The sequence below is a fragment of the Thermobia domestica genome, unplaced genomic scaffold (genome assembly GCF_964235325.1).
Source record: "Thermobia domestica unplaced genomic scaffold, izTheDome1.hap1.1 HAP1_SCAFFOLD_119, whole genome shotgun sequence".
Lineage (NCBI taxonomy): Eukaryota > Metazoa > Arthropoda > Insecta > Zygentoma > Lepismatidae > Thermobia > Thermobia domestica.
The window spans coordinates 147972-220060 of NW_027655891.1; the positions used below are offsets into that span (position 1 = coordinate 147972).

Below are 72089 nucleotides of genomic sequence, written 5' to 3' on the forward strand. Positions count from 1 at the left end.
GATCGCTGCAAACCAGTATTTAAATCAAAACTTCGTATGCTTCCAGTATCCTGTTTGTATATCTTAAATTTATTGATATTTGTAAACAGACACCTGGATGGTGTCCTTACGTGAATAGAACAGCATAATCACAATAAAAGAAAACAAACAAAATTTTCTGCTATGAAAACACTCAGCTGTATTATATGAAAAACGGTGTAAATACGCAGGTATTATGCATTACAATGTACTTCCCAAAAATAGATACTCAGGTCTTTGTTGCTAAATTTAAAACAGTATTATTTATTACATTACTGCTTTTACTCGGTAGAAAAATAAATGAATTGCTAGCTGCATAGAATGCCACATGATCTATATGTGCCTTCCATTTCAACTCAGGCAAAAAAATATAAAATTGTACCATCACAATCTCAGATATTGTTGAAACTTTTTTCATAACAACTAGACATATTTTTAAGAGACCCATATTTTTTTGTTTTGTCGAAAAAAATTTTCCCGCCAAGTAATGAGCCATCAAAGACGGGGAGTACAATTTATGAATTGTAGAAGACATGGAAAATGGTCAATTTCGGAGCCTCACCATTCGGCTATGGAGACAGGTAGAGTTATAATTCTTGTTGTGGTATGTACATAGGGATATAAATAAACTATATTTTATTATAGTTTGGTTTGCGCATGCGTATCTTTTTGCACATAAATTAACAAATGAACGTCAATTTATCTGAAAAGTCGAAGTTTGCGAATTTTTTTCGAGCACTTCCGGTTCGAATTTTAAAATTCTGTTTTCAGGGCTGGTAAGATCTGGTTACCCGCTATCCGAAAAAAAAATGTATCGCTTCTGTATGCAACCGTTTTGTCGCAAAAAATTCGAGAAATTGTAAAATTTTCAAAAATCGCCATTTTTGGGCGCCATTTTCTTGAAAACACCATCTTTTAAAATTCTGAAATTCTGTCAGATGGTTCAACTTTACGTGAATAATAAACACACCAAATACCATTCTCGACCAATGCCTCATGAATTAACTGCAGCCTTTTAAAGTTAGCAAAGTTTCGTTAACTTGGATGTCACAGTTAGCAACACTGGGAACAATAAAAGTGCAATGATTTGATGATGTTTGTGGTTCACATTCATTAAATGAAGAATAAAATGTTTTCTTGACTGTTTTTGTTATTATTATTATTTTGATCAAGAAAGCCCTCTGAAATAGTTAAAATGAACCTCCCCCTACTCCTCCGCTTTCTTAAACCGAAATAATCTGAGGTGGAAATTACGAATACGAGACGCACAAATTTCAAGTTCACTTACTTAAAGTGGTCTTCGGAAAATTTCACTGATTTGTATTTATTATTATTATTATTATTATTATTATTATTATTATTATTATTATTATTATTTACATGGACCAATCATTTGCTTTGTTGGTGTCTTCTTCGCTAATAGCATGTAACCGTGCAGGTGCTCCAATAGGTGTTGGCTCAATTACAAATCGTCCAGGAGTGGTTCTAGGGGGAAGAAACTTTTTTATTTTATATATAAATAAAACCGATCTCAGAGTTTGGAGCTCTTAAAAGTACCTCTAAGTAGCAGTATTACCCCCCCCCTTCCAAAAGTCCGTCCTGGATCCTCCCCTGCGTAGCACATTGTCGATAGTCACAAATGCTGAAGGTCCATGTAGAATCATAAACAGCACTTCAACTTCACGTAATTCATGATTTATTCATAATATTTCTGCTACGCACCTCTGGTTATCATAAATATATGTATGTAACAAAAGTTCCTTTTTGCAGATTTCTTAAATCTACACTTTGAATTGCAGAAGTTCGACTTTGGGGGAAGCATGAAGTTAGTTCATGGTGACCCGTTAGTGCCATAAAAACTTCGCCATTTTCCGAAAGCCAAAGAGGACTTCGTTGAATACAGTTACTGCTCGCATACTTTCCCTTTTTTTTCTTCCGGAAGTCGTCGAATTCAGTTCCAGGCAACAAAACGAGAGTAATACCCGGAGTTTGTATTTGCACTATACTCACGAATTCTTCTGCAATTTTAGTGGGGGCGCGATGGCTCAGTGGTAGTGCTTTCACCTCCGGTGCTTGGAGTCCCTGGTTCGATCCCAGCTCGCGCCATGTGGACTTTGTGGTGGACAAACATCGTGCTCGTGGGTTTTCTCGGGGTTATCCCGTTTCCTCCCACTTTCTGCATTCCACCATTTCATTCATTTCTCATAATCACCGTCTTCTTTAGCCTAACCGGCATAATCGTGGGACGTAAAACTTAAAGATTTCATTTCCTTTTTTCTGCGGTTTTAATACTGTGTATCTGTTTTTGCTTAAGGTTATGCCGCGTTGTCACATTCTTTACACCCCCCCCCCCTCAATACCGTCGCACAGACCCTTGCATGGCCGGTTTCACTGCAAAACCACTGCTTTATCGGACCTGTCTGCATCTCGAACATCTGAAAGCGATTTTTAAAGTGGGATGCAGCACCATCAGAAATCACTGACACGGTTTGGGAAATTGTAGACACTTATTTTCACGTATTCGAACCTTTTTCTATAAAATATATTTTCGCTTTTCTTCGAGTATTTTTAGAGTCTTGTCTATGGCTATGAGTACATGAGCCGAATCGTGTGTTTTATCGTCATTTATTACAACAAAATTGTCAGTTGTTTCATATTCTGGTGATAACTGTGAATTTCACTTTGCAGAATAATAGTCCAGTTTTCAGCGAAGTCCGCATGAAGTAAAATAGAATTTGTATCTTGAAATTTTATACGGTGCTTTTCGGTAGCAATTAATTCTCTTTGGATTTTCTTGATGTAGTTATGAATTACAATTCTTACAGTTAAACCATCAATGTACGATACGAAAACAGAAAGTGGCACAGTGTTTTTTAACGAGATTATTGTTTTCCCATATGGCATACGTAACACTTTCATTTTCATCAGGATCAATAATTAAAGACTTCACACTTATTCCTTCCACTCCAGGACATTCGCCACATTCTTGAAGAAGACAGTTGTCATTTTCTACGGATCATACTACTAAAGGAAATAGGTCAATCATGACAGCTTCAATACAGGCTGCACCTTTGATTTGTAGCAACGCAGTAGCAGCTAACCTAAAATTTGTACAATACACACACACACATACATACTTCCCTCGCAGGTTGCGGACTGACCCACTTTAGTCGATGGGTGATGGATGACCCACTTTAGTCCGATGTTCAAGACTGACCGGAATACTGTAAAATTCCGAGTGACCTATTCTTATGTTGCGATTATTCTGTTTAAAAAGTTAGTAAATTTCTTTGGAACGCGTAAGAAAACGTTTCGATTTTTTTTTTAACTTTTTGTCCTTTTTCGATCACTGTAATGACATCGCAGTTAATTGAGACTTTGTCTGGAGTATTCCAAATCATCTCTGAGGTAATAGTTCAGGCTTTTTGTAGATCATCAGAATTTATTGGATGGTCATTTCAAGTAAATTTAAAATTTGTGTGTTTCGTAATCGTAATTTCCACCTCAGATTATTTCGGTTTAAGAAAACGGTGGAGTAGGGGGAGGTTCATTTTACTATTTCAGAGAGCCTTCTTGATCAAAATAATAATAATAAAAAAAACAGTCAAAACATTTTATTCTTCATCTAATGAATGTGAACCACAAACATCATCAAATCATTGCACTTTTATTGTTCCCAGTGTTGCTAACTGTGACATCCAAGTTAACGAAACTTTGCTAACTTTAAAAGGCTGCAGTTAATTCATGAGGCATTGGTCGAGAATGGTATTTGGTGTGTTTATTATTCACGTAAAGTTGAACCATCTGACAGAATTTCAAAATTTTAAAAGACGGTGTTTTCGAGAAATGGCTCCCAAAAATGGCGATGTTTGAAAATTTTACAATTTCTCGAATTTTTTGCGACAAAACGGTTGCATACAGAAGCGATACATTTTTTTTTTCGGATAGCGGGTAACCAGGTCTTACCAGCCCTGAAAACAGAATTTTAAAATTCGAACCGGAAGTGCTCGAAAAAAATTCGCAAACTTCGACTTTTCAGATAAATTGACGTTAATTTGTTAATTTATGTACAAAAAGATACGCATGCGCAAACCAAACTATAATAAAATATAGTTTATTTATATCCCTATGTACATACCACAACAAGAATTATAACTCTACCTGTCTCCATAGCCGAATGGTGAGGCTCCGAAATTGACCATTTTCCATGTCTTCTACAATTCATAAATTGTACTCCCCGTCTTTGATGGCCCATTACTTGGCGGGAAAATTTTTTTCGACAAAACAAAAAAATATGGGTCTCTTAAAAACATGTCTACTTGTTATAAAAAAAAAGTTTCAACAATATCTGAGATGGTGATGGTACATGCTCTGCCTGAATTGAAATGGAAGGCACCTATAGTAAATCAGAGTCATGACTTGTTTTTAGCGTTAAATATATATGCGACGATTTGTACATACGCCTGAAATAATAATTACTTACTCTAGCTTTATTTCTAATTATGATATCATGCAAAATGTAAGTCATAATTATTAACCTAGAGTGTATAATTTACATTATTATTGTTTCTTTTACTTTTGTGTGTTTATATAAATGATGTGTACTTCAGGTACATTGCAGTACAGTGTTAAGGTATGAAAAAAGGCGAACATAAATTCATTTACACATCATCTAGTAACTAAATTACTTGCTATGAAATCCAGGGTATAATCCAAGATTGCTAACTCCGTACAAGTATCAATTAAAGCGTAATGGGCCCTGTGCAGGGTCGTTCTGACGCATGATTAGTGCCATACGGTAGTTTGACTAACATGTTTCCTTGAGTAGTCAGGCCTTTATTATGACGTTAATCATACATCAAAACGACTCTGCATAAGGCTCAACGCAAGTTTTGATTTGAAATACGTGGTTACAGGTGATCGTAGTCTCAGTATATATATAAAATTAGCACCCAAAGTATTAATATATCGTTCGTGTAATTACGTGTAGCAGTGGTAAGTTCAGTTTTCATTTCAGAGAGTGAAAGTATTACTGCGGAGTTCTATCGGAAAAATCCTCTGGGTGAAGTTTCGTCGCTCCGGGACGAGGCGTTCACTGTCTTAGAAAAACAAACTCCTTTGACAGTTTGCCAGGAGATTGTTTGGCAACTATGATATAAAGTACCTAAAATCACGTCTGGCCCAAACCAATATTTATAAAAGAAAAAGATATAATACAATATTGTTTATTTGTAAAGTAGAAAAATGACTGTTCTCTGCATTCAAGTAAGAAAATAACCGTTTAAGTCGTAAAAAAACCGCCCAATGTGGCTAGGCGTCTAATTTTAAATTTTGATTAAGTAGAAAGATAATTTAGCTCTCTCACTCTTTTATTTTACCTTAATTTTCTAAAGAAATGGAATTTTTTGTTAGCATATATGCCGATAGAACTGTTCGTTGATAAGAGTTGGTGATATTGATTTTGATATTTCAAAACTCGAGAAACACCATTTTATCGCATAACAAAAATACCATGAGAGCGGTTGCCTTTATGAAATGTGTCAGTTCAGTCATGTATATTGTACAACGCTTTTAATACGTTTGTTCTTTCGTTAATGTAAGGTTCATATGCGCTGGTCTATAAAAAGATTAAGTGCGAATATGCCCTATTATATCCCTATATAGGAGCTTCTTAGATGCTCTGTGGTTAGGCTTGCCCCTTCTGCGCGAAAGACCGGTTCATTTCCAACATAAACCAATAAGTCCTTGTTCCATATGACGTAGATACTAAATGGACGCTAAACAGCCATTCAAACATATATATATATAAAAGAAAATCGGTGACAGTCAGATACTGGAAAGGAAGTCCAGCAGTTTATAATACGAAACCACGACCACAAAATAAATTCAACTAGAAAGTGCTAGCGCTACATGTACTTAAGTAAAGGCGAAAGGCTGGGAAGAACAAAGTAAATCTTTCTTTAAAATATTACACTGAACCTTGAAAATGTTATCCCTTTTTAAGTGAAAAATTTCTATAACATTAGTATTTATTATTTTCTTTTAAGAAATACAAACTAGTAACGTAGCAGAAGAAATTATAGTTTTAGCGTTTTCTTTCCTCATGCAACACTGGTCGTACGTTGTGAATTCGTAAGTTTATTTAAAAAGAGAAAAAGAACAATCACACTTTGATAGAAATGTACTTAGGTATAGCAAAAACACAATGTTGTAATATGTTGCATGGATTTGTTTACAGTGTGAGTATTTCTATATTGGTATGGTTCTGCATTTTCGGTATTTAGTTATATCCGTATTTTAGTATGACTAGTACCAAAATTTCAATATTTTAAATACTGATTTCAATATCTTTTACATTGCTTGTCTAATGCCAAACCATTTCATCCACTGATTCAGTCCCAGCACTTACCATTTTCCTCCCCAGGCCCGCTAATAATTTTGTTAAAACGAATAATATTTTTTATTGCTTTCAGATTTGTCTGTTTCTCTTGAGCATGAGATGCTGAAGGTTTGAAATTTCCAACGAGATCCCTTTGTGTTAGAAAATGGCATTACATTATTTCAACCTTGCTTGTAATAAAGTTGAAACGAAGATAGAAAACGTTCCTATTAAAATTGAAATGAAAACAGAAATCGCGACATCTGAAAATTGGAATTATAAACTGTGTACTAGTAACACTAATGATCATAAAGATTTCCTAACAATACCTTCAGATTGTAAGGAACGAGAAAGTGCGAGGGAAAAAAAGAATATCGCATCATAAAGTAATGAGGATGAAACAAGATCAGATTGGAAACTAACTTCGAAAGCAATATGTTTGGTCAAGCGTTTACCAACAACTGATGTAAATTCCAAATCTTTTTACAGTAATATCAAGCCAGAATGCACCGATCTTACATACAACACTGAAGAGTCTGCCACTATTGGAAGTAGAAGAGATACCGAGGAGGACGTTCAAGAAAATAATCGACAAACAAGTAGCAGTATTCAGGCTCTCAGGTACATTCAAATGCTTTTATTTCTCCAGAAATGTTTTGTATAAATATTTTTTTCAACAGTTGCAGTAGTAGGCCTATGTTAAATATTAGTTTTTCGTTTACCTTAGACTGAGTTATTGGAATTGTAAATTTTGAACACATTAAAGAAACACAACCTAATCCGTAGACTTGAAATAAATATTCAAACTGTTATAAACCTCCTTCTCGCACCAAGTCTTAAGTGTTAGGATTATACTCACATGGTTTTGAGTAATGTCAAGAGCGAGTCTTCTTATAAACGGGTGCTTGCACGTAAAACGATCACTCATCATTAATACAAACAAGATATAAATAGCTGTCGAGCCCAAAGACTATTTACTAAAAGTATTGTGAAATACTAAGTGCAATAGGAAGTACAGGGGATAGACGAAAAATCTCAAAATCCTTCATACAGGACACCAGTAGCGTACCCACGAATTTATTTCGGGGGGGTCCAAACTAAATATGAAGGTATTTTATATTAAAATTCCTAAAATTGCCCCTAAAATTAGGCTAAATTTTAAAAAATTCGAAATTTCGGGGGAGTCCGGACCCCCCTGTCCCCCCCTGCGTACGTCCCTGCAGGACACGTAAGTTTGGCCCTCCACTGCACAACACTTGTGGTTGCCGATCGTTTTCTTTTTTTTTTCAATGTATCATGTGGAACTTCCTCTTCCATCAGCAGTAACCAGTTCACCTGTGAGTGTCGTGGTGTGAAAGTGGTGCGGTAAAATGAGATACTTGACAGACTTCTAAAGAGGCATGATCGTTGGTGCCCGTCTGGTTGGAGCTTCAGTGGCAATTGTGGGGGTATCGAAACGTACTGTGTCCAATGTCATGTGGGCATGCACAATTCATGGGCAAACGACGTCTGCAAAGCACAACAGTGGTCGAAAGACAATCCTGTCAGATAGGGACCGGAGGGCATTAAAACGGATAGTAACAGCTAAAGAGAACGCAACTGCAATGAAAATTACGTCTGAACTCAATTCCAGCATACAGAACCCGGTTTCGTCGAAAACAGTACGACGGGAACTTCATAAAATGAAAATTTATGTCAGAGGCGCTATCGCCAAACTCCTGGTCATATAGTAAATGCGAAGAGGCTTATCCAGTGGTGCAAGGACCACAAGGAAGGCGTGGATTCATGAGCAGTGGAAACACGTAATGTGGTCCGATTAATCGACCTTCAACTTGTTTCCAACAACCGATCATCTTTACATATGGAGAACACCGTCGGAGGCCTATGATACAGACTGTCTGCTCCCAACTGTAAAGCAATGGGGTGGTTCTGTTACAGTATGGGAGCGATATCGTGGTTTTCTACAGGTCCCATCATAGTCCTGCATGGAATGATTAATGCCAAAGCGTAGAGGCCATTTTGGGGGACCAGGTTCTACCCATGGCCCAAATGTTGTTCCCTGATGTTGATGGCATCTACCGAGATGATCTGGCACTCTGTTAGGATGCAAAAACGGTGAAAACGTGGTTTGAGGAGCATGACCAGGAGCTATCACACCTCCCCGGGTTTCACAATCACCAGATCTGAACATCATTGAGCCATTGTGGTTTGAGTTAGAAAGGCGTGTTCGGTCTCATTACCTTCCACCAGCGTCCCTTAAGAAATTGGAGCATGTTTTAGAGGAACAATGGTACAAAATTCCACACACCACGATTCAGGAACTGTATACGTCCATTTCATGTCGGATCCAAGCTGTTTTGGACGCAAAAGGAGGCCCCACACCATACTTTGTATGATTTTCACACTTTTGCAAACGCTTTTGATTTTTTTGTTTAACCCTTGTATTTATTTATTGGACACCTTATGATGGCAGGTCTCGTCATATGACTGCGCCGTTATTATTAGTAGTAGTAGTATTTTCACATCGATATTTATGATTATACTGGTCTGGACTCATTACGATATACTTACCGTACACGTTCGTTATTAGATAAATTTCTTTTCATTTCACCAGAGAAAGGTTTGACTATTTTTGGGGCCACACATTTAGAGCGGAAGCACGAAACTTCTGACGTCATAAGTATCAAAATTCTTAGATATTCAGCAACTAAGTGAACAAACGAAATTAAAAAAAGCTTTGTGTTTTTAAACAGGAAGTTCAAGGTAAGAGCGTCGTGATAATTGATCCCCAATTCTGAAGAAGAAGAAAAAAGATATATAACAGTTTGTCGAATTGGATGTGAAAATGTTACAGTAGCAAGTAAGACAAAATGATTGGAAACATAACGTGTTCTCCCTATTTTGACCAAAATATACGTCACATATATAAGAACCAAATCAACACTGAAGTGCATGATAGCTCATCAGTAATTTGCATACTTCATCAGAAATAAAACTAGTTTAAATCCATAGTGAAATACAGGCTAATAAATGTCTTCTAAATTTATCTTCATTGTTTGTTCATTTGTTAAAACTAAATACATGGAAGTGCGTCGGGACCGTAATACGGCAAATTGTGGAGGCGTTAAAATATTAAATAATACTTTTGATAAAGTGGATACTTTCAAATATTTAGGATCAATATTAACAGACGAAAATCATATTCACGAAGAAATTAAATGTCGACTAGCAGGGAATTCGTGTTTCTATTCGGTTCAAAATCTATTGTCGTCGCGAATTCTGTCGAGGAATTTGAAGCTTAAAATATATAAAACGATAATCATGCCTGTTGTTTTGTATGGTTGCGAAACATGGTCGCTTACTCTGAGGGAAGAACATAGACTGAAAGTATTTGAGAACAGGATCCTGAGAAGAATATTCGGACCCAAGAGGAACGAGAATGGGGAATGGCGGAAGCTTCATAACGAGGAACTACATAGTTTATACGGTTTACCCAACATTGTTAGGGTCGTCAAGTCTAGGAGGCTTAGGTGGGCAGGTCATGTAGCTAGAATGGAAGAAAGTAGAAACGCTTTCAAAGTCTTGACTGGTAGACCCATAGGAAAACGACCATTAGGAAGACCTAGGCGCAGATGGGAGGATAATATTAAGATGGATCTCGCAGAGATAGGAATACAAAGTAGAAACTGGATCCAATTAGCTAAGGATAGAAGTCAGTGGAGAGCTTTTGTGAACGCGGCATTGAACCTCCGGGTTCCATAGGCCATAGAGTTAGTTAGTTAGTTAGTTTGTTCATTTGTAATTCTTCACGTTGATTCCCCTTTGTTACTGAGAGTAATTACAGAGCATCCTTCACACGAAATGGAAAGGTACATCATTTTAAACTCCTACTAAAGGACAATAACATTTCAGAAGCACTTGTATATTTAAAGAATTCTTCATCTGTTCCAAGGGAAGTCAAAAATACCTCGCCGATTTTTGTGTTTAATACATGGACGAAACAGATGTGATAATGTTAGTAGAACTTGTTTTAACATCTGTTGCACATTCGCGCCTGGAAAGAAATATAATCCATTCCAGAACAGAAAATCAGATGTAGTACTGTCATTTCTTTATTGCATATCACATTATGAAACAATGATTTTGTGGTTTAATTATATGTGGAAAAATACAACTATTCCGGATCCAGTGTACTCTTTTCTGTCTCAGAGCAGTGGATTAAAGCGTAATAAGAAATGTACCAATGTTTGTGGTTAACTGAAAGAAACTGTTCCGCTTCTGTAAATGCAATTAATGGGTCTAACGAACACAGGATTGAATTGGATTTGAGTGTAGCGGTCTGTTGAGCAGGGAGGTTATATGAGACGTGTAACTGCATCCTAACCTGGTATCTGAACCATATAACGTCCGGTCAGGAATTAAACTCAGGTCTCTCACACCACGCCAATGGCTCGTACCCCATCTACTTGGGAACTCAAGAGCCAACGAGAATAACCAAAGGGAACATGTTAAGTATAACTGTTCCTCAAATGAAAATGAAATGAAATCTTTAAGTTTTACTTCCCACGAATATGTCGGTTAGGCTAAAAGAGACGGTGATGATGAGTAATGAATGAAATAGTGGAATGAGGAAAGGGAGAACCAGAAGAAAACCCACGAGCACGGTGTTCTTCCTCAAATGAATCAGATGTATATCAAAGTGATTCGTATTGAATGTTTGAAACTAATGACTTGTGTGTACTTCTTTCCTTCAGTTTCACTTCCAGCCTTCAAGTATAATTATCATTCCTGGCAAACAGTGCTTGTGTGCATTATTACAGTCGTAATTATGTCTAAATTTCTTTTGTAGAAATCCATTCATTCAGTTCTGGCAATTCTTTAGTATTATGTGGTTTCCGCTCCCATTCTCATATTTCTTTTCCGAAATTAAACCTAATAATACCAAAGGATAACTAAATGGAGTCTCTTTACTTGTATAGCACCTTTTGGTTCCTAGTAGATAAGTACGAAAAAAAAAAAGATTGTGAGAAGAATGCTATAAGTTGTAAAGTAAGTTTCTGTTTTTTTGTTTCTGGATACCGCGAACACATCTTTGTTAACGAGAGCAATTGCTATTTACTTGGTAAATGTGGTGACATCTTACGTTCTTCATAGTTATATACAATAGGTAGTATATGCATATGTGTTATACTTTTATGTAGTATTTTGCTTTCGATCCGTTCTAACAACTCTTAATAAATTAGTAACGTTAGTTTATTATCCCTATGTTTATAATTATCTAATAATTTCCATGCATGAATAATAAATACTTTCTTTTATGTGATTGGTTGTAGATGAATTTACTATTTACATGTTTTTAACAATAGTATATTCAGTATTACACTAAAGAATTGTGTTTGAAACACACAAAAATTGTACTGATGTTCATTTTGTTCTCACTGAATTTCGAACGAGATATATTAATACAGTTTTAACCGACTTGTATTCTAATACCATATTCCTTGGTAAATAACTTTCATTTATGGCGATGGAACACTTTTCCGATATTTTTTCTATAGCCTTAATTAGCAATTTTCAATGTACTTCTTCTTTTTTTTTTTTTTTTAAAGAAAATCATCTATGTACGGACGGGTTGTCCTAGGTAATCTTTGACCCGTTGTCCTATTTCTGTGTCTTATTTATGGTATTTTATCACTACAGACAATGTAACATTTCATATTTGGGTTGGTCCATACATCCTGTGAGGTAAATTTTGGTCAACTACAAGCTATAGGGACACGTTTTATTTAGAAATGCCTCCGAATATCTCGAGTTATTCTCTACTAATGTGATCAAAAATTTCAGCCTTTAATTATATAAATATACTCATATATCCTATGGTATAACGTTTTGCAGTTTTGGGCATCAAAATTTACCATATTATTGATTAAAGCTTCCTGTATGAAAAATACGACAGTTTTTTCTTATTTCGTTTGTTCACTTACCGTTGGATACTTGAGTTTTTTTATGCATATTACATGAGAACTTTCGTGCGAACTTCCGCTCTATATAGTGACCATCAAAGCATTAGGGCACTTGTATTTTATGACTGAATTAATTACTTCTTCTTATGCAACAACGAGGTTTTGAACAGTATTCTCTACTATTCTCGTTTGCTCCCAACCACACTGAAACTAGCGCAATAGGCGTGTGCTGTTGTGAAAGTTTCTTGAGAAACTGCTTTTCAAATTATTCAACACGTGACGAGCTCACTACACTAGCACGACTTTACTGACACACCCCTTATCAGCAGTAATACGAACTCAGATCATACCACCTTTTTATGTGGGGAGGGTGTGGAATAGTAATGTAGTGCAGTCAAAATAAGGTTAGACTTAGACATTGAGAATAAAAAAGATGGGGCCTTCTGGAATTTGTTCGTGATCTCTTCCTCATTAGCCTCTAGAAAATCCCAAAAAATCCAGTTGCTGGTTTTCCGCCATTTTGAATAAATAGTCTGACATCTTGGATTTCTCGCATGTATTTATTTTATGCCACATAACTTCTAAACTAATTAACGTAGAAGGAGCATTCCTTTTCATTATACTTCTAATATTATAGGCAATGTAACAAGTTATTATCACTTCTCTCCGAGTAACCATTTTTGCATAACTTTAGGATAATATAAAAAATTGGGATCTGTATTAGGAACATATTCTTTTCATTGCCTAATACAATTTAACACAGTAAAAATATGAAAAAGTGCGCGAATAAAAGTTGTTGGAAATTTTATCAGCTCTAAAACGATGTATATATTGTAACTATATACAATGTCAGAGATGCGCAATGAAGCTTCAAACGTTGTCGAACTGCGTAGAATTTCTGTTGAAAGATATGAATGAATCATTTAACATGAAGAAAAAGATAAACTATTATTTGATTTGAGAGGGTTTTTCATTGTAATTTCCGGAAAATATCAACAGGTTTAGAAATCCAGCTAGTTTAATAAATAGTTCGCAAACAGTGGCGTCGGCAGGGAGTACGCAACAGCTCTGAAAGTAGATTTTCGCACTATCTTTCCCTATGTAAGCCTGTGTCCATTGAAATTAGTGTTTGAGGTAAACGTTTCCAAAGAAAATGAAATATATTGAAATCGGTTTTATTAATGTTCTTATCCTGTAAAAAAATCCAGTTGCGGATTTACCGCCTTTTTGCATAAATAGCCGTAGCCCAGTGCAATTACGACAAAAATCGGTCAAACTAAATTTTTTTTTAATATTAAACCTATTCGAATATATGTATTGATATTATAATAAAACAGTAACCAAACTATAGTTGCTTTTTTTCCCCTCCAATTTAAATAAGTAACACACCATCTTGAAACTTTCCCCAGCACTTAGTTTCTGCCTTATGGCTCCTAAGCCAATAAACGTAAAAGTATCATTGTTTCCTTATTATACTTCTAATATTATATGTTATATATGTGATCACTTTCTCCGCGTTCGTTACTATAAGTTTAGTATACCTTAAACATTTATCTATTAGTGCTTGAAAATATAAATTTAGGGGGGGAAATGGTGATTTAAACAAGGGATTAATTATTAAAAATGAAGGAAAATATACATACCGGAATTATTTGAGGTACGTTTTGTATCCTTTTTACAGCAAATTCAATCATATCCTGTTTCATGATTTTCACCATTTCACTGTACGTAATAGCTTTTATAATTGTGCTTTTATTCTTCTGCGCATCTATTAACCTGCTAAAGTTAAAGGTATTGTAGTTATAAAAAGGAAGACAATATACACTGATCACCAGTTGAATTATAGACACCTACCTCATGCATGTAACACCACCTTTCGCTTTGATAATGAAGGCTACCCGCCGGGGCATAGACTCCAAGAAGCGCCTGGAGTGTTGTGGAATCTCAATCCACATCTGCTGCAAAGTCTCCCACAGCGATTGCAGGTTAGTTGGAATATGGTCCACAGCCGAAGGCGTCGTTGCATGGCGTCCCAGATTTGTTAGATTGGACTGAGGTCCAACAACCGTGTTGCCAGATCAAGGGAGTGCTCATCAAACCAGTTTGCTGTAATCCTAGAGCGGTGGGCTGGCGCATTGTGATGCTGCAAGATGACATCATCGGTATGTACCAATGTGAAACTGTCCAGGAAATCTTTTCCCACATTTCCACCGTCCAGAGGCGGTGTTTCTTTGCCCATGCTAGACGTTGTTTCCTGTGTTGTGCTGTTAGAAGGGATACTCGCGTGGGTTGATGGCTTCTGTACCCCATGGCGAGCAGGTGGTTGTTAATTGTGTGGCTGCGGACACGGCATTGTTGTCTTGCGTTGAACCTCTCCGCGATTTGACACACGGTAGCTCATCTGTCGGCTGTTACGATGTGGGCCACTCAGCGTCTACCCCTGTCATCGACACGCCCCTTACAACAGCAGTTTGCCCGTGTGGGTGCCGTTTTACCGGAAGCCAGGTACTCACGATACACCCTTCACAGTTGCCTTTGAATATCCGAGTGCCGGAGCCACTTCGAAAATCGAGCCACCCGGTCGTCTGACCCCTACAATATGATCACGGTCAAGTTCAGTCAGGTTCTTTGTCTTGCCCATCACACACTGCACTTACACGGATACCGAGAGAGGAAATACACGGCAGGAGTACCCTCGCGATGCAGTAGTATTGGCCCCTGGGTTCCTGCCTCAGGACCCATGGTCCCTGGCTGGGGTCAATGACCTAGGGGTACATAGGACCACCCCCTCTAAATTTTGGCAGGGGTACCATGGCCCACCCCCTAAATTTTGGCAGGGGTACATAGGACCACCTCCCTTAAATTTTGGAAATTGCCAAATCTAAAAATTTGGTATGGTAGCCTAGGACTATAGTATGTACCTCTATCAGTATTGGGGGTCTATGTCGTTCCCTTTCATGGGTAAAAAATTGCCAAAAAGTCAAATTTCGGGGGATTTTGACCTAATTTATCCCCTTTGATGAGGTGTTATTACCCTATATGGTTATATGGGCGTATACAGGGGTCCATTCCCTTTCATAAGACATGGGTATATTAATGCACCCCTTGAAAAATTTGGGAGGGGTACCTTGGCCCACCCCTTAAATTTTGGAAATTGACCAATTTAAACATTGGGTATTATAGTACAGGACCCTAATATGTATTATGATAAATTTGGGTGGTCCACCTCGTTCCCTTCTAGGGGTACAAAATTGCCAAAATATAAACGTAAGCAATACGTAGTACCACGTGTTTGGTTTTTGGTCGATTTTATCCCCTTTGATGAGGTGTTATTATCCTATATAGTTATATGGTAATGTATAGGGGTCCATTACCTTTCATAAGATATGGGTATATTTGTGCACTCCTTTAAAAATTTGGGAGGGGTACTTTGGCCCACCCCTTAAATTTTGGAAATTGCTCATTTTATATATTTGGTATTATAGTATTGGACCCTAACATGTATTATAATAAATTTGGGTGGTCCACCTCGTTCCCTTCTAGGGCTACAAAATTGCCAAAATATAAACGTAAGCAATACGTTGTACCACGTGTTTGTTCTTTTGGCCCAATTTATCCTCTTGGATGAGGTTCTATTACCTTAAATGGTTATGTATAGGGGTCTATTCCCTATCATAAGACGTAGGTACATTTGTGCACTCCTTTAAAATTTGGGAGGGGTACTTTGGCCCACCCCTTAAATTTTAGAAATTGCTCATTTTATATATGTGGTATTATAGTACTGGACCCTAACATGTATTATGATAAATTTGGGTGGTCCACCTCGTTCCCTTTTAGGGGTACAAAATTGCCAAAATATAAACGTAAGCAATACGTTGTACCACGTGTTTGGTTTTGACCTAAGTTATCCCCTTGGATGAGGTCCTATTACCTTATATGGTTATATGGTTATGTATAGGGGTCTATTCCCTATCATAAGACATAGGTACATTTGTGCACTCCTTTAAAAATTTGTGAGGGGTACCTTGGCCCACCCCTTAAATTTTAGAAATTGCTCATTTTATATATTTGGTATTATAGTACTGGACCCTAACATCTATTATGATAAATTTGGGTGGTCCAACTCGTTCCCTTTTAGGGGTACAAAATTGTCAAAATATAAACGTAAGCAATACGTTGTACCACGTGTTTGTTTTGGGTCAATTTATCCCCTTGGATGAGGTCCTATTACCTTATATGATTATATGGTTATGTATATTGGTCCATTCCCTATTATAAGACATGGGTATATTGATGCACCCTTTAAAAATTTGGGAGGGGTACCTTGGCCCACCTCTTTATTTTGGAAATTGCCCAATTTAAACATTTGGTATAATAGTATAAGACCCTAATATATATATATATATATATATATATATATATATATATATATATATATATATATATATATATATATATATATATTACTATAAATTTGGGTGGTCCATCTCGTTCCCTTTCATGGGTACGAAATTGCCAAATTTTAGTACAACCACGTGTTTCGTTTTTCACCTAATTTATTCATTTGGATGAGGTCCTATTACCTAATATGATTATATGGTCATGTATAGGGGTCCATTTTCTATCATAAGACATAGGTACATTGATGCACCCCGGGAGGGGTACCATAGCCAATCCCTTAAATTTTGGAAATTTTTCAATTTAAGCACTCGCTATCATAGTACATGACCTCAATATGTATCATGATAAATTTGGGTGGTCCACCTTGTTCCCTTTCATGAGTAAAAAAAATGCCAAAATATAAAGATAAGCAATATGTTGTATCACGTGTTTGGTTTTTGGCCCAATTTATCCCGTTTGATGCGGTCTTATTACCGTATATGGTCATATGGTCATGTATATAGGTTCATTCCCTATCATAAGACATGAGTACATTGATGCACCCTTTAAAAATTTGGGAGGGGTATCTTGACTCATCCACTCAGTTTTAGAAATTGTTTAATATAAGCATTTGGTATCTTCGTACAGGTCTTCAATATGTACCACTATAAATTTGGATGGTCCACATCGTTCCCTTTCATGGGTAAAGAACTACCAAAAATCAAATTTCGGAGGTCATTGACCCCTTGATAAGTATTTAGCACGTTATATGGTTTATTACCTTTATATGTTTTTGTTCTCTTTTAAATTTGGGAATTATAAAATAACATAATTTGGTAAACGTTTTCTAGGACCCATTGTAGATGTTGGTGTTCCTCTTATGGCCAAATATTCAAAATTTAAAGGTTATTGACCGGCTTTATTATTGAATAACTACAGGATTTATTACTTTTTCATAAGACACAGGTGTATTTGTGTACCAATCTTAAATTTTGGGAGGGGTACATTTCTTATTGTCATATCAATAATTGGTAATTGTTCTTAAAATTGGATAGTATTTCATTCATTGGGTAAATCATTATGATCACGTGATCAGTTATTGACCTATGATGGGATTAGGAGTCCAGGACATTGGTACATTTAAACTTTGTAGGATAATTTGAGAATGCGTCATTGGTATTGATTATTACAGCCAAATATAAACGTAAGCAATACGATGTACCACGTGATTGACCTTGATGAGGTAGTGTACAGGGATACATAGCTAACCTTATTGAATCTTATGACTCATAGTCTTAAGGGAATACATGCTACAACACTGGCAAAGTTATTGTTGATGTAATTTGATTGGTTGACCACTATCTTTCGTGCAATCTGATTGGCTGATCACTATCTTTCGTGCAATCTGATTGGTTGCTGATTTTCAAATGTTTGCTGCATTCAGTTTTGTTTTAACATTTAAAAAGTTTGAATCTTTGGTTTGACATTTTTTCGTTTGATATTTTTAGTTAAAAATGTTTGTTTCAGAATTTTGTTTGAAATTTGTTTCAAAATTTTTTGTTTGAAAATTTTTTTGTTTGAAAATTTTTAATTTTTTTGTTGCAAAATTTTGTTTAAATTTTTTTTTGAAATTTTTCGTTTCCAAATTTTTTGTTTCGAATTTTGTTTTTTCAAAATTTTGTTTGAAAATTTTTTTCGTTTTAAAATTTTGTTTGAATTTTTCGTTTCCAAATTTTTTCGTTTCAAAAATTTTGTTTCAAAGTTTGGTTTGACATTTTTAAAAGTTTGTGCACTCATTAGTAAAGAACCGGAACTGTTTAAAACTAAAACCTCTGGCAACATTGTGGTGCAATAGTACACATCAGAATATGGGGTTGTACTTGAAATGAAAAAACACAATTCATTGAAATGGATCATTTTATTACACTCCACATACATCCATACCAGATAGTGGTTCTGGATATTGTCGATACAATGTATTTTGAACTTCTTGCACTAGTTTGTCTTTAGCATATACTTTTAATTCCAATTGAAGTCTTTTAAGGTCTATTGCGATATCAATTGGTGAAAACTCAATGTCCATTTGATCACGAATAAACTGTTTATCAATACAGTTATGCACCCACGAACGATGTTGACAACCATCACAATATCTAGATACATGTTGTACAATATGCATAACACATTTTTCAAAATAGTACTTTTTCAGGAATATACTTGTTTTGTTGCACTCTTCCACTGCATGTTTAACACACTGAAATACGCTGATGAATTTGTTCCATTCCGTTTGTGTTAGATACACCATGTTGCGAGGGACATGGAATGTACTCTTTTTACGTAACAGCACCATCTTCTCTTCGAGGACTGTACGCAGCACCACTTCATGATTTGAGCCTAATGATTTGACTATGGTCACATTTAGCTCATCAAGAAAATAATCGTTCATTTGGTCGATTCGTGAACATAATATTTGCCATTCTTCACAGGTCAGTTGTACACCAAATTGTTCTGCTTTGCCCAATCGAATTACTGGTTCAAATGTTCTAGCACTGATACCAATCATCACATGTTTTGTTTGAAATATATTTATTGGATAATAGTTTGCGAAGATGAACTCTTTATCGTTAGAAGTACACATCTTTCCTCCTGGAAAGCACTTGCTCAAATGATTTCGTGGGATGACAGTGTATTGGTTGATTTATAGAACTACGGCTGACGTCATTGGAAAGGAATGTGCTGACGTTTGAATTCATGGTTTCATCACAGTTGCTGACGTCATGCTGACCAACCAAATTCATACAACTATGTCTGACGTCAAAGGAATGTGCTGACGTTTGAATTCATGATTTCACCACAATTGCTGACGAATCTGGCTGTGTACTAAATTCAAATTGATGACTTCGACCCAAGAATCCTTTGTAACATAAAGATACAGATCCAGTATTTAAGAAACGCAGCAGTTCTTCTTGTTTTGATGCTTCCATGGGAAAATATCTTGCTGATAAAATTATATTCTTATCATTTTCAAGCTTCACTACGATTCTTAATCCAAACTTTGTAGGGATCGTTTGGCTAGCTAAGATTCTATAAGGTACATTCTGTTGTAAATCAGAAATCTTGGTAAATGATTTCATCACATCACGTGTGTTTAGAAACTGCAGACAAGTAGCCATGATGATGTTATCATGAATACTAACTCGAACGATACTTATATATGATGCAAAACTGATGACGTTGCATTATCATGTTCTGACGTGTACTATTGCACCACAATGTTGCCAGAGGTTTTAGTTCTAAACAGTTCCGGTTCTTTACTAATGAGTGCACAAACTTTTAAAAATGTCAAACAAAAATTTGAAACAAAAATTTTCAAACAAAAAAAATTTGAAACAAAATTTTCCAAACAAAACTGTTCAAACAAAAATTTTTAAACAGAAAAAAGTTTTGGAAACGAAAAATTTCAAACGAAAAAATTTTAAACAAAAAAATTGAAACAAAAATTTACAAACAAAAAATTTTCAAACAAAATTTTGAAACAAAAATTTCAAACAAAAATTTTTCAAACAAAAATTTCAAACAAAATTTTGAAACAAATTTTTCAAACAAAAATTTCGAAACAAAAATTTTTAAACTAAAAATATCAAACGAAAAAATGTCAAACCAAAGCTGCAAACAAAAAAATTCAAAAACTTTTCAAATGTTAAAACAAAACTGAATGCAGCAAAGATTTGAAAATCAGCAACCAATCAGATTGCACGAAAGATAGTGATCAGCCAATCAGATTGCACGAAAGATAGTGATCAACCAATCAAATTACATCAACAATAACTTTGCCAGTGTTGTAGCATGTATTCCCTTAAGACTATGAGTCATAAGATTCAATAAGGTTAGCTATGTATCCCTGTACACTACCTCATCAAGGTTAATCACGTGGTACATCGTATTGCTTACGTTTATATTTGGCTGTAATAATCAATACCAATGACGCATTCTCAAATTATCCTACAAAGTTTAAATGTACCAATGTCCTGGACTCCTAATCCCATCATAGGTCAATAACTGATCACGTGATCATAATGATTTACCCAATGAATGAAATACTATCCAATTTTAAGAACAATTACCAATTATTGATATGACAATAAGAAATGTACCCCTCCCAAAATTTAAGATTGGTACACAAATACACCTGTGTCTTATGAAAAAGTAATAAATCCTGTAGTTATTCAATAATAAAGCCGGTCAATAACCTTTAAATTTTGAATATTTGGCCATAAGAGGAACACCAACATCTACAATGGGTCCTAGAAAACGTTTACCAAATTATGTTATTTTATAATTCCCAAATTTAAAAGAGAACAAAAACATATAAAGGTAATAAACCATATAACGTGCTAAATACTTATCAAGGGGTCAATGACCTCCGAAATTTGATTTTTGGTAGTTCTTTACCCATGAAAGGGAACGATGTGGACCATCCAAATTTATAGTGGTACATATTGAAGACCTGTACGAAGATACCAAATGCTTATATTAAACAATTTCTAAAACTGAGTGGATGAGTCAAGATACCCCTCCCAAATTTTTAAAGGGTGCATCAATGTACTCATGTCTTATGATAGGGAATGAACCTATATACATGACCATATGACCATATACGGTAATAAGACCGCATCAAACGGGATAAATTGGGCCAAAAACCAAACACGTGATACAACATATTGCTTATGTTTATATTTTGGCATTTTTTTTACTCATGAAAGGGAACAAAATGGACCACCCAAATTTATCATGATACATATTGAGGTCATGTACTATGATAGCGAATGCTTAAATTGAAAAATTTCCAAAATTTAAGGGATTGGCTATGGTACCCCTCCCGGGGTGCATCAATGTACCTATGTCTTATGATAGAAAATGGACCCCTATACACAGTGGCGTATTTACGATTTTGTTTCGGGAGGGGCTTTGCTAACTTTCGGGGGGGGCTTTGCCTGAAAATGTGAAAATTCTGCAAGATATTTCATATACTTTACTATAGTAAGTAAGATTTCGGGGGGGGGCTAAAGCCCGGAAGCCCCCCCCTAAATACGCCACTGCCTATACATGACCATATAATCATATTAGGTAATAGGACCTCATCCAAGTGAATAAATCAGGTGAAAAACGAAATACGTGGTTGTACTAAAATTTGGCAATTTCGTACCCATGAAAGGGAACGAGATGGACCACCCAAATTTATAGTAATATATATATATATATATTAGGGTCTTATACTATTATACCAAATGTTTAAATTGGGCAATTTCCAAAATAAAGAGGTGGGCCAAGGTACCCCTCCCAAATTTTTAAAGGGTGCATCAATATACCCATGTCTTATAATAGGGAATGGACCAATATACATAACCATATAACCATATAAGGTAATAGGACCTCATCCAAGGGGATAAATTGAGCCAAAACAAACACGTGGTACAACGTATTGCTTACGTTTATATTTTGACAATTTTGTACCCCTAAAAGGGAACGAGTTGGACCACCCAAATTTATCATAATAGATGTTAGGGTCCAGTACTATAATACCAAATATATAAAATGAGCAATTTCTAAAATTTAAGGGGTGGGTCAAGGTACCCCTCACAAATTTTTAAAGGAGTGCACAAAGGGAATAGACCCCTATACATAACCATATAACCATGTAAGGTAATAGGACCTCATCCAAGGGGATAACTTAGGTGAAAACCAAACACGTGGTACAACGTATTGCTTACGTTTATATTTTGTCAATTTTGTACCCCTAAAAGGGAACGAGGTGGACCACCCAAATTTATCATAATACATGTTAGGGTCCAGTACTATAATACCACATATATAAAATGAGCAATTTCTAAAATTTAAGGGGTGGGCCAAAGTACCCCTCCCAAATTTTAAAGGAGTGCACAAATGTACCTACGTCTTATGATAGGGAATAGACCCCTATACATAACCATTTAAGGTAATAGAACCTCATCCAAGAGGATAAATTGGGCCAAAAGAACAAACACGTGGTACAACGTATTGCTTACGTTTATATTTTGGCAATTTTGTAGCCCTAGAAGGGAACGAGGTGGACCACCCAAATTTATTATAATACATGTTAGGGTCCAATACTATAATACCAAATATATAAAATGAGCAATTTCCAAAATTTAAGGGGTGGGCCAAAGTACCCCTCCCAAATTTTTAAAGGAGTGCACAAATGTACCTACGTCTTATGATAGGGAATAGACCCCTATACATAACCATTTAAGGTAATAGAACCTTATCCAAGAGGATAAATTGGGCCAAAAGAACAAACACGTGGTACAACGTATTGCTTACGTTTATATTTTGGCAATTTTGTACCCCTAAAAGGGAACGAGGTGGACCACCCAAATTTATCATAATACATGTTAGGGTCCAGTACTATAATACCACATATATAAAATGAGCAATTTCTAAAATTTAAGGGGTGGGCCAAATTACCCCTCCCAAATTTTAAAGGAGTGCACAAATGTACACCTTGTCTCAAAAAGGTTGAGCGCATTCTTTATTGGTGTTTTGAGGCAAAAATTTTCTAAGTCCAGCTTCGGGTATCTTCGGGAAAAAGTAAGCCAGGTTCGAACCTCCAAGCCAGCCTTTGCAATCGGGAAAAAGTTTGCAGATGTGTTTTTCTTCTTTTAAATATAATAAGATTTGTTACCAAGTGTTTAAAAAAGTAACATTGATGGAAATACTTAATGATACAATATTTCGAAACCTTGCACATGCTTGTTTGTCATTTAGCTCTCTATACGTAATGGAGCATTTAAATACGTTAAAGAATCTTTCCATATGTAAAAGAATGCTCAAAGTTAAGAAATAGAACATAATTATCGCCTGAGTACTAAAATAAAAGTCAAAGTAGAACAGAAACAGCGTTTGTAATGGATATGAATGTCATAATTATCTTGAGATCCGTTATACATCGCTAGAAGCTTAGTTCTAGAAGTCCTTGTGTTAGCTCATTGGTAAGCTGTCGGATTTCAAATCATAAGGTTATGAGTTCGAATCCCATCTGTGTCAATACATTTTTTTAAATTATATTTTCCGCAATGCATGAAAAATTATATAAAATAATTACATTAAAATACATAAGTTGTTTATATATAACATAATAATTGCAGAACATAGTAATTATTATGTTTAAAATATAACAACTGAAATAATTTTCACAGTAGGTCGTTATTTTATATGAGAATGTTAAATACAAGTTAGGAAAATCGTTTAATAGCAATAAATAAGTTATGTAGTGTATTTATTTGCAGCTATTTGTCATACAGATTTAACTTCTCAATATTCTCATTACAGTATGTTATTTATATTCGTGAAATACAGTATATTCCTACGGATATAGAAAGTGTATAAACAGAGTATCCAAAGTCGTATCCTGCTTCAAGACACATAGCTTTTCCCGATCCCCTTAACGTCACGGGAAGAAACACAAATTCTCTTTAGAACGGAATGTCGTTACTTAGAGTCTCATTCGAATACGTTGAATATGCTTTTGTGTATTCATCTCTCTCTCTCTCTCTCTCTTTCGCTTTGTTTATGTGTGTGTGTGTGTTGCAGAATATCCCAAGTTGAATACAACATTTGCAAAGTATATGAGCATCATTGTCATCGAATACCAGAAATTGAAAGTCGTGTTTCTTCAGGTTAGGTTTGCGTGTTCATGTTAGCTCACTCGTATAGTACGGACTTGCCACTGAAGAGGTCTTGAGTTCAAAGCCTACAGCTAATTATCATTCTTTTGTTAGTAGGATTGCACAGAAATCGGATACAAGGAGTGGTTTACTTCTAGAAATATTTTCAGAAGCGTTTAGGTAGCCCTGAAAAGGGCTGTTTTCGGGAGTTAAGGCGGGGTCATTAATATTGTGTCCAAGACCCTTCTGAATTTATTACACGCTCCATTCTTCTGGGCATGGAATCTATTACATGGGTGACAAATCTATCTCCTTCCCCTACCTCCAGCCATGCTTCGGAAACAAGATGCCACAGGTCATCCTGAGTTCTTGGTGGATCTGCCTCAGGCCAACTTTCCCTTAGAGTACGCTTCACTTCTGCTCGCATATTTTCCATGAGATTGAGGTCTGCTCCATGAGGCGGCCAGTCGATTAAATCAATCTCAGGGGTCCCTGCGAACCATTCCTGAACCACACGGGAATTATGTATTGGCGACTGGTATTGCTGGAACTGAATTACACCATCAGGCTGAAATACTCGTACAGATGGCACCATGATATTACTGATAATGTCTAAGTACTGAGCATTGTCCAGATGTCCTTCAATTCTATGAAGCTGTCCTGCTCCGCGACTGGAAATCCAACCCCAACATAAAATAGATACATGGCCACTGCGATTGCAAGCAGCCACATATCCATGGTCATATCGGGTGCCTCTCGGACGATACACAAAACGGCGTCCCTCCTTTGATGTTGTGAATATGGATTCATCTGAGAAAACTACGTTTTCCCAATTGAGACCCACATTCGCCTGTGCAAACGCGAGACGGTAAATTTTGTGGTCGTCTGAGAGTTTTTCCTTCACGGCAGCAACACGGCCACGTAACCCAGCATGACGAAGCCTTCGCAGAGCTGTATGCTTACTACCAGGAAAGAGAGAAGCTTCCCTTATCTGTCTAGACGTCCTTAGTGGGTCTAACTGGGCTTCGGTTGACACATGCGGACGACCAGGAGATCGTAAATTACCAGTCTGACCTGTAGCGCCATATTTCCGAATCCATTGCCTTCCTGTAGAGGCCGGGACACCTACTCGCCTGCTAGCTGCAGTTGCAGAATAACCTTCCAACTCCCATAAAGTAATTACTGCTGTACGTCTATCCATAGTTACCAATGTTCTGAGCTGTGAGAAGAAAGCAATAGGTAAAAGCTAGTACCTGACGTGTAGTACTTGCACGACAAGCCTATTGTGGGGAACAGCGTTGCCAGATCTAGCATAATGATGCTAGATCTAGCATAATTTGCATGTCTCTAGCACCTAGCATCTTGCTTTTAGCATCCTGCCCAAATCTAGCACAATTTCAGCAAGTTATCAAAAAGCCGTAAAACCTGGAGAAGTTGGTCGTGGGAAGAAAAAGAACGGCAGAAATGTATCCTCTTCCATTGATTCATACACTCGGTAAACCATACAGGCAGTCTAAGTAAGTTCGGAACGGCTTTGGGCTTTTTTTTTGTGGCTCCACCCAGGGTTTTCTAATCCTTTAACTCCGAGGCATGGGCGGAGCTATGGGGGCCATTCTCCCCCCAACTTTTTGACAACTTCACCATCTTTACTTCTGACTTCATGATCATATTTATTCCTGAAATGACAGCTCCGAGACCGACCAAAAATCTGCCCCCTCCCCCAGCAGACGATTCCCAACTCCGCTTATGCTGCGAAGTAATTTTCTTTCAAAATATATAAACAAAAACTTTGCATTCATTTATACGATATATACGCCATTGAGTTTGGCAACGACTGCAGTAATTTAGTTGAGTTAAAATTTTGGTGCGTGAAGTATTGAGTTCTATCCATGCATTCTTGCTGTCTGTGTATTTTAAGTTACGTTATCGTATCTCAACTTTGTTTTTTTTTTCTCCTGAATTAGTAATTATGAGGATCTAGCATAATTTGACCGAATCTAGCATAAGTTCGATCAGGTTTTGGAATAATTCCGAGCTGTGAGTCTGGCAACGCTGGTGGCGAACGACTTGGTCAACGACTCGCGAAAGAAATCTGAAAATGGTGCGCCGTAATAATAATAATAAAAACAGTTTTTATAAAGGAATATTAATACATACGAAAAGCTGTTTAAAGAATGAATTGTTATACTGACTTTACACGTATAAAAACATATACCATATACCAAACAGATTGAGCGATATGATTATAGCTGTTTTGAGACGAACACTTTCGAAGTCCAACTTCGGGTGTCTTCGGAAAACAGTAAACTAAAGCTGCTGGTTCGAACCTCCACAGCCAACCTTAGTAATCGGGAAAAGATGTACAGATATGTTTTTCCTTCTGTTAAATATAATAAGACATGTTGAAATGGTATTAAGTGTAGAAAAAAGTAACATTGATTGAAATACTTAATGATACAATATTTCGAGACTGTGTATTCACACTCTCGTTTCGTCATTGTGATTTCCATACGGAAAAGAGCATTTACGTATGAGCTCAGTTATATTTCAGAAGCAGCTTCCGAAAAGCGGTCATGTTAGCTCAGTGGTACACCACCGAGCGTTTAAATCGTGAGTTCGATACCCGTTCAGGTGAGATTCCTTTATGATATTCTACTTTCCTCAATGCATGAAAATTATGTAAAATAGTTACATTACAATTCATCAGTTGTATATATATTTTCATATCATCAGTTGTATATATCAGTTGAATATATATATTCATATCATTTCACGACATAAGTAGGCCTAATTCTAATCTTTAAAATATAACATCTGAGGTATTCACAGAACGTCGGTGTGTTATGTGTGAATATTGAATACAAATTTTAAAAAATCGTGTAATAGCAATAAATAAGTTATGTAATATATTTATTTGCAGCTACTTTCATCGCAGATAACTTCTCAATATTCGCATTACAGCATTTAGGTAGAGCATATCGAAAATCGGATCGTGGTTCAAGACAAAAAACTAGCTAGCCCCAAACTGTCACGTAAGAAATTCACGAATCGCAAAAGTAAAGTGAAGAGATTGAGAGCGGTAATTCCTTAATCGCTCTCTCTCAACTCTCTCTTATCTGCATTTATACATATAAAAGTGTATGTATGTATGTTCCATCATAACTCATGTATGCCTAGAGCAGGGTTTCTCAACCTGGGAGTCGCGGCCCCTAGGGGATCGCGAAGATAGGCGGAAGAGATAAATATAGTTAGAATCTAGAATCTATATAGTTAGAATCTATACCAGAAATTATTTTTAAATATTATTTTTAATTTTGTTCTGATAGGCATACTTTTATTTTTTATACACACTGTAAAGAACAATAAAAAATAAGTCTACTGAACATTTTCAAAGGGTGTAGAATTCGTGTTACTATTCGGTTCAAAGTCTCTTGTCGTCGCGAATTCTGTCGAGAAATTTGAAGCTTAAAATATACAAAACGATAATCATGCCTGTTGTTCTGTATGGTTGCGAAACATGGTCGCTTACTCTGAGGGAAGAACATAGACTGAAAGTATTTGAGAACAAGATCTTTAGACGAATATTCGGACCCAAGAGGAACGGGAATGGGGAATGGCGGAAACTTCATAACGAGGAACTACATAATTTATACGGTTACCCAACATTGTTAGGGTCGTCAAGTCTAGGAGGCTTAGGTAGGCAGGTCAGGTAGCTAGAATGGAAGAAAGTAGAAACGCTTTGAAAGTCTTGACTGGAAGACAAAACGGAAGACGACCATTAGGAAGACCTAGGGGCAGATGGGAGGACAATATTAAGATGGATCTCGCTGAGATAAGAATACAAAGTAGAAACTGGATCCAATTGGGTAAGGATAGAAGTCAGTGTAGAGCTTTTGTGAACGCGGCATTGAACCTCCGGGTTCCATAGGCCATAGAGTTAGTTAGTTAGTAGAGTTGTTTAAAAATGAATTTAAATCAAAGAGGTATGATATAAAACTAATGAGAACTGTATATAGAAATACTAGAAAAATACACATGAAACAAAACCTGCACATTGAAATACAATTAAAATTAAAACCTAATGAGATACCTAAGCATGGTGTAATTTCACTAGTGCGGCAATGCCCGGTTCAATCTTCATGACGAATATTATCAAGCCGTTTTCAACTGATAAGCGATTTCTTATCTTTGTTTTAATGTTTACCATAAAAAAAAACACTTTCGCACAAGTACGATATAGCAAATGGAATTATTACTTTTAAAGCAGCAATCACCAGACCAGGATATTCTTCTCTCCTCATCAGGCAGAACTTGTCCAAGTCTTCGTTACAGAAAACCAGTTGCAAAGACTTGTCGCGTGATCATTCTATTATTTGGTCAAGAAGTTGTGGGCTTAGATCGGATACGTTAATGGCCTCTTCAATGAAGGAGTTTAACATCCATCTTGAACCAGCACCTTCGTCGTTGGGAATATAGATATTACAGTTACTGTATCCACTGTCAGTGCCGGGCGCCGAAAAGAGGGGCCACACATTTCGGAGGAAGTGTGTTACTCAAGTTAGGAAAGTGCATGTGCACATGTGTAAAATAGAAGGAAAAACGTAATAAAATGTGCTCAAAATTAAGGAAAGGTAGGGTTTATTTTGAAAATGTTATTGAGCTTCGTGCCAACCATGGTGGCGCTTCGTAGCTAGTCTGTCGACGTCACTCATATATACGGTGACATCGTACTATACTCTCGCCCCGGGCAATGATTTTCCATGGCACTGTTCAGTATAAACAAAAAAATGGATTCTATTATTATAGAAATAGGTATGTTAAAAATCCCACACAAGCTTATTATAAAACAAATTATAAAAGGGTCGCTGGCAAGAGCGTGTGATAAAAGGGGATCGTGATAGGAATTAGATTGAGAACCACTGGCCTAGAGTAATTTTAACCACATTTCTTATAGTTTCAAAAAGAGTGCTGTCGGGTTACCTATGGTGAATGGGAGGGGGATATATATAAAAGATTGCTAGAAAATGATCGATATTAGATTCATAGTTTTCGGGGTCGCTTAGATAAATAGTGAGACTTTCAATTTCGCTTAACTCCGATTAAGCTCTCATTAGTAGGGATGGGCACGAACGACTTTTCTTTGAAACTCGACTCGACTCGAAACAGACATCTTTGAGGTCTACTCTTGGACTCGGCGCGAAAAATATCTTCCAACTCGACTCGAATTAGAGTCAAGTCGAACCAAAACGAGCCAAATCCTGTGTGTAGTCCTACCTAGACAATACATAGACAATAATTATTCTATCATCAATTATACTACTGTTACTACAAATAATAATAATAATAATAATAATAATAATAATAATAATAATAATAATAATAATTATTATTATTATTATTATTATTATTATTATTATTATTATTATTATTATTATTATTATGACTACACCGTGTACAAACATGAACGATAGATGGTTAGTAAAGAAATACTAAAAGCTAGTTGACTGCCGACGTCGGTAGTCATGAAGTCTACAAGGCAAGGACATCGTTCATTACCCTAAGCTGTAAGCGTCGGTGGACTACAGATTGTCAACTATTAACCTCTCGCCAGAAATTGGTGGCCCCGCAGCGACGATCCGTGATGGCCCAAATTCCATATTGAAAACTTTACTACCAGCGGCAGAGACGCGATGAAACGCCAACGAACCACAAAATTACTCTCCCAAAATATGTTAAAATGCCTATATGTGTGATTTGTTTATAGTTAGGTGAAACAAAACAAATACCCCGGGGTGGACGCGAACTATCAATATTACGATTACTAGGCACGTGTTCTTCTGACTTCCCCACGGAAACGATCATAAAAAGCTTGGTTGTTGAAGGATAAATCATTGACGTCTTAATTTAGCCAATCAGACAAACCCCTACATCTCGAGTTCTAGGAGGTCATACCGTGAACCGTTTCAGATTTATTGCTTTCTGGTGGAGTACTATCCATGCGCAAAATTTGAGCATAATAGCCGACATGCATCTTCGGTGCCTCTTATCTTTAGTACAATTTTAACCAGAGATGGTGTGGGTCAATGAAAATTTGATCCACGACCCACCATGACCCACTATGACCCACCACCCAAATGACCCATTGGCCCACTCTGACCCATCAACCATCGTGATCCACTCTAACCCACCACCAACTATGAACCACTCCGACCCACCAAAACCCATCGACATCAACTCTGACCGATGACCCACGTCCTCCTCTCCATTGACTAAAGAGATTACACTTGTAATAAAACAAGACTGTGAAATTATCACTTATCGGAGTTTGAATTTCTACCGTCATTGGCTCAAGCACCTCTTTGTTACAATACTGGTGGGTCTGACCTTTACGATATATAATGGCAAAGTGTTTCTCATCTTCCGAATTAAAATGAATTTAAATTTATCATATGTAATTATTTCTTTGTTGCCTTACAGACACATTTCAGTAGAAAATAGGGTGAAATTTAAAAGTTTCGAATCAAGGAAAAGTAGACCAACGTTAAAAAAGAGAGAGAGAGAGAGAGAGACAGAGAGAGAAACTAATTTTCTATATAATTAAGCATGCCGTACTAATTGGAAATGCCCATGTAATTAAGTTTAGAATACAAATTTTATGGCCATTTTTCTCTAACTTTATGGCTTGATTGCCTTATGCTCGGAACGCTCCATATATTAAACACCAGCTTCAGCAATTACAAATAGAAAGCAGTGGGTATAAAATTCAAAAAGAACTTTAGTTTGCATTACTCAATTTTTTTCGCAACTAATATCAATCGTTTTCGATTATTTTTACAAATCAACCCACTACCAATTTCCAATATATAGAAAATGCACCCCCGTTCCCCCGCTCATAAAAGACAATTTTAAAAAATACCAGGGCATATTCTCTTTATTTTTAATAAAGAGTTATATGCTGAATTTCAGCTCTCAGTTGAACGGCTTGTGAGATACTAAATTTTTCGCAAAAATTCGGACTTCTACTCCCCCTAAGGATATGTATTATAATGAAAGTGACACGCGTATGATAACTTCCCAGTTGGGATTGGAGCCTGATTATATACCAAACGTCAATTCATATGACTTTGCAATTTGACCGTGATGATTACGCAGACATAGTTACTTTCATTTTTTTATGATACATATCCTTATTTCATATGTTACAGATGATTCAAAAATATTTTTTCAAGCAGTTAGCTCCTCTAGAATCTCACAGGCTGCATCCCAAAATCCAACTCCTACTATCCTATGACAATCCAAAAGTGACTGAACTTTTTTTATTAGGAACAAATGACAAAAGAAAAATGGAGATCTTGAAAGTAAAATGTAGAAAAGCTCGGTGCCCCCAATAACTCCATATTTCTCCGCCCCTTCATTCCGAACTTAAAAATAAAACTTAATTCGAATATGGTTAATTAGTGAATTTATTACAGTTAAATTCCACTCACTACATGCTACAGCTACAACTATGTAAGAAAAAATAACAACTGTGAAACATGTTCTGAATTACTATTACATTTCTTACGCTATTATTAAACATATTAGAATAGTAAAAGAGGATTGCTCGTGAAATAGTATATTTGCTCATGATTTTTAACTTTTCATACGGAAAAAATTAAAATATTATTCAAGTTTTAAAATTTGCACTCTGCAAATATGTTGCCCTCTAGGCAATGGGACTAATGTGGACTAATGGGAAATGCTGCACTGTTAGCGGCGCTGAAAACTTATGATTCGATTCTAATATCGGTTGATTTCGATATCTTTATGTCGCTACGTAACCACCCTGGGTGCTAATGGGAGCTTAATTGGACTTGAATTGAAAGTAGAGTTATTCACCTAAGCGACCACGAAACTATGGATTCAATAATAATATCGACCCGTTTCTAGCATTTTTGATATGTATCCCGACAGTACTCTTTTTCCAGACTGTAAGAAATATAGTTAAAATTGCTCTAGATATATCAGGATTAAGTTGAAACACACACATAAATCCACTTTTATATTCTGTATAAATAGAGAGAGAGTGAGCGAGCGAGCGAGCGAGAGAGGGCGACTCAAGGCATCACTACTTCCACATTGCAAAAGCATATATCAGGAATAGAATTGAAAATCTATGTAAAAACTTTCTGCTGTGGCATGCTTCATAAGGACAATTCCAGTCTGCTCACGTGACCTTTGGGGTTCATGAATTTTTTTGCGAGCGTTCCGACTTTGGATTCTCTGTTTATACCCTCTGTTTATGCATCGAATAACTTTTCAAGAACATAAATGACATTCTATATTATGAATGTTGAGAATTACTCTCTATATGACAAACAGCTGCAAATAAATACACTACATGATTTATTTATTGCTATTGAACGAGTTTCTTAACTTGTATTTACATCCTCATATATAATACCGACCTACTGCGAAAATTATCTCAGATGTTATATTTTAAACATAATAATTACTATGCTCTGCAATTATTATGTTATATATAAACAACTTATGTATTTTAATGTAATTATTTTATATAATTTCTCATGCATTGCGGAAAATATAATTTTAAAAAAAATATTGACACAGATGGGATTCGAACTCATAACCTTATGATTTGAAATCCGACAGCTTACCAATGAGCTAACACAAGGACTTCTAGAACTAAGCTTCTAGCGATGTATAACAGATCTCAAGATAATTATGACATTCATATCCATTACAAACGCTGTTTCTGTTCTACTTTGACTTTTATTTTAGTACTCAGGCGATAATTATGTTCTATTTCTTAACTTTGAGCATTCTTTTACATATGGAAAGATTCTTTAACGTATTTAAATGTTCCATTACGTATAGAAAGCTAAATGACAAACAAGCATGTGCAAGGTTTCGAAATATTGTATCATTAAGTATTTCAATTAATGTTGCTTTTCTAAACACTTGGTAACAAGTCTTATTATATTTAAAAGAAGAAAAACACATCTGCAAACTTTTTCCCGATTGCAAAGGCTGGCTTGGAGGTTCGAACCTGGCTTACTTTTTCCCGAAGATACCCGAAGCTGGACTTAGAAAATTTTTGCCTCAAAACACCAATAAAGAATGCGCTCAACCTTTTTGAGACAAGGTGTACCTACGTCTTATGATAGGGAATAGACCCCTATACATAACCATTTAAGGTAATAGAACCTCATCCAAGAGGATAAATTGGGCCAAAAGAACAAACACGTGGTACAACGTATTGCTTACGTTTATATTTTGGCAATTTTGTAGCCCTAGAAGGGAACGAGGTGGACCACCCAAATTTATTATAATACATGTTAGGGTCCAATACTATAATACCAAATATATAAAATGAGCAATTTCCAAAATTTAAGGGGTGGGCCAAAGTACCCCTCCCAAATTTTTAAAGGAGTGCACAAATATACCCATATCTTATGAAAGGTAATGGACCCCTATACATTACCATATAACTATATAGGATAATAACACCTCATCAAAGGGGATAAAATCGACCAAAAACCAAACACGTGGTACTACGTATTGCTTACGTTTATATTTTGGCAATTTTGTACCCCTAGAAGGGAACGAGGTGGACCACCCAAATTTATCATAATACATATTAGGGTCCTGTACTATAATACCCAATGTTTAAATTGGTCAATTTCCAAAATTTAAGGGGTGGGCCAAGGTACCCCTCCCAAATTTTTCAAGGGGTGCATTAATATACCCATGTCTTATGAAAGGGAATGGACCCCTGTATACGCCCATATAACCATATAGGGTAATAACACCTCATCAAAGGGGATAAATTAGGTCAAAAACCCCCGAAATTTGACTTTTTGGCAATTTTTTACCCATGAAAGGGAACGACATAGACCCCAATACTGATAGAGGTACATACTATGGTCCTAGGCTACCATACCAAATTTTTAGATTTGGCAATTTCCAAAATTTAAGGGGGGTGGTCCTATGTACTCCTGCTAAAATTTAGGGGGTGGGCCATGGTACCCCTGCCAAAATTTAGAGGGGGTGGTCCTATGTACCCCTAGGTCATTGACCCCGGCCAGGGACCATGGGTCCTGAGGCAGGAACCCAGGGGCCAAAAAGTGTCCTGAAGTGGGGCCAATACTACTGATGCATTTCATTCACATGCACTGATGGAGCATCTGCAGAGTGGTTCTGCAACTTTCCTGCTGTCTCTAATTCAACTGCTGATCAGTGTATATGGCAAAGTAAAAAGCCTTGCGACGATAAATGAACTTAAACAAAAGTTAATATGCCAGTGTACTTTGAGACTTACTTTTCTCGATGGCATTTTGCAGTTGAATCTCCACAATTTTCCATAACTTCCTCCTCAAAGAAGTTGGTTTTGGTAGCAGATTCATAATCACTTCCTTCATCTGTATCTTCAATTAAAGTAGTGCTATTACTACATCCGTGCCCACTATTCTGCCCACAAAATGATGTAAAATATAGGTTTTTTCTTTAGCAGCCACAATTGTTTCCGCAGTTCGCCTGGCAGTTGCATGCTATAAACTTTAACAAATCTTCTAAAACAGGTTGTTTAAATGTTGTTACAGAAAAAAGGCAATCACCACAAATTCTCCAGCTCCATTCAATTGGAGTCATATCTTGATTTTTCCACTGCTCTACTTGATAGAACACATATGCACTATAGTGGTTTGCAGCTGCTATTGTTGGAGATAGTACTACTAAGTTGAAAGTGTCACTAATGCGTTGTTTATATAAATCTTTCTGTACATGCAGAATCTTGTACAATTCAGATTTTCTTTCTCTGCACATCTATATAACGCTGAGAACATTTTTTCTCTATCAGCTGCCACATCATCAGCAGATGTTGGGTTTTTGGTTGGAATGTTTGAAAACATCCATTTCTCTACGCAGTTCATTTTTTCGCAGTATTTGCTACGGGATTTTCATCCCTTTACTGTGTGGAGCAGAAGTTGTACCACAACCAGTGAAGGCATACAGAAATGAAATGCAGTTCACCATATCGCCCAATGCTTTCTGAAGTTTGGTACTGCTGCATATCTTACATGGTGGCTTCGAGCCAGGTATAAACGTGTAAGTCTCAGCTGTTGCGAGTGCTACTATCAGTACCAAAATATCTGAATCTTCTCCCACTATTACCGACAAGCCATATTTTGCAAGGATTGTTACGACTAACACAACTAATGTGTGTGCATCTCAAGGTGATTGATGTTCGGTACAACCAGATTTCTCGAGATATTTCGTCAGAAGTCATATTAATTCGGATACGTTCTTTGTGTCAGAAAGAAATACCTGTTGAGATAAATGAACAACGCAGATGTTATTTTCAACGATTATGCGTATTCATGGTTTCTTTGTTCATGTCCGCTGTTTTATTTGCTTTACGCTAGGTCAACCATCATAAACATCAAATAATATAATTTATTTCCCATAGTGTTTCGTGACTAACTCTATGGCCTATGTAACCCGGAGGTTCAATGCCGCGTTCACAAAAGCTCTCCACTGACTTCTATCCTTAGGTAACTGAATCCAGTTTTTACTTTGTATCCAATCTCTACGAGATCCATCTTAATATTGTTTTCCCATCTGCGCCTAGGTCTTCCTAATGGTCGTTTTTCGATTGGTCTACCAGTGTTTCGTGACAAACCTTACATATTGCTCATATAATTGGCCGCAAACAATATGGAAAACCAACAACTAGAGTTTTGGGATCTTTTGTTATAATATATATACATATAACATTCTAATAGGTTTAATCTTTTTTAAAAAAATCTTTAAATTTGATCGATTGTTGTCGTAATTGCACTTTACTAGGGCTATTTATTCAAAAGGCGGAAAACCCGCAACTGGATTTTTTTAAGGATAACATCATCAGTAAAACATCCTTCAATATATTTCATCTTTTTGAAATGTTTATCTCAAACACAAATTTCAAATGACACACAGGCTTACATACAGAAAGATAGTGCGGAAGTCTATTTTCAGAGTTTTTGCGCACCCCCTGCTGACGCCACGAACTATTTATTAAACTAGCTAGACTTACAAACCTGTTGATATTTACCGGAAATTGCAATCAAAAGCCGTCTCAAATTACTAAGTAGTCTCTTTGTGTAGTAGTATTCATAAAACCAATCTGGGGCCACTTCCTCAAACCAGGCTTTTTTATATATGAAATCCTCCAGCATAGAATCTAATTATACACATCGAAAATTACATCTTCCCCATATTGACCCCATACCGGATACATCTTCAATCTACTTTTATGATATATAACCATAAAAGAATTTTACACCTAAACTTACATCTAAAACTTATATCTAAACATTTCTTAAACTTTCTATTCTTCGCTTTTCTTTTTCTTGTCTCCCTTTGATATAGCTATCCATTAGTTCTTTTAGCTTTGTTAGTAAATCTTCTTTCCTTAAATCTATCGAATAATGGCCCCAAACTAGAGTATGTATCCCATCTTCTAATATGTATCTTTTATCATCGTAAGAGCTTAATGCTAGCTTGTTTTCTTCTACTGAATATACATTATGTCTTTTACTCCTAATAGTATTTTGCATTTTATATAATTCATAATCTTTTAAGACACAATCTTCGTAATCTTTGAAAGTTATTTCTGATTTAACAATATTCGATTTTATTCCTTTTGCCTTTTTACAACATTTGTCTTTATCAAATTTACTTTTAAAGTCTTTATCTTCGAGGTCTATTTGAGGTGCTTTTATTGAATACATCTTTGATTTGAGACCTACGACTTTTCCTATGATTTCACCTTTCAGTTCATCTTTGAATTTTCCTAATACTTTCTTGTTAACTTGTTTTATCCCATATTTGTTATTATCTTTGTAATCAGATGTATCTAGATGCTCATACATATCTTTCATATCCTCATATACATCTTCTGTTTCTATATGTGCTATAACCGAGTCTGTGTCACTCATTAATAGTTTGACTTTATCTCCATATTTATTCTTCAACACATTGTAATAGAAATCATATAGACAAATTTTAGATATATCCAGAACAGACATCCCAACATAGATAGGCTTGTTAAAAGTAATTTTTGTCTTATACATATGAATAGCAGCTAGATTTTCGGAAAATATAGTTCTATCTTTAAAAGTAGGTTTAGCTATTAGTTTCTCTGCTAATTCTACATTATGTGCTAGTCTTATATCTACTCTCTTTCTTATGTTTTCCATAGTCTTTCCAAATACTGCATTATTCGCTAGTTTATAGAAGTCTTTTTCAAAATCATTCCTTGCATGCGATCTAAGTTCTGTATTTAATTCTATATATTTCTTTAACCAGCCTGATTGTTTAAATTCTAATATTTTATGTATCTTTTTAATTTTGAGACCTTGTGACACATAGAATTTTAAATTTTGATAATGCAATATATAGTTTTCTTTATCGTAAAGTGTTGTTAATAATTTTGGAAGTTTCTTGTCGTTTATATAATTTTCAGGAGCTAATGGCAAATCTGAATGTTTATTATGAAGTTTTTTCGGATACTCTAAATCGACTTCTAGTATATATCCAGTATTAGACTCATCGTCTGTCTCTAATATTTTATTTATCCAGTATTTATCATTTACACCATTAATAATCTCTTTCCATTTGAATTCTCCATAAGGCATATGATGATTCATAGCCCATCCATATTCGTTATTTGCATCCATGTACATTATGTAAGAACTTTTCTCTTTTGGATTATAATTTTCTAGATACTTATTATTAGCTACTGCATATCTATTTGAACATTGGGAAATTCCACCTCTTATACCCTTTTCTATAAAGAGCAGTTTATCATAATCAGTTAACAATTCTAATTTTTGTTGTGTCATCTTTAACATTGCATCCCAGAAGAAGCCTGGACTTGTGAAATACCATGCAGGATCTAATTTATATATAAGAAGAGCTGTATCTCTGAAGTTTTCAATAATGTCTGTTAATTGAAGTACATCTGTTTTGTTGTAAAATTGAGTATATTCTCTTAAGGTTTTTAAATTGAATATCTTACAGATTAATAGATGATGGTTATAATCCTCGTCACTTATATCTTCTCCTGTTAATCTATTCTTAATCTTGTCTCTAGATAGTGGAACAGGTTCATCTAGTTTTTCAGGCGAATCAGCATAATCATATGGATAGATACCTTTTCTTTTTACTAAATCAATTACATTTTTAGGAAAGAATTTTAATGTTTCTCTAAATTGTTCTGGTTTTAAATTTTTTGCTAATTCAGCTAGACTTCTTGATAAAAATCTAAACGAATCTACAAATCTTAACTGGATTGATCGTTCTTTGTTTTCTTTATTCTTGTATCTTATCGTTTTTGAGAATGTAATATACTTTTCTTCTGTGTTAGGTATTATAGTTATCTTTTCTTCTAATTCTCCGCCTCCTAAACTTTTTATAAATAGATGTGTATCGTATCCAGATAAGTTATGAATGAACACAGGAATAAATCTTGGGTTTGTATATTTTATGTTACAATAAGAATGAGCAGCTCCTCTAAATTTTCCGTTAAATGATCATGATCAGCAACTTTGGTTATACATGATTTTATATTGTTTATAGTCTTTTTCAATTCTTTAGTACATTCATCAAGTATAACTTCTATATCCTCCTTTTGCTCTTTTATATCCATTAATATGTCATCTATATCATCAATATCATCATCATCTTTTTTCATATACAATTCCTCTTCTAGATGTTTATAACCTTCTTCGATTTTCTTTTTTAAATAACTAGTTAAACTATTTAACCTCTCTATTTTCTTTTCTAATAAGCGTGGAAGTTCTTCAAAAGTTCTTTCACAAATATGACATTTTTCAGATGATTCAAATATATTTCTTTCTTCTTCTGTAAGGCGATTCATAGGTTTATAAGTATCATAAATCTTTGCAATTTTAATAGCTTTTTCTTTTAATTTTTCTACGAATACATCTGATACATTATCTCCTATATATTCTACTGGTTTGCTTTTATAAGAATCTAAAGTGCTTTTGACATAGTATGTAAAACTATTTGGTTTATGTTCTTGATATGCGTTTGAATAAGATCTTTCTGGATCAGGTTGGCATGTAATAATTTCCTTTAATAGTGATTCAAAGTCAGCAATAATTGTAAATGGAATTCTCAAAGATCGTTTATGATTAATAAATTCAAGTACCTTATTCCATTCTTTTGGTAAAACGATTTTTGCAGCTGAATATAATCCACAGTATTTTTCATGCTCTTTTAATAACTCTTCTGATTTAAAATGCTTAGCTAAACATCTTTCACATAGGAATCTTTTATGACCATCTTTAGTTATTTGACTGCCTACAAGTTTCCACAAGTCTTTAATCCAACAAAAATGAGTTTTCTTTTCACTTTTAAGATATAACAGATGAATATGTTTTTCTTTCTTTTCTTGTGCGATTCGAAGTGGAAAAATTGAATAGTTATGATCAAAACTAAATACACTAATGGAAATATCAGTTCTCTTTTCAAACTTGGCTATATCAGTAATTTGTACAGGAAATGGGATATCTTTAAAAACATCTTTAAACTTATCTTCATGTTTTTTATATGTAGAGACCCTGTCTCCATGTTTAACTGGATATAATGCAGATATGACTGAGTATAGGAAACACTTTTGATCATTATTCTGTATATTAACACATGCTCTTCTCTTCTTAATCATGTATGGAAGTTCTATGTAAGAGGAACCTCTCATTGATACATACTTATTAATTCTTAATTCTAAAAAGTCTATAGAATGTAACATCCATCCAGATCCTTTACTTTGAAACTCTTCCATTTCTCTTATGAGTTTGTATGAAGCTTTTTTACAAAAGTCATCTAAATCTGTAAATTCGAGTATTATTTCATTTGAAGTTTTAAAATTATGTTCTTGTATCGTATTTTCTTTTTTAAATTTACAAATAAATGACATATTAACTTTTAGCGCATTGAAAAGTTTAAAACTGTCCTTGATTTTATTTTTAACAATCCTACTACTTGCATTTAAGAATTTCAAAGGATCTTTATATCCATCAATGTTTTCTATTCTAAATGTCTGTAATCTATATTTCAATGATGTTTCTTTCAATTCAACTTTTAGCTTAGGTCTTTTCGGTTTCGGTCTTTCAAATACTTCTTCTTTAAATGGGAATATATTTCTAATCTGTCTCCTGCTTTGTTCATCGTTATGTTGTTTAATAAGGTCTATCAGTTCTGCTTTTCTTAATCGGGAATATCTTCTGATTCCCCTCTCTTTACATTGTCGTCTTAACTCTATTACGGTAAACTTGCTATAATTACTCATCTTATTTATACTATAGAAAATCTTTATACTCTTCAATTTTTATCTTCACCAGATTATTTCAGTTCATTTTCATTTGTCCTAATACAACGCTTAACATTGTACACTCCTGCCATTGTTTACATTATTACGCGTTGTATTTGATCAGTTTGTAAGTTACTAGGTTTTCTCGTTCTTAATATGGATTCGAATGCTTCTGTAACATTCTTACCACTCTTATCTTTAACAGGAACAGCAAACGCATATTTCGAGAACACATCTATAATCGTTAGCAGATACTTATAACCTTTATTTAATTTGGAAACACCTTTTAATACTCCACTATCCATTTCTACAAGATCAGCTTGCCAAAGATCATCGATACCTTTTATAACTACACTTAATCTGTCAAAGTTTTTTCTAGATGGTTTGTGAATTTCTTCTATAATGTCTTCTCTAACACCTTTACCTTCTTCTAGTCAATCAGGCTTTTTAACGAATTGAGTTTTAGTAACACCACATACAGAACAAATACCTTTCTTTAGATATCTTCCATTCTTTGTTTGTTCAATTCTAATAGTATCTTTCTTCGTATCTGTCGATTTCTTACACTTAACACAATACATCCTGTTTATTATATAGAAAATCAATAACTATCGCTGTTTAATATTATGCTATCAACATTCTCATCATCATCATCACTATCTTCGTCTTCTCTTTCTACATGCATATTAAGCAATAATAATTTACCATGTTTCAGATCAGAATCTTTAGATGGTATAACTGTTAATTTATCATTTGTATTAAATTGCAATGGAAAAGTTTCAACTAGAGAATCATTTAAATATATATCTATATAATACGTATTGTAAGATGATTCTATATGCATTAACCTACCTTTATAAAGAAATTTGTATGCGATAGATAGATTATGTATTAAAAAGAACGGAGTTTCAACATTTTCTGATATCAATCGACTATGAAGCTCTATAACGTAACTCTGTTTGATGAAGTTAAGCTCTTCTTTCAACATAGCAATATCTTTTCTCCCAACTGTATTATCTAACTCTGATGTCATTTTAACATTACCAAAGATATCCATATTTATTATATAGCAAACGTCTTTAAGAAAGCTATCTTTCTATGTACATTACAACAAACAATAATTGTCCTTCTTCCATAGCAGAATTTTTATTTTTTTAATCGTAATTATATCGTTCTTCTTAAAGTCAAAAGGTATCTCTTTAACCAAAGTATAACCCAAATATATATCTAGAAAGTATTTATCCAAACTTAATTCCATGTGCATTATTTTCCCATTATAGAGAAATTTGTAACCATTAGAGAGATTAAATATTCTAAAGATTGGCTCCTTAACGTTTTTAGCTCTTAATCGATATAGTAGAGGCGTGGTTTCTTTCTGCATAACCAATTTAGTAGTATCCATCCTAACCTTTTGAAAATCTTCTTTCTTTATGTATGTGTCTTGTAACGTTTCTAATGCATCTTCAAATCGTTTTCTATCGTTCCCTAATTGAGCTTCTATTGACCTAAGTTGACTTACGCTAACAACATCATTTAAATTCTCCAACAATTTTAATTTTTCTTCACTAATATCAACATCACCTTTTCTATCTTTAACATTAGCAAATATATCTATACTCATTTATTATACAGAAAATGCCCATCCTAATTTTTCAAAACATTTCTTTAACATCTCTATTTGTTTAGGTGAGTGTTTAAAATCAATATCAACATGAACATCGTGCTTTTTCAACAGATGGTACAATACACATTTCAAGTTAATAAACAATGCTCTTTCCGGATACAGCTCTCTAAAGACCTCGTGTAAGTTTTCGAACTCATTTATAAGTGTTTCTTCCATATGTCGTAAGTTTAATGGTTTTTGATCGGTAAGGTGATAGTGTATTAAATAGACATCATCATAATATTTTGTGTATTTGTTTTTCTTTAGTACTTCTAGAACATCTTTTGTTGATATTAAATGTTTTGATATATCTCCAAATTCATCATTTAACACCTTGAACACCTCTTCGGGAATAATTCTATCCTGTAAAGCTTGCAAACGAGATAACTGTAACTTAAATCTTTTTGTAGTATCGTACCATGGTTTTCTCGCACAAGCAGCTCTCATTCCTTCATTAGTATCGTAAACCCAACCACTCTCTACAGAACAATCATCACAAATGTATCTACTCATACCTTTTGTTAATGAATTACTACCACAATTACTGCATTTTAATGGTGCGGTGCTATAATTTGTCAGCATGTCCTTTAAGGTAATTATTGGGCGTAACTTTTCCAACTCTTCTTCCGTGTACAAAGATTTAGGTATTAGCATTTTCCATAAATCAATAGCTGTATATACGTTGTTTCTATCTTTTAAGTCTATCTCACTAACATACTAAAAATACTGATAAAAATTATAACTATCTAGTGCATCTAATTCATCGTGATGCTTCTCAAAATAAGCTACAAATCTATTGTGTATAGCTTCCATTGTTTATCTTAACACAAAACTTTTATGGAAACAAACCATAAAAGCACTTAATCATTTTTAATCATATACATAACATCACTAAAAGAATACCCCTGATTTAAAAGATGTAAAACCTTAACACAAAGATGACCGCATATAACTGAATTAAAGTCTTGTATTCGTTCGTCATTGTAAAAGAAGTTTTCGGTACCAAGATATTGTACCAGCTGTTTAGGAGGAACACCGCCATAAGTATCGAACACGTACTTTATGTTGTTATTTTTCCAATAGCATATCCAATGAGTACCAGTGTTTTCTGATATATCGAGGTTAACTACACCACACTCATGTACATGCGGTTTTTGTGGAAGTTCATCACTCATAAATACACCTCTAAATCGTTTTATCTTTAGTTCTTTAGCCAACCTCTTTATATCGAAGTTGGTCAATGGTTTTAGTTTTTTGACTTCTTCGGTTTACCTGCCCCCTGCTTTTCTTCCATAGCCGTATTGTGTCTCTTTTGTTCTTCAAGTTCTTGTTTATTCTTCTTAGCATCCAGTACAGTTTTAGTAATCGCTGCCGCACCACCTGCTAATGAACCAACTCCTCCTAAAGCTGCTAGAATGGCTGGAATTGTAAAAATAAATCCGCCCATATGCTCTTTCTTAATCTTTTTCATTTGTGCAGTAGTTAAAGTTAAATTCATTCCTTTACCTTCTTTAATTTTCTTAGATTTATCACTAAGTTCTTTCTTTGTTAATACATGATCGATATTTCAATCCTTTAGTTCGTTATAAGGAACACTAAACATACAACCTTTAATAGAACACATCTTCCTATTTATTTAAGAGAAAATCTTAGTTTGTAAAAGTACAGTTGTTGTTACTCCACCAAAATCAATTAAGGAATCATTCTCATCTGTTATCCTTATCTCAAAATTGTCAACCTTGTCTTTGGATATAGGGAAAAATAATGGATAAGTAGGTTCGTAAATGATGCTATGTTTAAACTCGGCATCTGTTTTAAATGATGCTATGATCCCTGTTTCTCTATGTGTGTATTCTGTATCTTTAACAAACATGCCATCTGCTATACTACAGTGAACATTTATAGTATCAAACGGATGAAACTTTGGCAACTTACTTCCAATATGTGTTTTGTTCTTTTCTAAAACTTCAAAAACATTAAACCCGAGAACAGTGCCTATACTCCCAATTGTAACATCATTACTATCACTTTCAATTTTAACTCTATTTCTTAAATGATCTTCTGATAATGTTATGTTGATGGATTGAGATTTTAAATATTCATTAAGACTGTTTAAGCTGTATTGCCCTTCTGGTATAGAAACTTGTCTATGACCATATGAGAAACTGTTTTTTTCTGTTGATATGTTTGGGGTTAGATATGTACTGTAAAACCCAACTAGTCCTATACTTAAATAGTTGCTACCGTTGTCTAATTCGTAATGGAGTTTCTTCTTTAAAACAGAAGTATCACTCGTTAGCTTCAATACCTTAGCCATTTATTATATAATAAATGAATGAGTTTGATTTACCTAGAGATATTCCAAAAGAGAAAGTAATCAAGTTAATAGAAGATGTCATTCAAAAGTTAGAATACAGTTTAAAGAAGAAAAAGAGAAAACTACGAATTGTTAAATATGCATACTACACTTTGATCACGTTGTCGGTTATACTTTCTGCAACAAGTGGGTTTATTAATATTTTTATACCTGTAACAATTTACTCAATATTAACAACGTCTCTTGCAACTGGAAGTGCTATAATAACAGGTTTGTCTTCTAAGTTGAACATAAGCAAAAGAAAGGATGAATATAAAGCCATTGTCACTTGTATTAACTCATTTAAAGAACAGTTAGAGATGATAATAACATTAAATGGTGAAATGGATAACGAATATATAAAAGGTACGTTGCTTAAAATCAGAGAACAGCTTAAAGATATAAGATCATAAAGAGTAGATTTGAAAACCTGGAAACTAAAAATGGCGTCCGTAATCCGGACACCCTTCCAAATGAATAACCTCACACAACCTTCATTAACGAACCAGGGGCTGTACTCTCTAATCATGAAGTCAAAAAAGAAAGAGGCTGAGCGGTTTCAAGAGTTGATTTTCTCTATAATAAATGAGTAAGAAAACTATTAATTGGGATGTTAAAGAGATGATAAAAGAGACAGCAGTTAAGAAAAGAAATGGAGAACTTATACCTGATGATATTCGTTGTCTTATCGTGGGTCCGTCGGCGTGTGGTAAAACTTTTTTGTTATTTAACTTCTTATTACAGCCAGGTTGGTTAAACAATAATTAATTCTACATATATTCTAAAAGCATGAATCAGCCAAAGTATGAGCAGTTAAAAGATCGATTTCAAAAAGCAGAATTAAAGTTTAAGAAGCAAATAGCAACGTTCTTAAGCGGTAATGATTCTATTGTACCTATTGATGAATGTGAAAAATACTCTGTTGTTGTGTTTGACAATTACATTTTGGAGAATCAAGATACTGTTAGAAATTACTTTACAAGAGGTAGGCATAGACATTTAGACTGTTTCTATCTTGCACAAACATATTCAAAAGTACCTAAACAGCTTATAAGAGATAACGTTAACTTCCTATGCATATTCAGACAAGATGATACTAATCTTAAACATGTGTATAATGAGTTTGTTGGAGGAGATATGTCTTATGATAAATTTAAAGAGATATGTTCAAAATGTTGGCAAGAAGATTATGGTTTTATAGTAATTGATATGACAAGGAAGGTAAACAATGGTAAGTATAGGAACAAGATAAAACACTTCTTAAACGTTTGATGTTTTTCACGTTTTACGTTTTAACGTTTGACGTTTATTGACGTTTTTTCACGTTTATTGACGTTTATTGACGTTTGTTCGTTTTCTATACAATAAATGGATGAGAAAGAAATTGATAAGAATATTAAGTTGAAGGAGTTCTTGATAAAGGGCTTCAAATCTTGGAAGAAAGAAAGAGAAGGTATATATGATAAATTTAAAACACAGGAGCAACCTGTAATTGATGCTATTCAAAACTTGGGGAGTGAGATCAAAGAAGTAGCAGAACAAAATAAAAATCTAATAACTGAACTTGTTCCAGTTGCACATAAGTCGGCTTCAATTGATCCTAGTCTACTAGAAACACCTAAAAAGATAACTTATGATAGTTCTCCAAGTAGTAGCGATACGCCTATAACCGGAGAAATAAAGCAGATGAGAAAACAAATTAAAGACAAAGTGGAAGGAGTAGAACCTTTAACAACAGCACAATCATTTGGTAAGATTGCAACGAAATATTATAGTAAAAGAAATGATAGTGTGTTTGGAATAAGAACTGTAGAAGAAGATGGAAAAATAATAAATAAGATAGGAAATTCTGAAGTTAAAGTGAATGGTGATGATTTGATAATTAATGGTAAAACTTATAAAGGAACAGAAGGCCTAGGGAATTGTTAACGATAAATACTAATAAAACCATTGAAGATTATGACGATGACGATTTTGAACAGTACAAGGAAATAATAAGAGAATCAGATGCTGCCTTCCAAAAATATAATCGAGATAAAAAAGTAGCATCTAGTAGGGGTTCTAAGTACATTAATATTATCAAGCCTATTTGGGATAATTATATTAAACCATCTTTACCTCCAACACCACCAAGAAAGAAAACACCAAAGTCTGGTGAAGGAATTAAACAATATACAGAGATACCTAAAGAGTATGTATGAATGGATGACGTGAGAAAGCTTATAGATAGGTTAATAGTTATAGATGAAGAAGAAAAGGCTGGAAATGATAACTTTTATAATGAGAAAGTAGGTATAGTGAGTATGATTAATAATAAGCTTTCACAGTTTATTCCTAATGATCCAAAAGGTATAGGGTATTTGATTAAGATCCTAAATACATTACCACCACGATTCTGGAATGATGAGAAGCTTGGAAAAGGATTAATGAATAGGATTTTAAACATGAAGGGTATACCAGAGATACATATTCCAGGCTACAAATTTTGCGGATCTTTTACGAATCTAGAAGAAAGATTAGAAAGAGGAGATGGAGGTATTAACCCATTAGATGAGGCTTGTAAAGAACACGATATATACTACAGAGACAATAAAGATACAGAGTCAAGACATATTGCAGATAAGGAACTAGAAACTAAAGCATGGAAAAGAGCATTTAGTTGTGATGCGCCAATTGGTGAACGATTAGCTGCTTTTGGGGTTGGTACTGCTATGAATGCTAAGGTTAAGTTGGGATGGGGATTATAAGTTTTTAATTGTTATTATGCATGAATCTTTTATGGGTATATCCCATAAAAGCGTTGTTTCAAGATTTTCTTTATAATAAATGGATAGTGTTGAGAGTTACGAGTTAGAGCTTTAAGTCTAACACAAGAACATTTAATAATTTGAATGAAGCTAACAAAGATATTGAGTTCGATTTCAATGTGGGCGATGAGTTCATACATCCACACAAAGCAGATTGTCATATGACTTTTGAAGTTGTTGGTGCATCAGTTGGAGGAACATTTGGAGCAAATGATACTATAAAACTTGTAGATAACTTCTTCCCATTCTTCTTTTCTCAAATTGAGGTTAGAAAGCATGGTGTTGTTATAGATAAGGTTGAACTACTTGGAATAACATCTACAGCTGTATGAACATTAAAGATTTCCAAGCCAGAAGTTGAATATCTAAAACAAGCAGGATTTGAAACAGATGATAAACTTGGTCTAAGAAAGGACTTTAGTGTTTTGTATCCATTAAGATTAATTCCAGACTTTTTAAGTGATTATAAAGAGGTTATGTGGAAAGGTGGATTGAGAATAACATTTACAAAAGCTAACAACAATAACGATGTTTTGTACAAATGGACTGGATCAGGAGCAGCTCCTCATGATGGAAAAATAACAATAAAAAGTATGGAGATAAGAATGCCTATTGTTGAATACGAATCTAATTATGAAAACAAGTCAAAGTTGAATATTCTTAAAGAACCCAAAATCATGTTTTCATTCCATACTTATCAATGTGTTCAAAAGACTGTTACAGGTTCTTTCTTGGAGTTTGATGTTACTACTGAATTTAATTCTAGACAATTTGATATGCCTGATTTCGTAGTTGTAATGTTCCAAACTGATAGAAGTGGTAAACAAACAGCAGATGCAAGTAAGTTTGATCATTGTAAGGTAAAGAATATCTATCTTAAGAATGGGAGGAATGAGGTATTTCCAAAAGAATGAAGAAACTTAGATATTGCTAACAAGGATTATTTTAAGATGTACGAAGACTATACTGCATTTAAGAGAATAACATGTAATAACACTGAAATGTACTATGACCCTAAAGAGTTTATAGATAACAGACCAATGTATGTGATTAATTGTAGTAAGAGGAAAAATGTATCGGTAAATGAGAGAACAAACATAAAGATTGTTGTAGACTTTTCAGAAGCTGTTCTGCTAATACTATATGTTATGCGATTTTAATTGGGCGAAAGAACTTTACATATGATCCCAAGAATGAGAAAGTAGTAGAAGAGTTTTAGATAGTTAACAAAATATCAACGGACATATAGAGATTTTAAAGGTGAGCGTTTTGCTCACCTTACGGTTCAAGAATCTAAGGGCCACCAGCGCTGGCCCTTTATCAGTTAGCCATAGGCGACCATGTAAGAGAAAAATATCAAAAACAGTATTCGAATTTAAAGGGTATCGAAAAGATACCCTTGCATCCTCAAACTGTTTTCATTAACGATTGTTTTATGGAAGTTTTTCCATAAAAAGAAATTGATAAAAATGATTAAATATTTTTTGGTGAAAATAAAAATTGAAAAGTGTTCATTGATTTTCTATATAATAAATACGATGGCAAAACACGTTGATTTTTTAAACAAGCTTGGAAGTCTTGAACAAAAACAAGTTATTGGATTAAGAGAATTAGAATTAAATACGGAATATAAAATTGTAAAAAGGGAAAAGATTAAAACTAAGTTTGGAAAGAGCATTTTGGTCGAGTGTGAGAAGTTCAAGGTTTTTCTTCCACCTAGATTTACAAAACACTTAACAGATAAAATGATTGATGAGATCGTTAAAGATGGAATAAAAATCAAATACACTGGTCTAAAAGATAACTATCCAACTGTTAAGTTCTGTATGTAAATCCAAAAAATGAACAAAAATGAACAAAAATATGCCGTTAGAAGTAAAAAATGGAGTGGTTAGAAATGGATCCTCAAAAAAAGTTCATTCTTACTAATAATTTTAATGTATTTGTGAAAAATGTGCAGACCGAAGTTCAAGTTGTTTTTGATATTAACGGTTGTCTATTCAGCTTGAATTATGATCAGTGGACAGAGTTTAAGAAGTCATTGTTTCCTATTGAGAACGAGGTTAGCAGAAGGTTCCATTATCAGTACCCGAACTTGTAATTTTAAGTATGTTTTAACTATATAAGTGTTTTTATAGTATCAACACTATAAAAGCTAAGGCCTTTGAATATACAAATACAACTCAGTTATTGAAATCTGGTATCACTAAATGCTTCAATTCTAGAGATGTGTGGGAGAAAGAGAGAGAAAAAAGATGTGAGAAATACATTTTGTATATGGAACACTAGCGCGTGCATGTGGCACGTTTTGGAACTAAGTAGTGACTGAGCCGACAAGGCCGCCGTGTAACAGCGCAACATTCTTCGCTCGAATTCTGTTCGTTAATCATTCTCTCTCTATTTCTATTGCATAAACCTCTCTGGCGTTCAGAGCTGATGGGAAGGAAAAAGAAAGAAACTCGAGAGATATTTCGTCATGTATTACGTTTTCTCCCCGAAGGAGACTACGTCACGGATTCAATGACGTCATGTATGATGTATTCTCTCCGAAGGAGACTACGTCACAAGAGCGCCCTCTGTCCAGTGCTAGTTAGAAGTACTGTTGAAGGAAGAGGCTAATGCATATATATGTATGTTGGTGTGGGGAGAAGGGAAGGCGAGAGACTCTATACTCTTTTGCTTCTCTGAACTAAAACTGGTTTTGTAAGCTGAATATATGTATGCGCGTCTGATGTAGCCAGCGAATCAACATACTTAACTTTAACTTATCATCATTCAGCCATCTGTGAGCCGATTTCGATCAAACAAAAACTATTTTTTCAATCAAAGGCAGCACTATAAGTTATAAGTTTTAGATGTAAGTTTAGGTGTAAAATTCTTTTATGGTTATATATCATAAAAGTAGATTGAAGATGTATCCTGTATGGGGTCAATATGGGGAAGATGTAATTTTCGATGTGTATAATTAGATTCTATGCTGGAGGATTTCATATATAAAAAAGCCTGGTTTGAGGAAGTGGCCCCAGATTGGTTTTATGAATACTACTTTCAGTTTATGCTAAATGATTCGTTCATATGCTTGAATAGAAATTGTCCGCGAAATTGTACTCAGTTCGAAGACGTTTGAAGCTTCATTGCGCATCTCTTACATTGTATATAGTTACAATATATACATCGTTTTAAAGCTTATGAAATTTCCACCAACTTTTATTCGCGCACTTTTTTCATATTTCTACTCTGTTAAGTTGTATGAAGCAATGAAAAGAATATGTCACCAAATACAGATCCCAATTTTTTTATTTTATCCTAAAGTTATGCAAAAATGGTGGTTTCTCGGAGAAAAGTGATAATAACATGTTACATTGCCTATAATATTAGAAGTATAATAAAAAAAGTATGATCCTTCTACGTTAATTAGTTTAGAAGTTTGTGGCATAAAATAAATACATATGAGAAATCCAAGATGTCAGACTATTTATTCAAATTGGGGGAAAATTTGCAACTGGATATTTTGGGATTTTCTGGAGGCTAATAAGGAAGAGATTACGAACAAATTCCAGAAAGTCCCATCTTTTTATTCTAAATGTCTAGGTTTGGCCCGATTTTGATGTAATTTGACTGGACTAATGAGAAAGTACTGATAAAACACATTGCGCATGGTTAGAAATATGAACCAAGCGATAGAATTTCGTTTCCAGACAACCCCTTGAGTTCATCACTGGCGTACACAACTGCCAATCTAATATCGTAGTGAAACCTGAGGTATTGCTACCTTCTTTCGAAGGCTGTGTACTCCACATGGAATTGAATCACGGATTACGAGTATTGGCAACTCGTGTTAACTTTTTTCACTTGAAAAGATAACTTGATTCTTTGAACAATGTTATTATATGATACACTCTATGTTGAAAAGTGTATAGCCATATAGGCTCTTTGTGTTTTCACATAATAAGGCGTTTAGTTAGACGTCTTATTCTTACAAGGAAAGTAATTGAAGTGGTACGCGAAGATCAGCATGTCTTATAATCTTTGGAAAGGCCACACTGGGTACACCTCACGTCTGAAATTTCTATCTTGAAGAGGCCGTGTAGGAGGCGTAGTGATCATTTGAAGATCCAAACAAGGGTCACTCCGAAACAGCAGAAAACGTGGCGAAACTTGGAAGATATGGTGTATATGTTTTGAGACGTGGCATATATAGGTTTAAAAGGTAACTGAATAGGAATCTGACATTAAATCTTTTCAAATCTAAATGGCGGATCGAACATGGCGGACACAAATTACAAGTAAACACTATGGATGTGCAACTCGGTATATAGATATATTCGATGCCGCTATATGTCAATGAAATACCAAGACCATAAAATTAAAAATGGAGGATCAAGGATGGCAATCAAATTTGAGAAAACATGGTCTGACCTTTCCAAATATACGTACGACATGCAGATTCCGTCGTATCACCGTCTACTTCCCTCTTTACAAAAACTCAATTGTGGTTTATTTATATTTGCAAAACGAGACAATTGAACTAAAAAACCAGTGTGACATGAATAGCATATCCAGGTTGCGATCTCATATAAGATCTTAATGTATTAAAACTCATCTGATATGTGGCGTCACCCTGCTTTGTAACAAATAGTGAAATCGAGATGTCTGAGAAAGATGGATCGTGTCCCTTGCGTGGCGAATGCGCATGGGAATCTTAAAGATCGTGTTAAATGTATAGCTGTATATTCGTTTTGCAGACATAATTACGGTAAAAGGGTATTATACAAACAGGATTCTGTGAAAGTGGGTAATAGGAATCCAGGATGGCTTGTTATTCTCCAGAATGATATCAACTGGAAAAGTTTTATTTCTGAGTCTATGAGCCTATTTAGTTGGGATAATCACAGGGTGAATGAGTTTCGTGTATTACAGAATGTATAGTAATGTTTAACGGTCAATAGCATATTTTATTTTTCTCAGTGTCGAATATTTGCTGCTAAATTTACACTGTGTATATTACTATAAGAACTTCAAATCAAAATTAGAGCGGTTGGAAATATTTAACTCTCTTCGACATTCATTCATACTTTCGCCAACGTATGCACAATAAGTTCTTTATCTGCTTGTAGCCAACAAAACACACACCTAATGACCAAGGTGCGATCTCTAAAAGAAAATGCCCAATACCAATTCATAACTTCAACATTTCAATTTCAAAGTTTCTACAGTAAATACAACAGTGGTAAGTTAAAGCGTATTGTTTTCGGTTCCGGATCTGTGCAGGTTCTCGATCTTATTTTTAATGGACTGAAATGTTCACCCGTTTGAAGAATCAGTGTTACATAGAAACAGAACTCTAGCTAAGGTAATGTAAATGAAATGTCTCAACGTGTTTTCGGTTTGACATATTTTTTTATATTTTATTTTTTTAAGAAGAGGATAGTCATGCTATTGTAATCACATCGATTCGTTACGTCGGCATGCTTGAAAAGTTCGTTGCGCAAGATTTATAAAGATTTTCATACTTTGACATTGCCTTTTTTTTTAGCAGTGTAGACTAACATCCGGCACAATATAACTGTCGACGATTGGTATACGCTAATGGTTTCTGGAACGTGTAATATCGAAACATGGTGATATTCAATGACCTCCTACATCCCCTGATTCTTAAGCTTGTGATTTCATTTTGTGTATTCTAAAATGACATTTTTACTCTTATATGAGGTAATTAAAAAGTGTATGAAATTATTCTATTTTCAAAATTTCCCGTTTTCTTGAATCACCTGTTTTCCTATCAGTTTTCCTGTCTTACTTTTTTAATGTTATGTATAATATGTTTGTTTCAATTTTTAATATACAGAAGAATATTTTCATAGCAAATCCTATTCATTTTCAAAGTAATGCAGAACAAACACAAGTTTTTACGATGCAAATAATACCCGGGAGACATTCTTTGACATACCGGTAGTAATAATAGTGTTAGAAACACAGTGTAAAATTTTGTTTTTCTTTACATGCATTAGGCTGTTACAAATTTGAATTATACGTCTTAAGCGAAAACGTACAATACTATACTTAATTCTGAATATTCGAAAAGGATGTTACAACATTGGAACATTTGGAATTCTGCAAGCCTCTAACACTATAACGCGTTGGTCAAATGTGTCAATGCGTATCGTCGAATTCGACAATCATAATATTAGCTATCTCTTATAAACTGTGGAAAACTACATGGAATGTAAAGCTTGGCGTTTCCAAGAAGCTTTAATTCTTAAAAGTACGTGGACATGTATCACGTCTAACCACATAGATATATTTGAATATACTCAAAGATCGTAATGGGGATTAAAATTCTAGACCTGCAACGTCAATAGAGTCTAGTCGAGTAAAGTCAAAAATCGTACTTTAGAATATAGTGATTTCAAGTTTCGAAAGGATTTTAACCATTCATTATTCTTAAACTAATTAGAAAATAAAGATAAGAATTCTACACAGCGTACTTTGATACTATATGTTTGTGTTTTAAAATTGTGTAAAAATATAATATTTACCAAATGATGCAATATTTTAATGATCACAAATTTCATGATCTCAAAAGGAAGAAGTTTTTTAATTGAAATTTTAAAAAAAACTAACGTCTTAATACATTTATTTTTACATTAGAATAATGAAAAAATGTTTCGTTACCATTGATTGAACAGTTTTACAGGACTACCACTGTGTTGAAGTACACTCGCAATATGAAGTTCTGGAAAATCAGCATTTTGCAGTATGGTCAAATTTTGATAAAATCCATCATAAATATGATCAATCAAACGGAGCAATGGAAGCAGCTCTCTAAATTTCTGATACATTATCGGATCCGGATGACAGTATGTGCAAGGTATTTCTATACCTGGTTCTAAAATATTTCCACAGCGATGTAAGTGCAGCGTGTGAAAGACGTCGTTTCCTTCTAGGAAAATTAATACTTAATTACACCCAACACTTTTTGATATCTCAGCCATTGGATATGGTGCCATTTTTTTCTGTCGAACAGTGTCATAATGGCGCTAAAGAAGTGATGTCCCAACACTTGATAAACTATCGGAAATTTTCTCGGTTCTTTCCAACAACATAAAGTAGTCTTCTTCTACGAGTCAATTTAACCACTTGGTAGTAACCTTGAAGGATCCGTATTTCAATATTCGAAATTAAGAAAACAAGCTAGCTTTATTATTTATTATTTTTTTTGGTGGGGGGGTCAAAATGTCATTTTCCGGTTATTTTTCTTTTAGCTATGACTACAAGGGAATGAGTTTGAGTTATCCATTTGTATAATTGACGGAATCTGACATATCCAATTCAGTACATCCCTATGTCTCCGCAACTTACTGACAGAGAAAAGTCTATTTACAGTTAAAGGTTCATTGCAAAATAAACCAATAATGAGATTAAATAACTCGTTTTTTTCACTTATTACCTTTTACGTTGAAGGTCAAGAATTGCAATATCTAATTGCATTTCGAAAATATTAAGAATGATCTATTTTGTGCAAAATTTTGAAAACTATTTTAGCCTTCCTTTGTCATTATATTAATAGTTCTGACTTTATGTAATTGGAAAAAGTGCTCCCATGATAATTGATGATCTAATACAAAAACATCTTCAATCACTTCGTACTTCAATTGTCCCCTATACTAGTGAATCTTCGTTCCATAGTGTAATATATGTACATTATGAAACTCGGTATGTACTAAAGTTAAGCCTGATATCATCTATAAATGTAGATACGCTTTGAGAGAAAAAAGAAAGGACATTCTCTTTGGACAATAGAAATTCGAAAACGCCTCGATTGTCCTCGGATCCATATTTGTACAATATTTTGTATAACAGAAGAATAGTGTCAGACTTCAGTATACAACACATGCTTGCCTAATAGCCTCACATTCAATATCAAATAACAAGTAAAATTAAAAACTAGTATTTTATCATTGTTGCCGTATTTCGCACGCAACAGCTAGGTATTTTTGTTGTTGTTTTTGTTTCATATTATTTATTTCCATTTTCTTGTTTGTTGAATTTCTTCTTACAGATTCCATAGACATACTGTTTCCAAAAAAGCTAACACGTTTAATGTACGAGAAGATTTAATTTTTCATTCAGTTGACAACTCTCATAATTCGGACGAGTTTTACAAAGGATATACTCGATCATATTTGGCAAAACACACGTTAACACATAAATGTGAAAAACCTCGTAAGTGCGAAGGGTCGGAGAAGGAATGTAGGCAGCGTTCAGTTTTGGCTAGACACCTAACACTAACAGATAAAAAAGTTCCCACGTGCAAAGAGTACGACAAGGGATTTATTCTAAGTTCACATTTGGGAAGAGACATGCTAGTACATACTGGTGCGAAACTTCATACTTGCCAAGAGTGTGGAAAAGTGATTAAACGACGTTCAAATTTGGCAAAACACATATCAATACATAAAGGTGAAAAGTGGCATAAATGCCAAGAGTGTGGAAAGGTATTTAGACGTTCATATTTGGGACAACACTTATTTATACATACAGGTAAAAAGCGTTATAAATGTCAAGAGTGTGCGAAGGCCTTTAGTCGAAAATCACATTTGGAAAGGCACATATTAATACATACAGGTGAAAAGCGTCATAAATGCCATGAGTGTGAGAAGGCCTTTAGTCGAAGTTCACATTTGAAAACGCACATGTTAATACATACACGTGAAAAACCTCATTTGTGCACAGAGTGTGGGAAAGGGTTTAGTGAAAGATCAATTTTGGATAAACACAAGTTAATACATATGGGTGCAAAACCTTTTACTTGCAAAGAGTGTGGAGAAGTATTTAGGCAGCTTTCAACTTTGACAACACACATGAATTTCCATACAGGTAAAGACCCTCATCTGTGCGAAGCGTGTGGGAAGAGATTTACTCGAAATACAGGTTTGACAAAACACATCTTAATACATACAGGTGAAAAACCTTATACATGTCAAGAGTGTGCGAAGAAATTTAGGCAACTTTCAAATTTGAGAAGGCACATATTAATACATCAGGTGAAAAACCTCATATTTGGTAAGAGTGCTGAAAGGTCTTAGTAGAAGTTCATATTAGGAAAGACACATGTTATGTCACACAGGTGTATAAGTAGTTTACTTGCCAAGAATATTGACAATCGTTTATCAACGTTCTTTTGTGGCAAGGCACATTTTAATACTTGTACGTAAAGAACATTACACATGCAAGAGTTTAAGAAGCGTTTAACCCGAAGATTGTACCAGGTGACGCATTTGTTGGTACAAACTTGTGATAAAATTAAATTGCGTGAAAACTGAGAAAAGACCAGAAAAATAAACACACTGCTGAACAAGACTGCACTTACTTAATATAAAAACACATTTACACGTGACGTTTCGATCTTCTAGCCAAGATCCTTATCAGACGTACACTCCTTGGCTAGAAGATTGAAACGTCACTTGTAAATGTGTTTTTATATTAAATAAGTGCAGTCTTGTTCAGCAGTGTGTTTATTTTTCTGATTTTATTCGCAAGACGTTGATTATGATTGTGTGTCAGTGAGAAAAGACGTTTAGTAGAAATTCAAGTTTAGTAAGTAATGGTCAAACATTCCCACACGTGCAAAAAGTGTGCAAACTGATATAGGCATACTTTAATTCAGAATGATATAGTCATACATCTTTGTTGTGTGGCAGGCATGTTCGTTCGGTATACTCTTCGGAAAAGTCACATACAGTTGCAGACTTCGTGCTATCATTGTTATTATTATAAAATATTTTTCCCTGAATTTTTCGTTAAATGTCCGTTGATTATTGAAACTTTGCTTTATCTCAAACATAAATAAATAAAACAAAAAATGATAAAGAGGTTTCGTGGGATATTTCTAAATTAGGACACACTCCCTTATAGTTGAGTATGGTGTTGCTGAGCATTTTTCCTCCAAAGAAAGGGATCTGGAAACCAGAAAGAAATTCCACATATTCAAAATATCCTTGAATCCCGTTTAGCAAACATTTATTTATGTGCCTGTTCCCTAAGTCCAGTAATTTGTGAAATTCTGAAGCTTATTACCAATGATAGTCATGTAGGACAAATTTGCTTAGAATATTTAAATACTTAAGTGAGTGCTAGTTTTTAATGTAATCATGGCCCTAATAAAGATATTGGTATAGTGGGGTCACTCGGTCGAAAAAGTGTAACACGCTTTTTCAGGCCAGCCACCCTGAATATGGTTTTCTTGGGTTTTCCTCATTCACACCAGGTAAATGCCGGGGTGGTACCTCACTTATAGGTCCCAAGCCGCTTCCTTCCTTCCCCAATCCTCTTGCTTCCCTTTCCCCGGATAGTGTGCTCGCCGAGGGACATCATCCTTCTAATCCTGAAGGGCTAAATGGCCTTAGATGCCGAAAGCCCAGAAATCGCAAATCCTAAATCCTAGATATTGGCATAGTTCTATGACGCAGTTATACAGGGTGCGGCAGCGTTCATAGCATAATTTGACTTGCGTAGTACAATTAAGTACTGCATGAACGCGCGCCAGCCTGTGCCGCATTCGTATACTAATGAGCTGCAATTTCGAGTGAGATAGTGATATTAAGCAGTGGAGTACACAGCATCGTGCCTTTGCTGTTGAAAGTTATTTCAAGCATAACGACTCTGTTATTGCTACCCAGCGTCTATTTCGGCTACATTTCAACTTGGGACGTCTTGGGAAAGTTCCACATGGACGGACCCTTGTAAAGTGGGTACGTGCATTTTGAACAACAGGTTCGGTTTCAAATGGCAAACCGGGAAGAAGTGAAAGAACTGTGCAGACAACAGAAGCCGTCGAAAATGCTCATGCTGCAATATTGCGTAACCCAAAAAGATCTCCTCGTCGTCATTCGCAAACTGCATATGTCCGATCGCTCATTCTGGAAAATATTGCACTAAGACCTCCGTTTTCACCTATATAAGCTGTAGATTGTTCAGGAAATTAGGCCTCGCGATTGGGTTTCACGAGGAACATTCTGCTTAACCATGCGTGATCTCCTTCGCCAAAACTGCAAATGTTGCACACCATCCTAATGTCAGATGAAGCTCATATCTTTTTTTTTCCGGCTCAGTGAATAAACAAAATATGAGTTATTGGAGTGATGTAAACCCGCATGAACTGCACATCAAGCCCTTGCACAGTTCTCGTGTCACAGTGTGGTGTGGAGTTGCTTCTTTTGGGATTATTGGCCTTTACTTTTTTCAGGATGACAGCGGTGTGGCTGCAACAGTCACCAGTAATACTGCAAGACCTCGTTCCTCCCCAATTAAGTATGGCCGATGTGGATGTGGAACAATTATGGTTTTAACAAGACGGGGCGATCTCGCATGCAGCCAAAATTTGCTAGGATTTCTTGCGACAGACTTCTCCAAGTAGAGTAATTTCTCGTTTTGGTGACATTTCCTGGCCGGCTCGCTCATCTGATCTTTCATGTGCACACTTTTTCCTTTGGAGCTATCTGAAGCAAGAAGTGTTCTGCACGTTGTGCCACCATTCCTGAGTTGAAGGATCGCACCAGAACTGCCGTCGGCAATGTCCCAGGGAATACGTTACGCCGAGTTATTGAAAGCTTCCAAAGCCGCCTAGATAAATGTGTTGTGCAGAGGGTGCATCATTTGACAGAACTTACATTCAAAAAGTTATCCACGCAATGGTCAATAACTTATACATTAGTAAATGGCATACCTTTAACTATTAATTGACATAAGAGGTAATAAATAAATTACAGTTACTGCCTGATGGCGTGTTTTTAATATCCTACTATTAACGCTGCCGCACCCTGTAGTTGTATCTTATAACGTATGAGCTGTCGAAACTACTTGGAATCGAGAATAAAAGGGATACTGTACGTTCACAAGGTATCTTCGTAAATGGAACCAAATGACAGGTTGAGAAAATGATTATTTTTCCCACTTATCTCACCTTCAGTTAAGCCCGATTGGATGGAACATTCAGAAATCCAGGCTATCGTATTATATAGTTGGTTATTGACACAGGTAAGAAGACTGGCGAATTTAGAAATCAAAGTTTTGAGTAAGATACTTAGCGTGAAGTGAACTAAAAGAAAATTTACGTTGGAGTAGATATAGATGATCTATACAATAAGAAGAGGTCAAATATTAATAAACAAATAATGAAATCGAGATGTCTCAGAAGGGTGGACCACGTCATTTGCCTGAGTAATGCGCATGGTAATCGTAAAATTCTTGTTAAATGTATAGCTATATAGGCGTTTTGGCAGACATAAACGGTAAAAGGGTATAATACAAACAGGATTCTATGAAAGTGAATGACACGGATCCAGGATAACTTGTTGTTCTCCAGAATGATATCAGATGGAAAAGTTTTATTTCTGAGTCTATGAGCCTTTAGGTTGGGATAATCACAGAGTGAATGAGTTTCGTGTATTACAAAATGTGTACTAATGTTTAACGGTGAGCGACATATTCTCTTTTCTTCATTGTCTAATATTTGCTGCTAAATTTACACTGTGTAAATTACTAAAAACTTCAAATCAAAATCAGGGCGGTTTTTATATCTAACTCTCTTCGATATTCATTCATACTTTCGCCAACGTATGCACAATATATTTTTATCTACTTGTAGCCAAGAAAACACACACCTAATGACCAAGGTGCGACCTCTGCAACAAAATTCTTAATACCAATTCATAACTTAAATTTTTCAATTTCAAAGTTCGTATACAACAGTGGTAAGCTAAAGCGTATTGCTTGCAGTTCCGGATCTGTGCAGGTTCTCGATCTTATTTTTACCGGAATAAGTTTTCACCCGTTTGAGGAATCATTTTTACATAGAGAAAGGACTTTAACTGAGATAATGTAAATGAAATATGTCCTCTCCTCAGAATGGGTTGGTAAAGGCGGAGAAAGAAGATATTTCCCAATGTTTTATTTTAAATGTGGAGTTTTCTTCTATTTCGTCGTTGTAACTGTTTATAATTGTTGTGTGTTTGTCACAACATAAGTCATATATTACAATATAAATTTTACTCTTTTAAGCATGTGTTTGAAAAAAGAATATAAAATGTATCAAGTCCTTGAAACCACGTAAATATACAGTACTTAGTGAAGAGTGTCCACAAATTATTGTCGCGCGAAGTTTGTAGTGTTATAACTCGGAAATGAAACTCGTAATATAAATATGAATTACGCACGAAGAAAGTGTTATACTGTGAGGAGTTTTTCCCAAGTAGAATACTTCACATAAATAAAGGCCACCTGAAACACGGTAAAATGGCTTTCTTTAGGAGAAGAATGCTGAAAGTACTTTGTTTGCATTTAAAAAATCTTAAGTCTTATATCAGAAGTTTTTCCGCTTTTAGACGTACGTTTTAGCATATCTACTGTTTTCTATATGTTGTGTTTAAAATGCAAGGGTTCACGCTACAACAACATTTAATTACATCTACAGAAAAATTTAGTTTGTGCTAGCAAAATGGTAAATACTAAATTGCATTACATGATGTGTGATAGAAGCCTCTATACTATATATTGATTTTATGTCATATAGTAATTTTATGACATATAAAATAAAATGTCATAAGACAACTACGCAAATTGCCCTCATTCTTTAAAGCGTGGATACTTGCCCACTGTTTTTTAGTAAAGATTTTATGTAGCATATTTCACCCCTTTCATAATCCAGATTACACCTATAAAACCAACATATATTTCAACTATTCAGATTAAATCTTAATTCTTTCTATATAGGGGAAACTGTTGTACCTTGGAACACTTTTTGCGTTTTCCAAGTTATAGTATTATCAACAGTTATTTCTGCAATTCTATTGCAGTGCATTTAAACTAGGAAGTTTTCTGAACAAAATTATGGTATTATTTAAGTTCTTATTTCTAGTCTTCGTTATGTTTTCAAAAATATTCAGGAAAGTTTTCCCATGATACAAATGCCCATGTACCTTGAAGAAACACAACCTCATGAACCTTGAAACTTACACTTGTAAAATGATAATTCACAGAAATAATTATTATACTATTTATATTATATATCCAGATTTGTTGTTTTCGATATACAAAATCGTGTGAATGAAGAAAATGGAAATTTCTGATATTTACTCTGATCAGGGTTTTATCTTCATATTGAACCTAATATTCATCGGAAGGTTAACCTTATTTATTTACTTATTGAAAAATCCGTTATCCTACCGATAACTAATATATGAAAAGAAGACTATAACTACATTCTATTTGTCAGTCCACTCTTAAGATCCCGAAGGAAAGAAAAACAAAGAACAATGGCTTTAAAACAATATCAAAATTGAACATATGTTGCACATATTTTGTTCTAATTCTTTCAAGTAAAATAGACGTAGACCTATCAGAAAAAGCATAAGGTATTACTAAATTAGGAAATACTGACTTATTCATGGAAATGATCTCAGCCTATGCGATCCATTACACTGCATCATAAGAACCAAAATCCACTTCAAACCACAATTGCTCAGACACGCTACTGGACCCTATTGGCCTAACGGGTGGTGGCAGTTTCACTATAATATCAGATGCATTCACATCAAACTGTCCTGCAGAGTCTTCATAAAATTTGTTTGCAGTACCTGGAAAACGTTCAAGAATTTAATTTTAAATTCGTTGCAATTAGATTCCACTGAAGAAATCTTTCCTGCATGAAATTCAATGCTTCGTGCTTTTTTCTTAAGCTGCACCAACACACAGTCATCCGAATTGAGATTATGTGCTTCAATGTTCTCATCTAATTCAGATTCCGCGTCTATCAATTCTGCAAGCATAACATCACTATCATCATCTTCATGCAGGCTTATGTTCTCTTCAGATTCTTCGGCAGAAGTTTCGAAACCAAGTTTTTTGTTATGTTTCTTCTTTCCTTTGTTGTACTTGCTTCTTATTTTCTTTCTCTGTGGTCTTTTTTATCTTCCAGTTCTTGCTTTCAGGTGTATCTGTTACTATTCTCCTTCTACCAGCCTTTCTTCGTAGTTTTGTACTTTGCGGCTTTTGTGCTTTCGGGTATGGTTGTACTTCCTCTGGAAGGATTGATGTAGAAGGCAAGTTCAAATCTTCAGCAGAAGGGAAACTTGCAGCGTTCTTTCGTTTCGTTCTTGCAACGGAGTGTTGGTATTTTCATCTATGTATATCACTTAGATGACAATTCTGTTGATGATCTGTTGCAGAAGCTGAAAAAAGTCTAACTCCGAGAAAATGTTTCTTTCTATGAGATAAATCCCTGAACGGCAAAGTCCACTGTGATATTTGATGTGCTGAAAGCACTCGGATAGATAGTTCCCAACACTTCGGCCGCAGCATAAATATCAAAGTGTTTCCCGGATTATTATATAACCATTCTTCCACAGCTTAGTTATAAAAGCTTTTAAACGGACCGTAAATAGCCAAATTGAGTGCCTGTAGTTTTCCTGTAGTATGCGTAGGGATGGTCAGCATGACAACTCCAGCTTCAGCAGCCATTTCAACAGCCTAGACAGATAAATGTTGTTTAATTGATTGATTTTTAGTTTACCATTCCTTTCAGCAGCGAGGCTATATGAGACGTGGACCTGCTGATTAATATGGAATCCAAACCACATGAGCTCTCGCCGGGAATCGATAAATAAGTGTGTATCATGGTTATCGATGATTAGCATAACTCGTTCGTCCTTTGACGGTTTAGTGTATACAATGAAGTGGCTCAGAAACTGTACGAAAAGGGTCTCAGTTGACCAACCGGATGAGTTAACTTCTCCAATTGCCCCAATTGGTGCTCCTTTAAGCATGTAATTTTTAAAATTTTCACGGGAAAAGATGAGCATTGGCGGTATATGGTTGCCAATTGCACTCACTGCTCCTATCATGATTAACAGATTTCGACACAGTAGTACCAACTTGCCGTTCACCTTTCTGGGTGACAATATTCGAGGGTTTTTGGACCGTACACATGCCAGTCTCGAAAACATTCCAGATTTTTGATGGAGAGATTGGGCCAAATCTGCTATGAATATCTTCTAGGTGGGCAGAAAATTGGCTTATAGTGTTCTTGATGAAGCATATTGCACGCGCTAAACTCGTTAGTTCTGGTGCTCTAAGTGCTAATTCTTTGTATCGTTTTATAAATCTTCGCATTCACTCCCCAGCAATTTTGACATTCAAATTCTTTAGGTACGTCTTATTATTAGCACCAGCATATCGGTACGCCAGTTGTCGAGCATCTTTTTTGGTAAGTCCGTAATACATCTTGGTCCGTAGTTGTTACGTATGTAATACATCTCTCCTCTTTTGCCTCATTAAACACACGATGAACATCATATTTCGCACTATACTCAAATGTTTCTTTCACTGACTGTCTAAAAGATTTCAGATATTGGGATAAAGTAACTAACGACACTTGGTAAACTTTGCAAGATTCAAAAATTGAAATACGCTTCCTTGGCCCGGCAGTTACGGCTTTAATTGCTTTCTTGATTGAGGAGTTCTTTTGATTGCTGCAACGATAACAAAATAATGTTCAAAAATACAATTGAAAATAAGTCCATGTACCTTGGAACGTGTTCCAAGATACAAGATGTGTTTTTGTTCCATGGTACAAGAGACTGTAGACAGTTACTAAAATAACGCTATAAATCTAGAACTATCAGTATAGGACCCTGGAGATTTTTTTGTCGCGATACTGAAGAATTGTCTACAAATATTGAAGTAGAAGGAAATGATCAGCTAATTGTCAGTCCAGAGAAATAGACAAATGAATAACTAGATTTTATACAAAAAAGACTGTCAATCTTCCGATACCCGAAAAAAGATATATTGGATTATTTGGAATTCAGATCAACAATTATACATCCTCTTCCTCTTTTGTCTCTAATGCCGTATGTCCATGTCTCTGCAACTCTGTTTATTTAACTCTCCTGTAATAACGTATAATATTGAAACTCTCATTAGCATTAATGAACATGGACAGCTAGACTCAGTTGGAAGAAAAAAAATCGTATGTATTCAGTCTCAAAAGATTCCAAAACTTCTAGCGCCAACACGACTAAAATATGAGTAACAACAATATTGAACAATATCCTTAATAACAATAGAAGAGTTGTTTACATTTTTCAGCTAAATATTAGAACATAATGCTCAGTAGGCTACTTCACAGAAAGGAATTACCAATTTCATTACTGATATAGTTATAGTTATCTATACCAGTAGGATATAGTTACCTGGAACAGTGACCAAAGCTCACCCAACTGATCCCTGGTTCACAAGTAGACAACACTGCCCCCCCCCCCCAGACCAGCACATCGGGCTCCATTCGGGACGACATCCTAGGGTATCAACCGGTTCAGAGGACTTCTCGACATCTCACCATGTAACAAGTGCAACCATAACCTCGGCGCAGGTTGATCAAACTTTGACCCCTCCTTGGTTAATAGCAAGTAAGCACGTTTCACCACTACTTTCACCAGCTAGACAGAAGTTTGCTGCAAAGCTGCTACAACACTCACATATGCAACAGCGACCGCAGTCCAGGAACATTAAATCCCACAGAAGCCGGCGTGACAGACGACGAATAACAGAGGACGGAGTCCCTTATTAAGGAATCAGATAACAAAGAATCACTACGTCAAGAAGACGAGAAATCACTACTTCAAGAGGACGAAGCCATACGCAATCGAATGCGGTTCTGGAGACAATAGAGAAAGACTATTAAACTTCAGATCTCATCACAGCAGTGATTAGCGGGTGTTACACCACTTCCAGCAATATTTTGAACACGACCAAACTGAATGTTCATAATTGGAATTTCCTGTAATTCATGGCATTACACTAGTCCAGCATACTGTTAGACTATGGCAACTCTTAACGACATTTGTGATAAAAGAACGATCACTCACTGCACTATTCACGATAATTTCATGTCCAAAAGACAGGAGTAAAAACTACGCCTCCCTCTTAACTACCGCCATGTTTGTTACAAAAAAAGGGGCGGAAACAAAGGGGAGCGCTCTTCCGCAGCCCGCTCGCTCCTGATTGGTCGCTCCTTACTACGCATCAGAGCGTAGTATCGAAACAACAATTTGAATAATAATATATATATATATCCAAATAAAAATAAAAATTATATGAGTGAGCATTTATATTTGCATGTTCATAATAATCCCTCCGTTTACATGAAACACAAAAATTTAAATTATTTAAAACAGTCAACGCTATTCACGGATACTATAGAAAAGCTAAATGATGGCATAAATTGGGTCTGTAAACAGTTAGAAACGGTTTATGTAGATGCAAATAGAAGTCTAACCAAATATGAAGCAGCAAATGATGGAATACACCTTAACTGGAGAGGAGGGTGTTTCTTAGGACAACAAATCTTGGAAGAATGTGAAAAAATCCTTGAAATAAGAATTATGGAACGGAATTATTGACTGGAAGGGAAAGCAAGATGGAGTAAGGTTGCCAGAAATGAAAAAGTAAATAAAAATAATTCTGTAAATATAAAAATAGGTTGTTTAAATATTCAGGAAGGGGGAAATCAAACAGAAAAATGGAAGGAAATTATCGAAAATATGGAGGAACTAAATATAAACATAATGCTAATTACAGCAACAAACATGAGGGATGAAATTGCTCCACCTTTGGAAGATACTAAGTACATGTGGGAAGGAAGAAATAGAAAAACTGGAGAAATTAAAGGAGGAGGAGTTGGAGTTCTAATAAATAAAAATATAAGTATCATAGAAAACAAATTAAGATGCAAAACCAAAGATGTAAAGGATCACTTATGGATAAAGGTAAAGCTGGGGGAAAAGGAATTATATGTAGGTGTAATATATTGGAGACCTGAAAAAAATCTAGAGTGTAACACGGAAATATATAATTGTGTAAATGAAGATTTAAATGAAATAAGAAAAGAAAATGTAGATTACATAATAGGAGGAGATTTAAATGCGCATTTGATAGAAACGGAAGGAGAAGTAAACAAAAATGGGCAGCTTTTATACTCACTAGTAGAGGATTTTAATTTAGAAATAGTGAACACCAGACCAGACCAGTTAAGACAAACACCAGTTAAGAAGACATACTTCAAAAGAGAGATGGCTACTACTATTGATTACTTTCTTGTTAGTGAAAAAAGCAGGAAAATGGTTAAAGAATTTGATGTTGATGAAGAGGGAATTTACAGTGTAGGAAGTGATCATAGATTAATAAAAATGGAGCTATTTGATCAAGAGGGCAAGAGAAATTACCCCAAAAAAAATAAATAAAAGGGATCAAAACAAACCTACTATTAGAAGACTGGAAAAAGAAGAAGATATAAAGAAATATAAAGAGAAATTAGAAAAAGAATACACAAATGAATTAAGCTATGAATCTTTAGTAACAAAAATTAAAAGTGCTGCAGCTGAAGTTACAAATGCGAAAGAAGGGAAGAGAGGTTATAGAGAAAGTAGAAAGTTCAATTGGACCAAAGAAACAGAAACAAAAATTAATATAAGAAAAGAAAAAAGCCGAACCCATAGACTAATACTAAAGAAATTCAAGAAAGGAGAAATCGGAAAAGAAGAAGTAATTCAAGCATGGAATGAATATATAAAGAGCAAGAAAGATGCACACATAGCTAAAATGAAAGAAACTAGAAATTTCAATGAAGAAATAGCAGAGGAAATTAAGTCAGGAGGGAGAGAAGCAGGGAAAAGATTCTGGAGATATGTTAGACAAAAGCAAAACGAAACAGAAAAAGAAATTATTCTTAGAAATGAAAAGGGACAAATAATGAAGGACAGGACGGAAATTGAGGCGTACTTAACAGATTGGGCGATGAAACAAAATTGTGAAGAACCGAAAAATGAAACAAATAAATTAGCAAAAATGAGTAATGAGAGTGCAGAAGAAGAAAGTCAGGACTTAACTAATGATATTGAAAATATGGAAATAGAGAAGGCTAGGAAAAAGCTAAGAAGAGGAAAAGCAACAGGAACAGATGAGGTGTCAAATGAGATGTTAATAAACTTAGATAATAAATATTTGGAAAGTTTAAAGAATATTATGAATAATATACTTGAGTCAAGAACCATTCCTCCAAGTTGGAAGCAAACGAAGATTAAGTTAATATATAAAGGAAAAGGTAGAGATAAACATGACATAAAAAATTATAGACCAATAGCGATTACCAGCTGCGTATATAAGTTTTTTGCAATTATTCTAAGAGATAGATTAATGAACTGGCTAGAGAAAAACAAAATTTTAAGTGAGTTACAAAATGGATTCAGAACAAATAGAAGAACAACAGATAACATCTACATTGTAACACAACTGATAGAAAAATGCAGAGAAAGAAAAGAAGATTTCATAGTAGCATTTATAGATATTGAAAAGGCGTATGATACAGTCAAGAGAAAGATATTATGGGAAGTAATGGCAAACATAGGAATATCAAAGAAATTTATTATGCTTCTTAAGGAATTATATAAGAACAACAAATACAGATATGAAATGGGAAACGTAAAATCAAAATGGATAGAAAGTAATAAAGGTTTGATACAAGGATGTCCTCTATCACCAGTTCTATTCCTGATATACATACACGAAGTGGAAGAAGCATTGATCAAAACAAACAGAGGGTTAGAATTAAGATTGCAAGGAAAAGAAAAAGTAAGAAAAATCCCTGGCACTCTATTTGCAGACGATGTGGCTCTGATGAGTAATAATATAGAAGATATTAAGGAAATGTTAGAAACAGTAGTTAGGAAAGGAGAAGAAATTGGTCTAAAAATAAATGAAGAAAAAAGCAAGTTCATGGTTTTTAGTGGAGACATAGAGGATAAAAATATACAAGCAGGAAACATAGAAATAAGCAGGACTGAAAAAATAGAATTTTAGGAATCACACTTGAAGAAGGAGAACAATACCTAGTTGAACATGAAAAAAAACTGAAAAATAAAGTACAAAAATATACAGCAATTATAAAAAATAAAGCAATGTGGTCATACAATAGATATGAGGTATCAAGAATACTATGGAAACAAGTAGCAGTACCGGCGCTAACATATGCAAATGAAGAAATAACTTTAACGAAAAAAACCAGGAGTATTTTAAAACAAGCACAAAATTAAATAGGAAGATTTGCCCTAGGAGCAAATAAATTAAGTGCAAATGTAACAATAACAGGAGAAATGGGATGGAGTGATTTTGAAAAAAGAGAAAGTGTGAGTAAAGTAAAATATCTTGGAAGATTAACATTTATGGAAGAAACAAGATTAGTAAAAGTGGTGCATGAGGCCACTAAACATATGAGAAAAAGGGAGAACACGAAATGGTTTAGGAGAGTTAGGAAATTAGAAAAAAGTATTATCAAACTACCCGCTGGCATAGAGAAGAAAATTATAAAAATTGGGAAAAAATCACAGAAAAAACATTTAAAGAGAAAGCGCAGGAAAAGTGGTATGAAGAAGTTGTTAAGAAGAGCAGTTTAAAAGGAATATACACACATAAAAAGCGTTATGAGAAAATAAATTACATGAACAATGATTTAGGAAGCATTTTACTTCTCAAAGCCAGGTCAGGGAGCCTTGAAACAGGGGTAAGACTGAAAAAATTTAAAGAAGTGAATGAAAAATGTCAATTATGTTTTAAAGAAGATGAAACATTAGAACACATATTGTTAAAATGTGAAGAAACCCAAAAAATCAGGGAAAATGGAAATGGATCGATGAAATGAAAGAGGAAGGAAATTTGGTTAAATTAGCTTGGAGGCTAGGCTTTAATGTAAATGGAAGGGAACTAAGTGAGAAAGAAATGGAAAAAACCAAAGAACTTCTTGAATTTTGGTGGAAAAAGAAAATGGAAAACGTTAAATGAAAAAAAAACAGTACTTACTTTTTTTCCAGGATCCAAACTTCCGAAGAGAAGGAAGGAAAATACCTTGAACCTGAACCTGAACCTGAACCGCTCAACGCGAAACATAGACATACAAAGAAAAATAGCATATTCTGACTACATGCATTAGTCCAATTGTCGACCATCTTGAATCCTTCACGAGAGTCGAGAATTGAGAAAATATATATGAAAATAACACTAAGAGCTGATTAAACATTTCCACAAATAATCTCTTTGAGAAAATGTAACCTCAAAGAGGAACGTTGCACGGTGTAGAAAGGATGAAGATGAACTCGGGAACGGTGGACTTCCAGAACAAAAGCACAGCCAACAGAGTCAGACTGCTTGGAACGATCCGTAAAGATGAAGTGGTAACCCGGATAGAAGGCCATGAGAGAGAGAAATTCCTGGCGATATAACTGTCACTAATAGTGGCCTTCTTGAACTGCGCCAAAGAGAAGTTGATCGCTGGTGAAGCAGTTGCCAGGGTTTAAGTGGCAGGAAACCCAAAACAGCAAGTGTAGGTAACTCGACAGTAAGATCTGCCAGAAGTTCCAAGGCACGGATTCCAAAACGCCTGATGACTGTACGTTGTGCCCGATAACTTTGAAGGCGAGAATCAGCTTCCAACGTAAACCCAGAGTGATAATCAGGAATGGCCTTCAGATGAAGTAGATATTTTAGCTTCAGGACTTGGCGACGGTGCAACAAAGACGGCTCGTGAGCTTCGACGTACAGGCTAAGGATGGGGCTCGTACGAAATACCCCAGTGGCAATTCGCGGACCCAGATGATGGACGGTGTCCAGATTGTATAGTATGTTGCGACGAGCAGAACAATAAGCCACACAGCCGTAATCAATCTTCGATCGAATGAGATTTCTGTAAAGGTGAAGCAGCACAACACGGTCAGCACACCAGGTGGTATGAGAAACTAGACGCAACAAGTTCATCCAGCGGAGACAGCTATGCTTCAAGGCGCGAACATGCTGATTCCAAGTAAGACGGCGATACACCTGGAGGCCCAGGAAACGAATACACTAAACATACTAGAGGCGATCAGGTCCCAAGGAAACATCTGGATCAAAAACACACTTTCGGAGACGACAGAATTGCACACAGTTGGTCTTGGCAGAGGACAACTTGAAGCCAGAGCGTAGGGACCACTGATGCAGACGGTTGAGCATCAATTGTAATTGGCGTGCAATGGTACGAAGATCATGGGACCGACAGTAGATCGTGAAGTCATCCAACTAGAGCAAACCACGAAGGAAAGGTGTAAGTTCGTACAACACACTATTCACAGCCACAGCAAACAGCGTTACACAGAGCACACTGCCTTGCAAAACTCCATTCTCCTGTGGAAACGGCGCAGAAAAGGTGGATCCAATCTTCACTCGGTAGGAACACTCGCGAACAAAGTTCTGAAGAAAAGTAGCCATATGGCCAAGGAGGCCCCAAGTATGCAGTTAGCGCAGGATCCCATAGCGCCAAGTACTGTCATAAGCCTTCTCCAAATCAAAAAAGATGGCCACAAGATGTTCACTGTGGCGAAAGGCGTCCTGCGTCGAGTCTCTAGGTGAACAAGGTGATCTGTCGTGGAGCGAAGCGTCGGAAACCACACTGGAAGTTGAAAACAAAGCCATTATGCTCAAGAAACCAAACGAGACGGTTGTTGATCATCTTCTCCAAAACTTTGCAAAGGCAGTTGGTAAGGGCGATAGGTCGGTAGTTTGCAGGAGACGTAGCAAGCTTGCCAGGTTTTAGCATCGGGATAGTGTAAGCCTCACGCAAAGCAGCAGGAAAACTGTTCTTCAGCCAGAGCCCGTCGAAGAGATCTGGAAGATGGCGGTGACCTTCAGGCGGGAGATGCGGAAGCATGGTATAAGGTATATGATCCGGACATGGGGCAGTGTCCTTCGTGGAGCGTAGAACAGCAGATAACACCGCAACAGTAAACGGGGCATTATAGCTCTCGATGTTAGCAGAGCGGAAGACAAGAGAAGTACGCTCGTCACGATGCTTGAAGGGCAGGAAGGCCGCTGGATAATGATCAGAGCTGAAAACATCGGCAAAATGTTGACCTAATTTGGACATTATAATATCTTGGTCTGTGACTAGGAGTCCATTGATAACCAAAGCGGAAATCCCAGTAGAAGGAGAATGCCCTTGCAGACAACAAAACTAGACCATACTTCAGAGATTGATCTGTGGGCAGAAAGTGAAGACACATACACGCGCTAGCTGCGTCGTTTGGCCTGTTTGATGACATATTCAGCTCGGGCACGGAGGCGGCGAAATTGCTCCAACTTAGCATCACTAGGAGCACAACGAAAAACACGCAAGGCTCGTCGACGTGCACGGATAGCCTCCCCAATCTCTACAGACCACCAAGAAACGACGCGTTTGCAACGAAATTCACGGTGGGCGGGAATGGCCGCTTCGGCTGCCAACAAGATACTCTGCTGAAAAGCCGCACACTGTTCCTCGACGAACTGATGCAGATCTCGGAGTGAAGTCCAAGCTGGCAGA

At 35.3% G+C, this 72089-nt stretch overlaps 1 protein-coding gene across 1 annotated transcript; it reads left to right on the forward strand.

Annotated features, from left to right (window-relative positions):
- The first annotated feature begins 6801 nt into the window (after positions 1 to 6801).
- Positions 6802 to 57523, forward strand: LOC145676373 (uncharacterized). Its single transcript, XM_081747226.1, has 2 exons — positions 6802 to 7018; positions 55710 to 57523. Exon 2 carries the CDS (start codon positions 56011 to 56013, stop codon positions 56734 to 56736), a length of 726 nt encoding a protein of 241 aa, XP_081603352.1. The 5' UTR covers positions 6802 to 7018; positions 55710 to 56010; the 3' UTR covers positions 56737 to 57523.
- The last annotated feature ends 14566 nt before the right edge of the window (positions 57524 to 72089 follow it).

Excerpts from the sequence above, each read along its gene's own strand:
- LOC145676373 (XM_081747226.1), top strand. The coding sequence starts at position 56,011 with ATGCTAGTACATACTGGTGCGAAACTTCATACTTGCCAAGAGTGTGGA.